The 72,089-nt window shown below is 36.8% G+C and overlaps 2 protein-coding genes across 2 annotated transcripts; both read left to right on the top strand.

Annotated features, from left to right (window-relative positions):
- The first annotated feature begins 25,830 nt into the window (after positions 1-25,830).
- On the top strand, positions 25,831-26,766 carry LOC142235477 (uncharacterized). Its single transcript, XM_075306729.1, has one exon. It carries the CDS (start codon positions 25,831-25,833, stop codon positions 26,764-26,766), a length of 936 nt encoding a protein of 311 aa, XP_075162844.1.
- Positions 26,767-34,989: 8,223 nt separating this feature from the next.
- On the top strand, positions 34,990-36,349 carry LOC142235476 (uncharacterized). Its single transcript, XM_075306728.1, has 2 exons — positions 34,990-35,358; positions 35,525-36,349. Exons 1-2 carry the CDS (start codon positions 34,990-34,992, stop codon positions 36,347-36,349), a joined length of 1,194 nt encoding a protein of 397 aa, XP_075162843.1.
- The last annotated feature ends 35,740 nt before the right edge of the window (positions 36,350-72,089 follow it).

Here is a 72,089-nt window from a genome sequence, read left to right as displayed (position 1 = left end):
TTGATCTTTCAGAAGATAAATATAATATAAAAAGAAATATAACACTATTATTAAATACTTAGGCAGAAGATACCATTTGTAAATATTACTCCATAGATGAATAATAATAAAAAATAAGATTGGAAACACTAAATAGTTTATTAATTGAAGCAGAAAACATAATCGATTCCCGATCTCTTACAGATATTCCGAGAATAAAGAACCGCTTACACCCAATCATTTTTTGTTGGGGTGTTTAAACTCGAGCCAAAATCCACACCCAGAAAACAAATTCGTTGCCTTAACCGAATTATTTGCCAACCGAAAGCGGGTGGTTCCATCAACTATCAATGATATTTGTCAGTACAACTAACATTTGTCAATTGTAATTGCATGGTAGTATGATGGATTAACTTTGCATTGGTTGTCGCAATCTCATATTAATGGCCTGTTCCTGTATATCGAACGAAAGCTTTCTTTCGTATTCCAAACGAAAGAAAATTGATTTTTGTTCTTTTATTTCGAAAGGCAAGTCACTTCATACTTTGTTGTCGAGTAATAAACGAACATATACAATAAGTGTCAAGAAAAAAGTAAAAGCATTGTTAACATTTCAATGAATTTTCAGGCCAAAAATTTAAAAATACTCATTTTTAATAATCAATGTATTCTCATACAAACGAATCGAATTTTCAAAAATATAAAAACCCAAATTCATTCGAATTCGAGTGACTGCCTTTCTTTTGAACTGGGTTTCGTTCGATATACAGGAACAGGGCATAAATGTTTGGTTTGTTGGTGCAACCGCGCTCGATGTTCTTTATTATTACCCTAACCAAATACCAATTTAAATGAAAGGACAGATTATATTGAGATTTTATTAATTCATTACAAGATTTACAACCATAATAAACTACGAAAATAAATACAAAAGGTGCTAACATAAAAGGCTTTTTGATCTGTAGGTCGCACTATGCTGGTGGTTAGATCCTCAATTTTATGAAACATAAAACTAAATTGATCGGCATTGGTTATTGTAACCAATTGAATGGTTATGCGAATTCCTATTTGATTTTGTGAACTTTTTTACAGTCGTGTTGGATATATAATGGTGGAAATAAACAAAACATTGTTCTTGTAACAAAAAATAAGTTAATGTCATTATCTCCTTATTGTAATGATCGAACACAACCATTTCTCTGGGTGCAACAAATTCTGAATATAATCTATGTCTTCGCAAGCAGCGGAGAATAACCCAAAATTTAAAGGATCGTTTTTGGAAACAATGGGTGCCCGATTGAATTTTATGGAAAATTATTTTTAAAATGTATGGGCCTTTGTCAAGTAATTGAAATACTTGAGATCTGGTAATGTTAGCATTTGACAGTAACGTAAGGCATGCCAACGAACAAAAGAAGTTAGAGAAACCCAAATCTAGACGAAAGTGAGTTACTACCGTTCGTTCGCAATTGCTTTCGTTTGGATATCAGAAATGGTTCGCAATCAATGCATTGGATCTTTTCCATCCATTCATTGGAAAGACTTGATAAAAATATAATCGTCTTCATATATATTTTTGGACTTTTAATTTAGTGTTTTGGTGAAAAACCCAAACATAATTCTCACCTTAAACTCGAACTTAATACTCAACACACAACATTTCAAATATGTTAGTACTTGTTGGAGTAATAAGGTCCTTAATTTTTATGTAGAACATCCACGGACGTTGCAGAATTTCTTACTTAAATCTTCTCAACACTTGGCGTATTTATTAATCGATTTTCATTCCATTTTGCAAACCTTCTACAACATCGCCCATCGACTGCCGCAAATCTCTCAACGAGATGGATGAGCAGTACAATATTCACCAAATATGGGTGCCTGGCCATAAGAACTGCGAAGCGAATATACAAAGGAAGATAGGAAATTGGCTACTGAGGAGATCAAACCATTTACGGTATTAGTTTCATACTTTTCGTTTATCGAACCAAACGCGTATATGACAAGTATTTACATAAAGGGTGATACGGTCAAAATTTGGTCAATATAAACTTGACGTATTTCTTTCAATTTTGCATTTAAAAAACCTGAACACCCCTCATTTTGAAGGTGTGTGTGTAGAATGTTGCTCTTATTTTGATTTTGGAATTCACTCTTCAGTTGTCAAAATGCCGTCCAAGCAAGAAGAGCAGCGTATCAAAATTTTGCTCGCGCATCGCGAAAATCCGAGCTACTCGCACGCAAAGCTGGCAAAATCGCTAAAAGTTGCCAAATCAACCGTTACAAATGTAATTAAAGTGTTTGGGGAACGTTTGTCGACAGCCAGGAAGTCTGGATCGGGGGAAATCGAAAACCGGAAGCCGTTGAGACGACAAAGAGAGTTGCAAGTTTCAAGCGAAACCCTAATCTCTCTCTCCGAGATGCCGCAAATAAGCTGGGTGTGTCGTCTACAACCGTGCATCGAGCCAAAAAACGAGCCGGACTATCGACTTACAAGAAGGTAGTGACTCCAAATCGCTATGATAAACAAAATACGACGGCCAAAGCGCGATCCCGGAGGCTGTACACGACGATGCTGACGAAGTTTGACTGCGTGGTAATGGACGACGAAACCTACGGCAAAGCCGCTTCCGGGACAGGAGTTTTTTACGGCAAAAGGAAGGGGAAAGGTAGCAGATATTTTCAAGCACATAAAACTGTCAAAGTTCGCAAAGAAATATCTGGTTTGGCAAGTCATCTGTACCTGTGGCTTGAAAAGCAGCATTTTCATAGCTTCCGGGACTATCAACCAAGAAATTTACGTGAAAGAGTGTTTGAATAAACGTCTGCTGCCTTTCCTGAAGAAACACGGTTGTTCCGTACTGTTTTGGCCGGATTTCGCATCTTGCCATTACGGTAAAAAGGCCATGGAGTGGTACGCCGCCAACAACGTGCAGGTGGTTCCCAAGGACAAGAATCCTCCCAACACGCCAGAGCTCCGCCCAATTGAGAAATACTGGGCTATTGTCAAGCGGAACCTAAAGAAGACCAAAAAAACTGCTAAGGACGAGCAGCAGTTCAAGGCAAACTGGCTTTCTGCGGCGAAGAAGGTGGACAAGGTGGCTGTACAAAATCTGATGGCAGGTGTCAAGCGTGAGGCCCGGCAATTGGAAAAGAGGATTTGGAAAAGCGAAAGCCTAACTGAATATTTTTCCTGAATTTTATACTAATTGAACTTGAAAAATAAATTTAATTTGATTTTTTAAATAAATGATTTCACCGATTTACACGCGTTTTCCCTTGAGCAAATTTTGACCGTATCACCCTTTAGCAATAAAATGCAAATAAAAAGAAATTAAGTGCACGAAATAAATTTCCATAAAGGGGAAAATGTAATGTTTTTTTTTTGAATTTAACATTGTTTCTTTAAGAAAATTAAGTTTTTCATTTAAAAAATAAAAACGAAAAACAAATAAAAAAATTACAAACATGTATGGAACTAACATGGTAAATGCAACATTTGGTATGACGCAAGCCAATTTCCTGTCTTCCTAAAGTTTATTGTCTTTGTGTTATGCAATGTGTGTTAGATTTTCATTATGTTGAAATTAATTTCTTCATGAAAAATCAAATAGTAAAATGCAAAAAAGGACCAAAAAATACTTCTGTTAGCTAAATCTATGAATTATATGTTCGAAAACATTCATTTGACAAGTTTTTTTCTTTTTGGCAAATTATTAAAGATCTTTAATCAATAAAATTACTGTTTTTTTATAATAATTTGACTTTAAAATATTTAAACAAGAATTTCAAGGAACATCTGAATTGCTACCTACATGAAATTTCGACTGGAGATGAATACTAGGCCTAACGTAAAATACTCCAGGAAACTTTCACTTTTTCACTAGATTTTCGCGTGAAGTTATTTTTTAACATTTATAAAAATTATAAGAATTCACTTTTTATTATAAATAATTTTTTTGTTTTTAAATAAAAAAATAATTTGATTTTTAAAAATCGAATCGTACGTCACCGAATCAAAACCATGCGAAATGCTGTAGATAACAAAAGGGGATACGATCGTTTTGCAACATGTTTGACCCTAATCTGTGGCATTTATACGATATTTCAAAAATGAGAGGTTTCGACCCTCTTTACTTCTTTATACTCTTTGGTTGTAACGACACCAAGCTAATATGGCCCATCTAAACTTAAACCGCACACTAGATATGTTAGTGTTAGACGTCAGATAGGCGATTTTGCAAAAACTATTGCCGCGAAGTATAATGGCTACTGTATGAGCTGTCATGATGCGGAGGGAATTTTAGGGGCATATAGTTTTAGATTACTGGCGGACCTAGAAAACGTTAACATAAGAAGTTTACTAATGTTTTTGAAACATCCTGGTTGGTTCAACAGAATAAAATAATCGAGAAGGTTCAGCGGTTAAAACTAGAAGTGCCCATATGTATTAGGTACTTTTAGATAATATCACAATGGACTGAATAGTCTAAGTGAGCCTGAAATTAAATCGGGCTCCACTTTAACCTAACCTAACCAAACCTACTACAACTTCAAAAAGTTAACAAAATGTTTCCAGATTTAGATCTCATATATTAGTATCAGGCCATATTCCCATTTATTATTACATTTTGATGAACGAAGGCTTTCAATCCTTTCAACCTAATAGGTTCATAATTAAAAAAATAATAATCTCGCGGAGCATAGTTTGCGTTTGGGATGGCTCAACTAATACATGGCATGACATCCTTTAATCCTAAGGCAAAATTGAGCACAACAATTTTAAAAATACGTCCTTTTTAGTGATAATTTCGCTAATAAAAAACATTTTAAATTAATCATTATTTTTTGGCAATTGAATATTGATTTTAGCATTATTTCAATGCTCATTTAGCAGCGACATTTTTTGAAATCTGGTCATAATGGTTCCATTTCATCCAGAGAGAATGCAAATACGAGAGAATGAGAAGCGAAACTGCGTCAGTAGGTGGCAGTCAAGAGGAAAATTTCTATAATATCATGCAGTTTTTGTCGGCTATTCTCTCAAATATCAAACGTAAGGAAAATAGGATATAGAACCTACTTTGTACCCTGCCAACATTTTTTGAATTTGACAACGCTTCTCAGAATCCCCACCACGGCGAAAACAATCGTATACGACATCCAAAACTCGTCGGGAAAGCGCCGTCACTATTGAGAAATTGTACCACGCCAAGTTACTACAAAAAACTATCGCATGAGTGCAATTATTAGGTGCCCCTTCAAACAATCAGAAAAAGTGCATTTTAAGATAGTTGTAAAAGAATCATTGTGGTCAAGTAAAACACGATTGTTTAGATGTTTATTAATTTGAGTAAATATTTATAAATTCTTATAAATATATCATTTGTACCACTATCACAACACATTTAACATAATTTTTTCATTAATAATAGAATGATGTTGATTTACAAGTGGCAAGTTACATGTTGCAGCGTCAATGTTTTTATTCTCGATGGAGGCAGCGTGTCTGTAAAATATCTGAAAAACAATCACTTTATTCCATTTGGAAAGTCAAAAATTGTTCACCAATATACCTTTTACAATTTTAAGCGAAATAAGCATCGATAATGAATTGCTGAATTTCTGAATTGCAATTTCGATTTTATCGATTTTATTTAAATAAATTATAAGAAGCTTGTTGCGCTTGGTGTTTCACAAAATATAATATGGCTCTTGTAACAATAGTGATGGCAAAATACCTTTTCATACGCTTCCCCCATGACAGCTGGCGATAGTTGCAGTGTCACTTTCGAGTCTGTGGTAGCGATGAGGATGAAATGGAACTTTGAAATGCTGACAGGGTAGTAACAAATGTTCTTTTTACAAATATTTTCATTTCATTAAATTTTTTGGCAGACAATTTGAAATTATAACTGCCGATATTTTATAAAGAATTTATCAAAACAGTTGACATTTGTTTTCTTCTTCCATTCTCTCTGTTTCATCTTCATCACTAAGATGAATTGTAAATGGCACTATAACAATCGCCAACTATGAAGGGGGAAGTGTACGAAATGTACATGCAAGTATTTTGCTATCACTATTGTTACATGAGCTATTTTATACACACAAAAACGAAATACCTAAAACACATTGAACATAATGCCTTAAAATGGAAATTATGTTTATTTATAAGTTGCAATTCTACTGATGCTCCAACGTATACCAGTCTTTATTCTTGATGGAGGCAGCGTGTCTGGAAAATATCTGAAAAACTATCAATTTATTCTATTTGGAAAGTCGAAAATTTTTCATCAATTGACATTTGTTTTCTTCGCAGAAGAAAACTTTTCGTCCTCTTGTATTTTCATTCTCTCTGTTTCATCTTCATCACTAAGATGACTTGTAAATGACACTATAACAATCGCCAACAATGAAGGGGGAAGAGTACGAAATGTACATGCAAGTATTTTGCTATCACTATTGTTACAAGAGCTATTTTATACACACAAAAACGAAATACCTAAAACACATTGAACATAATGCCTTAAAATGGAAATTATGTTTATTTATAAGTTGCAATTCTACTTTATTTATAAGTTGCGTCTACCAGTCTTTGTTCTTGATGGAGGCAGGTGTCTGGAAAATATCTGAAAAACTATCAATTTATTCCATTTGGAAAGTCGAAAATTTTTCATCGAGATACCTTTCGCAATTTTAAGCGTAATAACTATGTTCTCAGCACTTCTTTTTCGGTTTTATTTAAATAAATTATAATAAGCTAGTTGGGCTTGGCTTTTCACAAAATATAAAATGGTTCTTGTAACAATAGTGATGTCAAAATACTTTCATGTATATTTTGTACTTTTTGACCTGTTTCCTTATCACAGTTGGCGATTGTTGTAGTGTCACTTACGAGTCTGTTGTAGCGATTAGGATGAAATGCTGGCAGGGAATATCCGCTTAGTTAGCATTAAATATTAACACTCTCATTCATAAAAAGTTAATCGACGTTTATAAACGTTTGATAGACTATTTTATGAAAAATAACTTTCATAAACGATTAATAGCTTACCAAACCATTAGTAAATCTGGTAAGATGCTTTGATAAAAATCTTTCATAAACTTGTAAAATGCTTGTTTTGGAAAATACCTATTAATTTTTCATTGTTTTATGCTATTTCGTTTATTATTATGTTGAAATATTCGAAGTACTTTGCATAGAATATACTTTAAGACATTTTTTATAACTTAATCTTAGTAGGCTATGAAACTGATGAAAAAACATTTATGTTGTCAAATATATTTTTTCACATTCATTGTGCTTTTCGATTTCTAAAATAAACGTTTTGCTAAATAAACAATATGAGCCTAGAATAACAGTGTTGGGCAAATTGTGTATGAATAAAGATAAAAAAGTGAAATCGTGGGCTGCACAAAAAGGAAGAAAATAGTCATGTCTGAAAATATTGTTCGCATAGAGCCGTTAAATGCGGAAAATTATGATACTTGGAAGTAGAGGTGTGCACGTGACACGAAATTGTCGTGACTCACGAAAATTTTCGTGATTCCTGCGTGAGTCGTGAGTCACGCTCATAACAACAACGTGAGTGTGCGTGAGCGAGATTAACAAACCAAAATGTCGTGCGTGAGCGTGAGTCACGAAAATAATATCTTCGTGAGTGTGCGTGAGTAACGAATTACACTCACGAAAATATTCCTGATCACCAACAAAAAACGCTTAAGAGTTAAATTCAATTACAATTTTAGTGACACCTGAAATGTTACGAGTTTAATAACACTCTCGATTTTAATAATGCTCATGTTTTCAGACACTTCGGTAAGTTAACTTAATTATTCGTGAGTCACGATATTTTTCGTGAGTCACGATATTTTTCGTGAGTCACGACGTTTTCGTACGTGAGTGTGCGTGAGTACAAATTTTCTTTTCGTGAGTGTGCGTGAGTGTGAGTTCTACCACAAAATATCGTGCCTGAGTATGATTTTTCAGTCGTAAGTGTGCGTGAGCGTGAGTAAACTATTACTCACGTGCACACCTCTACTTGGAAGCTACAAATGAGGGCTACATTGTTTAAAACCGATTTATGGTCATATGTGGATGGCACAACAATATGTCCAAATGGTGATGCCGCAGCGAAATGAATAACGATGGACCAGAAACCTTGTGTAGATTTATTGTTATCAATTGCGCCTTCAAAATTGGGTTTAATTTCCGAATATTCAACATCGCGAGACAGTTGGCTAAAGTTGGAAGCAATCTAAGGGCCTTGCAAGGAAACCAACGTTGTTGAAAAGAGTTGCGTTGGCTCGAATGAAAGAGAATGCAGGTGCTCGTGACCATATCAATGATTTCTTTGACGCAGTAAGTAAACTGAAGGAAATAAATGTGACTATCGGGGACGACCTGCTGCAATTTTTCTGTTATACACCTAGGGATGCCAGAGTTTGAAGAGACAAAAAGAGCACATTCAGTTAATAAAAAGAGCACATACGAAAAAAAGAGCAAAAAAAAAAGCAAAAAAGAGCAAACATTTAATTCCATAATAATTCATTTAAACATAGAAAAGGTTCATAGCATATACATAAAATAAACCACTTCCAACTCAAGCTAGTTTTCTTACAATACTTTGTAAGTCATTCTTTGTTGTTTTTGTTAAAAAATGTTATTGAAAGAATTTTGTTTACATTTAGAACAGTGTACAAAGTGAAGAAGCAACATCGGCGTGCTCTTCTTCGACTCTGATATAAACAGGACATTTTGCGACAAAATTGTCGATCGAAAGAAAATGCTAATATGGCTGATGAAGATGAAAAGCGATTTGAAAATTCGTTGTTTAACACCACTGAAGTATATTTAAGTTGTTTGGACAGATTCAACGATTGGTATATAATAAAGAAGGATTTCTTCAAATGAGGGCTATCTATAAAAATGTATGTCTTGCGAATGGAGATTTGAGTATAATTACAGGTATGGGTGACGTGAGAATTAAAGTGATCGACAATGGGCGAGAGCAATGCTTTGTGGTAAGAGATGCTATGTATGTCAAGGGCTTGAAGACAAATTTGTTGTTCATATCCAAGCTAACTGATAAAGTATACAAAGTCAAATTTAATAAAAATGAAGCTCACATCATGAATGGAAATAACGTTTTATGTAAAGCAGTTCGTAAAGGTAACTTGTATTTATTACAACAAAATCAAGATGTTTAAATATAGCAACGGAGAATTATAATGACGTGGACATATGGCATCAGCGTTTAGGCCACTTGAATGAGCGTGATATTCAAATTCTTGCTGAAGGTATATATGCCTTCAGCAAGCCTTTTTATAAAAAGGCTCACGGAATAACAATAAAATCTGGTCAACGGTAATTTGATTGTGATGTATATATGACTGAAAAGCAGACACGAAATCGAAATCGAGAAAGGAATTTTATATTATTATAAAGATTATTAATTATATGCAAAAGCATTTTGAGTCAGCTCCCATTCAAATTATACTTCGTCACTTTTGTCGACGACTACTCAAGGTATTGCGATGTATATTTCTTAAAAAGCAAATCTGAGGTATTGAACGCCTTCAAGATATACAAAAATTCGGCGTAACTATTCACAGGAAAGAATTATGCAATCGGACAAGTGTACTGATTACCTTAACGTAGAAGTTAATGACTACTTGGAAGAATTTGATATAAAAAGAAGATTGTCAGCTTCATACACACCACTACAGAAGGGATTTTCGGGAGGAAAAATAGAACTCTCCAAGAAATGGCAAGGTGTGTGATGAAACAAGCATGAGTTTCTCAAACTTTTTGGGCCGAAGCTATAAATGCGGCAAATTACGCCAGCAAAAAAATTTGGAAGTTCTTCCAAAGACACAACTTTAAAAGCACTTCCAAAAGATATGCTCCCAATGATGTTCTTTATTTTAACTACCAAGGAAGTTCTTTTAATTAAATTTTTTATAACTTGGGTTTTTCATACTTTTAATGGATAATTTCAACTTTTTTTGTTTTAAATAGGTTAAAAAAAGAGTAAGTTCAAAATATATTTTGAACAATAAATTAACTTAGTACCCATCTAAATTACGTTTTCTCCATTTTATATCCATAGGAAACATATACTTCGGTTCACAATTTCACATACGCTCCGTAAAATCAAACATCTTGCTTTAGCTCAAACCACACTACAGGATTTTTCAGGAGAATTTGAATTCATGGCGATTCAATTTACTTGTTTAGAGGCTGTATGTATATTTCGTGTGTAATAAATATATATCAAGAGTGATAATAAATTTTGACTTTTTTTGGGGTAACCAGTAGAGGGATAGGGACCAATTATAAGATATTTTTATTGTCATGAAACTTTCCCAATGTTGTACTGTTGATCTGGGAATAGTCCTTGGCTATACTTGGTTATTATTGGGCGTGGCACCTCCCTGTATTAAATATTTATAACAAATCAAAAACAGCAAGTAGAAAAATAATTTTTGGCTATTCCAACATTTTTATTTTAATTTGTGTCAAAAAGTGCTTTCACAAATAATGTTGGTATGAAAAAACTGGTTATTGTAATGCTACTTTATCACTGAGTGGCATAGGCTGCACGTCTTTTGGAAAAATGACTTTTATTTGGAGTAACTGGTATTAAATATTTATAACAAATCAAAAATAGCAAGTAGAAAAAGTAATTTTTGGCTATTCTAACATTTTTATTTTAATTTCTGTCAAAAAGTGCTTTCTCAAATAATGTTGGTATGAAAAAACTGGCTGATCACTATTACAATGCTACTTTATCACTGAGTGACATAGGCTACACATCTTTTGGAAAAGTGGGCGGTGCCACTCCCACTAAAAATAAAAAAATAAAAATAGCTCTTGCGGACATAGTAATGCACCGATTGTCAACAAAACTTTCCCAATGTTGTACTGTTGATCTGGTAATAGTCCTTGGCCCATTTAGGCTTGGAACGGATAAATCTCATGAATATGAGATTTGGTATATATATTGATCGTACAGTGAAATAGGGCGGCGCCACGACCCCTTTTTAAAAAATGTCCTGGCTCAGTCGGATTTTTTTTTTTGGAAAAAATTAATACAATTTTCACAATCAATCAATTTATTTTTATTATAATAACCCCATCCAAAAAATTTGGAAGTTCTTCCAAAAGCACAACTTTAAAAGCACTACCAAAAATGTTCTCTCTTTTAATTCAAATTTTTATAACTCGCTTTTTCATATTTTTAATGAGTAATTTTAACTTTTTTGCTCAAATATGTTAAAAACAGATTACGAATTAATAAAATGGTACAAATTATTAACATTTTGTCGAAACAAATGTTAAATCTAGTCTAGAAAATTTGTGAATTTTTGAAAATATTTGAGATCAAACGTTTCAGACAAGGATTAGAAAGCCTTAAAAATCATAAAAAATTATTTATTTGGCAAAGTATTACAAAATTTTTTAATTCACATCCAAAAAAACTGAATTCGAATCACACCTTAAAAAGTGATGTAAATTCAGTGCAACGGCTATTAAAATAGTGGACATCCGTCATATGACAAGCCCATCACTTCTGCGCCAATTTTGCACCACTTCCGGATCCAAAAAGAACATTTTCACTACATTTGTGGCTACGCTTTGGATTTGAAGTAAGTACGAACCTACTTAATATGTCTCGATTGCAATCCTCTCGACTACATTTGCGAGAAAAATGTTCTCTGTAGTTTTTAAAACGTTGTTTCGGGCTTCCTCAGACAGTTCGCCGATCGGTAATAGCGAATGCGAAATGATTTCTGTGCCATGTATTAAAAACTTATGCAAGGTTTGTGGCATGTTAAACCACTAATACTTCTTAACAAAAAGTCAAGCACAATAACAAATACTCTTATCATTGTAACACACAGTTGCTAACGATATACAAAAACAACAATTATAATAAAGAAAACGAAGAAAAAGCTAACAAAAGACAAGAACTGGTGGTTTTTGCTTGTGTGACCATTTTCACCGTTAATTTAATAAAAAATTTTCGCGCAAACCCGGGCAACATTTTATTACTTAATATGAAAGCCTAGGAATTGTAGTTTATTAAAACATTAATATTCTAACGCCAACCGACACTATTCATATTTAAATATCCACGAATATTTTGAAAATAGCCAAAATTTCGACACATTTTAAGATAATTTTTCAAAATATTTATACACATTTTTTAGAACAACGCTTAAATAACTGAGGTTGAAGATTCCATAGTGAAACTATTACTTTTGACTCGCGAAAAACTATATATTAAGCTCCGAAATATGCAGAATTTCAAAAAAACACTACTTTGCGCGAATAGCTCAAAAATTACTTAACTTTAACACAATGCAGCTTGAGAAGTAAACAACATATGACATTGAAATTTTCAGTAGAATTTTCAGAATTTTATATACTTTAATCGGATAATAAGTATTTTCAAGAAAAATTAATATCCATTTTTAATTGCAAAATAATTTTTTTTTAATAATTTTATGTTAAGTCAAAAGAAATCAATAGCTCAACGGTTAATTTTATGTTAAAATCAAAATATATTCAACGTGATCTGAAAAGTGTCCCAATGTTTACTTTTTCTGCTTGTAAACTACAAACAGCTGTTAAATCCTCAAATCAACGAAATCTCGTTATTTTGCCAGTCCGAACGCTTTGGATTTTGGTTCTAAATAGCGAGATTTCGTGCCTAGTGCGAACGTAGTATTACATCAACTTTTTCATCGACCGACAATATTGAAGAGTATGTAAGCAAGATTGTGTCCACTGCTAATAAGTTGAAAGAAGTTGTTATGCTAGTAAGCGATGAATGGATCGGCACATTACTTTTGGCAGGCTTACCAGAAGAATACGCGCCAATGATAAATTACGTAAAGGTGAGTATTAAGTTCGAGTTTAGCCGCTAAAATCGCCATTTTTCACGATTACTTTTCTTTAATAATACTTTTTAAGGAATACAAACTTTGTGAAAACTTGCTTTGGGCTATTCCCCATCAAGTTATAATAAAATCTGCAACAAATATGTATAATTTTATTCCTTTTTTTACTGATTTAGTTTTCACTTTAGTGACAAAACTCGAACTTAATACCCACTTTAAGATGTAAAAAAACCCGAGAGGCAGCAACAGTGCAGCTTTTTTTACCGACTGTCAGTAAAAGGTGTGAGTGACATAAAAATACAGCTCAAAATTGATGATGAATTGTTGAATGTAACAATTCTTAATTTTTAAATTTTTGCTTTATGTTCCTGAATTGACTGCAAATCTCCTATATGTCAGTCGAATTGTAGAAAGAGGCTACATCGTCGAATTTCTGCACAAAAAGTGTGCGATATCAAAAAATAGCAAAAATGTGGCAACAGCTAGTCAGAAGGACTGTACCTAATAAACACAGGATGAGCGTTTTTCAACTTTTCAGTTTGAGGGTAAATGTAATTTTCAATATAAATTCAACTTTACTTGAAACAGCTCATCTTCCATACATCTTCAAATTGGTTGCGAATTACATTCAATTTGCCAAAATTTTGACGAAATCATTGAAAAGGTGTTGAAGATAATATGAGAAAACTTTGACAAAACACTACCCTAAATATGCAACGCAAAAACGATGTGGTTTTTAATACTTCTTTGTGCAACGAAGTTCGTGGTCAAATGGAAGAAATAAAAAATGGAAAAGTTTAGACAAATAACTGAATTTGCTCCAAATAGTTTATAATAATAGGTAAGTGAAAATAAAAAATGAAATAAAATTTTAAGGAAGTCAGTAAATGTATATCTCTTTGCCGAAAACTAAAATTATGGATTCTACGTTCTTGAAAACATTAAAAAATGTTGGACAATTAACTGGAACTGTTTCAAATAGTTTATAATAATTGGAAAGTCAATATGAAAAATTAAATCAACATTTTAGAGAAGTCAATAAATTTAAATAAACTAAATTTAAGAAAACTAAAATCTTTGGATGCTACATTCTTGCAAACATTATGAAGCTGGCCGATGAAAAATGAATGGCTTATCAGAAAAAGTTTTGCAGAAAGATTTCAAAGTGCAACCAATTAAAATTGTTAAAAACTTGATATTATTCCATATCATTAACTTCTGGATGAAAATGTGCATCACATCGTCAGTTTAATTTACATCCTATTATCAGCTTAAAATGGATATTTGTGAATTCCTTCTGCTGGAAATCTATGCTAACACGCGGTCCATCACGTTCCTAATTTCAAATTGCCCGCACATTAATTAGTTTCAATGCAGTTTTATGACACAAACAGGAAGGAAATCGAATTATCTATGCAAAAGTGTTTACAAATAATGTGTAAGATATTTAAAGTTTTGTTTTTGTGTTCTTATTTGTTGAAATTTTTATTAAGATATTTATTTTTCAATTATTATTGTAGTGTATTATTATATATTTTATTTTGATGAAAATGAATAAATTATACAAAATTCATAGAATTTTGGCTTTGACTTTCAATTAGAAGTGGCGATATCATTTATACAAATTTTGGTTGAAAAGTATTTGCAACAATGTTAATTTTTAATTTGACTCGCATCGAAAATTGTTTGAGAAATTGTTGAGTAGCGATGCATTTCAATTTGAGGATAACACTTGAGAACTTATTGCTATTGTATCGAATTTTACTGTTGAGGGTAATGTCTGTTTTTTGTTGAGAGCGCGATTTTCTCAACAATTTCTCAACTTGAAAATTACCCTAATCCTTTCAAAAAATTTTTGAAAAATTGTTGAAATTTAGCATTTTTCAAACGTTTGTGTTTAATGGGTATATACAAGTTGGATGGTCATACAAATCATATGTGCATGATAGCAAAAAGTGGCATGCACGAATGGGACATCAAGGTATGTTGAAGACACAAAAGCGTGTAAATGGAATAAAATTTGCCTTAAAGGCAAAATGTCAAGAAAACCGTTCAAACAGTCTAAATCTAGTACAAAAGATCTACTTGAACTTGTGCATTCAGACCTTAGTGGCTCGATGGAGGAGACATCTATTGGAGGAGCTAAGTATTTTATGATTTTCATTAATGATTTTTCGCGTAAAATCTTCGTATATTTTTTGCAGACAAAAACGGAAGAACCAGCATTGTTTTTCCATTTTAAATCCCGTGCCGAGAATGAGACCGGCAAAAAGATCAAATGCTTGCGTACGGACAATGGTACGGAGTATTGCAATCAACAGCTTTCATCAATACTCATCAACAGTGGATTCAAACGTCGAACTGAACGGACGTATATTTTTAATAGCGGATTATTTATTCGTAATAAGTACTTGTTACGAATTGCACGTGGTGGAAAATAAAGCCACCATGCAGCGAAATTAAAAGTCATCCACTGGGTGGCTAACTTCAGGGCCCAGTGGACGGGTATCGACTGAAGTTATACATTTGGGGATCGACCAAGAGTAAGGCCCGATTAGTCGGCCTGTAGACGGGTCGACAGGTGGCGACACGACATCAAAAGGAGGTAATCCCTCACGATAGAGATGAGATTCAAGGAACGCAGAAATGCTTTGTTTATCCTAAAGAAATTAGGATCAGTCGACCCAAGCACGTTGTCGGCTAAGCAAAGCGATTCCTTAAAATGGGTTCAAGGAATTCTTGAAGTTGGAAAAAGGGAACGATCATCGAACGAGCTGCCTAAACGGGATCAAAGATCGTTTGCCTCAGTTGCAAAAGACAGCTTTGTGATGGCTATCATTAATAAAGGAGCATTGGACGGTATGGTTTCAAAGCAAAAATAGGGGAATTCAAGAACGCGACGTCTGGTGTCAACTCAGAGGTGCGAAAAAAGTTTCCCGGGCCAAGTCCTCGACGGCAAGATGCTGGATGGTATCAAGGACGATATAAGTTAATAGTATTTGCGGACCAAAGGTCTATAGATTGCTTTAAAGCTGCTATGATACAAAAGCAATCAGCCAAAGGATTCCGAAACGTACAAGCCTCCGGTATATCAGAAGTGAAAAAATCTCCTTGCGAAGCCGAATGAGACATAAAAACTAGGAACATTGACGAACATCGTATGCGGGAAGTTTCTACAGGTGTTTAAGTTAGAATAAAGATTAATTGGGGTTAATAGTGTTCGTTAGAACTTGTATATTACTTTTTGGTACATCCCTGCCAGATTAGATATGTCTTAATTCGAATATTAATTTATCTTGTCAAAAGCCCCCGCCTTCCGCCATCTTGGTTGAGAGCATCTCTCTTGTCACTGATTACTCGTTATCGATAAGCCAATTGGTGCGGTTGCAAATTTATCCATATCGTTGGAAATTATAGGTAATATTATTTACCATTATTTTTACTAAAAAACCCTTCAATAAAGCCTCCTGCTTTTGTTATATATTGAAAAAAAAACTAAACTATCTTGTTTTTATTTTTCTTTATATTTTCCATATTTTTCGCAATCGGCGAACATTTTGGTCCTTCGAACCGGATCATTGGACTTCGGAGTGGAAGAATTGGTTTTAACCGGTGTTTTCTTGTTTTTTTTTTGTCTAGTTCCAGTCCACCTGACCTGGTCATCCCCTTCACCTAAACTCAAACCAATCATTTCATCATCCTCAACATCTATTTCATCGTATTATAAGATAAGTGCAGTGCATTTTCCCTTATAAAGTGAGTTCGCGGTCGGTGCAACAACAAATATATTGGTCGTCCGTCCATCTTTGAAAAAAGGTTGTTTTACAACGCTACGCGATCGATCGTGCATATTTTATTGTAAATATTCCTAAAAGTGGTATACAAGTTCAGTGATATCAGTGAATATTAGTGCTTTTTGATTTAAAGTGGTTTATTTGCTTCTATTTGCGTGAAAATATCGTTTTTCAGTATTTTTAAGTAAATTTTCATTTGCCGACGCATTAAAGTTTGTTGTTTTTGTTATTCCTTTTTGCCGTCTTTCCAAATAATTTTGGAGAGAAATAACTTAAAGTATTTATTTTCACCACTTTCGAACACTAATATTCACTCCACCTATTTATCACTCTCTTCGTTTCGTATATTCACCACTTTTTCGCGTTTTTCTTTGCTGAAATTTCATTAATTTATTTTTATTTCGTTCATTTGCATATTTGAGAACATACAAAAGCTTTTATTTTGTTTTGTTCTCATCAGTGTTGCGCATTTGGTCGATTGCTTGGTGTAGTGACTAATCGGGAACTTCTCGTACTATCGTGTTATCGATCGTCATTTGAATTCTTAAGGGAGCTATACACTACGTGTACTACCTACATTATAATTCAAGTTGAATTCAAAGGTTTGAATGTTTCCCGGTTTGAGTCGGGGCTTGAATTAATGCTCGGTACACTTTGAAATTTTTATGCTCTCACACTGAGAGAAATTATTCGATCGTTGAAATATATGGTGAATTTTGAATATATATTTGACAGGTATTTATTATTATTATTGATTTATTTAAACTTTTGTTTATTATTATTATACATTTTATTGTGTCAAGCGTTCGGGGGTAATATTTTGTGCACCCTACATTCACTATTTTCGGTTTCTGGAAACGTTCGATCTTTTTGTCGGATTTTCGCGAGTTTGTGGCCTCGAATTATTTTTTATAACTCGAGATAAAGTGCATTTTGATATTTTGGCTACGGATTGATTTATTGATAGCGAGAATTGTGGTTTTTATTTCTGTCGGAATTTGATTTACTTTTGGGGATTTTGCTATTTTTATTGAACGGAACCTTGTAGTAGTAGTAGTAGTAGTAAGTAGTAATATTCTCCTTTATTATTAGAATCAAATTTAACATTTTCAGAAATACAATAATTCATTTACAAATTTTACATGTTCAAAATATTTAATATTAAATTTGCAATATTTAATAGAAGAAAATATTTGTCTGGCTTTTGACAATGGCGCGAGGCCGTCTGTCATGTTTGTGCTTTACTGTATTGTTTAATTTTTCTGTGTATTTTTAAATTTTTTTGTCTTAAATACAGTGTGTACTTGTTAGTTATTCATGCAAATTCTCTAATTAGGAATGTCCTATATCTTAGTGCCTCTTGAACGTATGAACTTATATTATTCCAACTAGCAAATACTTCTCCATTCAAAATATCAATTAATTCCGTTTGACTTAAAATTGGTTTTCCTAAATGTCTGAACTCTCGGAGTATTGGACATATAGCCATGAAATGCATAAGATTTTCTTCCTGGTGTGTATTACAAATAGAGCAGTTTTTATTCTCCATTGAACTAAACTTATTCGAGTTTAGTCCCAGTAAGTCGCACCTTGTTTTCATAATTGTGGTTATTGCTGTCAGATGATTTTCATCATTCATATACATCTCTCCGATGTTAAAGTTCAGAAACTTATAGAATCGACTGCGACTTGCTTTCGCCAATATTCTCATCTCATCCACCCGTTTCTCTTTTAACATTCTTAGCACATACATTCCATTATAAATCCAATCCATCTCTGGTGTATCGATTTCAAATTTGCAATTGAATTCATTTGCTATATCATTTATGCTCTTTGCCCAGAATATATTTCTTGACAGTATTTGCAATGACAACATATGAGGAAGTCTGCTTCGATGCATTCTGAATATTGTCTTATATATATATATTTCATATGGAGCTCTAAGCAAACGAAATGACCATCATCAGTGTTTGTTTCCAAACTGATTGCATAATTAGACATGAAATCTGGAAGTTTTAGTATGCGCTTTATAAAATACCTTTGTAGTTTATCCACTTCATCAAAGTTGCTATAATCCCAAATTTGGGCTGCATAAGTTTGTATTGATCTACAAATTGCTTGATACAGCTTCCATTTGGAGCCAAGCCTCACATTATTCTTATTTAGATATTCATTCCAGGTTGAGTTGATACTATATTTCGCTGTGTTGTTTCGTTTAACAATATGTTTGTGGAAAGACATTTTGGGGGTCAATGTAACTCCCACATATGTATATTCATTTACAATTATGACTTCTTGTTGCCAGTATGTCCAATGCTCTCTTTTAGACAGTTTTCCACCTTTTCTAAATACAACCATTTGGGACTTTGTCATGTTCACTTCCATACCCCATTGTCCGCAATATCGGTCCAAGTTATTTATCATTCTTTGCATTGTATCCACATTATCGGCTAGAATGACCAGGTCGTCGGCATACATCAATAGCCTTACATTTATTTCCCCGATATATACACCTCCCTCTAAGCAATCATGAAGATCGTTTAGGTATAAAATAAAAAGCAAAGGTGACAATAGACACCCTTGTTTCCTGTCTCCAATTAACTTCCTGTCCAGACTTCAGCAACTGTTTTGCTATATATATTATCGATGAGTTTTGTCATCTTGCTTGATATTCCCATTCTGCTTAACTTATAAAGCAAACTACGTCTGGGAACCTTATCAAATGCTGCTTTGAAGTCAACGAAGAATGCATAGACTTTTTTATTGGCAAGAAAATTCAGATGAACTATTGCTGCTAGATTGTATATATTATCAATTGTAGAATACGCTCTTCTGAATCCAGCTTGATATTCGTTGATGACATTATATTTCTCCAGCCAATTTACCAGTCTCTCATTTATGATTCCCATAAATATCTTAGTGATACAATTTGTAAAAGATATTCCTCTGTAGTTCTTGGGATCATTAACATCACCTTTTTTGTGAATCAGAAACACAATGCTCTGGCCAAATTGCTCATCTATATTTCCCGATTCGAATATTAAATTGAACGTTTTGGTAAGTTCTTCTATGAAATTTGAGGACGCATTAGTAAAAAATTCATAGGGAACGCGGTCCTTTCCAGGCGCTTTGTTAGGCTTCAGTGTTTTCAAAATGTTTATCACTTCTGTGACACATATATGTCGATCCAAATGTTCATCTGTAATAAAAGCGGGTGCATATTGTATGTCTGGCGCTACGTTAGAAGGATTTAGCAGTTCTTGAAAATAGTTTTTAAATATTTCAGCCGTTATGCCTGTCCCACGCATGTAGCTTTGACCTTTAATTTGTCTAACCAGTTGCCACTATTGTTTTGCATTCTTTACCTAATTTATTTTCATTTCAAGTTCATTATAAAACTCAATTTTTCTGTGTTTACAAATGCTTTCATTGGTTTTCCTTGCTTGTATATAGTTCTCCTTATCTGCTCTGTTATTAGTTTTTCTGTATATATTTAGCATTTTAAATGAAAGTTCTCTTGCTTTGTAGCATTTATAGTTGAACCATGGTGTTTTATATTCTCCATGACTATTGTTGTGGTGTGTTATTGCAGATTCTTTGATAATATCAACCAAATATTCAGTATTCAGAATGCTATTTGTGTATTTCGCTAAGTTTCTATCTAAGTTCTCCGCATATCTCTGTTTTGATTGCAACTGCCATTGAAGCTTTGGAAGCAAATTTATTTTCTCGAGACTACAACCAACTGCGTTGAAATTCAGGCACAACTTTATGGGCATGTGATCTGACCATATTTTTGACTCCGCTTCAAAACTGTCTACGTGACTCAAAAAGGATTGGGATATAGCGCATATATCGTTTACTGAATTTCCCATAGAATTAATAAATGTAAATTTGCCATTCTCGTCTCCTAGCGTCCTTCCATTTAACATAACTAGCCCATAATCGTTAAAAAAAAACTCAATAAGCCGTGTTTCTTTTGAATTAAGTACATTATCTTGTGATTTCCTAGTTGACAGTCCAGCACCAAATTTACATTCTCTATTTCATATAACTCTTGGCAAACAATTCCAACTCTTAAATTTGTGTCTCCGATGAACATAGTATTCGCCTCGTTTGCGCTGAGGAAGCTGTCTTTAACTCGATGGAATTCTTTCTCCCAATTTGCCCCACGAATGTATACTGGTACTATACCAAAGCTTATATCTCCTACTTTCAATTTCATAACATCACAATCTTCTAAAGATACAAAAATGTGATCTATACCAGCTTGTTTCAGATCTTTTCTTATTCTATAAAGATAACCTCCACTTGCTCTGCCGTACGTACTCAAACGTTTTGGCTTCTTCTACATTATGTGTCTCAATTAGAATAAAAATTTCATGGCTTTTTATGTACTCGAAAAATTCAGGAAACAGACACTTATTTTTCAGACCGTTTATGTTGTAACTAATTGTATTTAAAATATTTTTTTTTTCTGTTTACTTAAAATAGATTCTGTATTTTTAATTAGTTTCTTGAAAATATATTTGATAAAATTTGGTTGTAATCAAGATTTTAATCTGCTGCTGCTTCCCCGAAAATATCTTTCAAAACCTCCATTCCTCTTCTCGAACCACACATAAGATTTCTTTGATAGTTCCAGTAAAAAATCGTTCCTTCTACATTGAGTATATCGCCTCGAACTCTAACCTTTTTATCTTTATTTATCTGCTTGATATCTTTTTTCAATTGTATCATGACTTTTTCATTCTGCCTTCGATCGGTGGTTAAGTCCTTTTCTACATATATGTCCTTCCCCGCGAGATAGTTTGCATGCTTTAAGACTTCGGTGACATTGGACATGGTTTTGAATTCAACCAGTAAATTAACTTTGTCATTCCTTTCAGAAAGTTTTTTGACTTGTTCAATATTAATCGAATTTTCCATCTTCATATCTTCCGTTATAACTTGATTCAGTGCTTCCATAGGTGAATTATTACTTCTCAGGCCGTAGAATATCAACCTCTTACGCACCATGTGTTCTTCCAGCTGTCTCATTCTCCTTTGATCTTCATCTCTTGATTCTTTAATCGACTTAATTTCCATTGGCAATTTTTTATTTTAAGCCTATTTACCTCAGACACTACTCCCTCAGCTCGATTCTTAATTTCATCTATATCTTCTTTTGTTGGAAGTTTACTCATCTTTTCATCTAACAGAGAAGACATTGAGTTTTGCATGAGAGTCATCAGATCAGTGATAGCCATTTTTCCAACTTCATTTCGGTCTTCTGGGGTTAATTCATTATGTCTGCGTTTTGTGCATTGGCTTTCTGTACCCACTGTGCTATACCTATCTGGAGTTGAATATTTGTCCTGTTCATGCATACTTTTAGGCATGATACAATGATTGTAAGGTAGCCTCTGTAGAAAAAAAATAACAACAAAAACATAAAAGCAGCTCATCATAACGTCAAACTAAATGTCGGTAAAAAGTAAATAAACAAATACTAAAATGTTTGTTTTGATTTTCTGTTGCTCATGAGAAATGTTTTTTTGTTCGGTATTGAAAAAACACATTGTGAGTGAAAAGATTCAAACTCGTGCAATATTTTTGGAATTCCTGTATCCAGTTATGCCCACTGTTTGAGGCATGTACTCGCCCAGTAACGCTGTTGTTGAACTAACTCCTTCCAATTTTGATCGGCTTATGGATCAAGATGATGTCATTTGGATTGTTGAATTCTATGCAAACTGGCGTGGCCATTGTCAGAGTCTAGCAAAAAATTGGCCAAAGCTTTCAAGGGTATCATCAAAGTAGGAACTGTGAATGCTGATGAGCACAAACATTTGGGCGTTGTTTCCCTACAATTAAGATATTAGGTGCTAATAAACGCTCGAAGTTAAGAAAAAAAGACTATTGGTTGGTTACATTTTCCGCCCCTTGGTGCGGTTATTGCAAAAATTTGGGTGAGAAGCAGTTATGGATTGTAATAGCTTGATGTTAACACATTTGGACAAATTCAGTCGCTTACTGCAGATCCTGAGGCCTATTGTTTTGCGACAACTTTTGAATAAGTAAATGGGACCGTAAATAATAATTATATTGGTTTATTATTAGCATTATAAATGTACATTATAAATTAATTTTGAGTAATTTTTTATTTTTTAATAATCTTTGTTTCGCTTTTTGAATTTTTAATCTTTGATTGAGACATCTTAGTCGAAAGTGCATGCGACATTTAAAGAAAAACTACTTCACTTTCTCGGGTAGATCAATTCCATTACATCCTTCGTAAAGACGCTTTTGTATGTTTTTATCGTGATTTATAAGCCTGCCATTCATGTTTTGAAAAATTACATCCAATTTCTTAATCGCCTGGAGGAATGTTTGGGAAGGCTTCTTCAGGCCCCCTTTAGATATTTGATCCACCCAAGTATATGATTTCTCTTCACTTTCATATTCTTTTAAGCCAAGTTTTTTAATCATATACCCCGCAATATATTCCAAACCATCTTCCACTAGCTCACCACAGTCTTCACTCATATATGAAGGGTCAAATTCCTTCGCGTTTGAGTCCTGCTCGTCAAATGAATGTTCGTTCTCAATTGCATCCTCTGGTCGATCCCGCGAGAAAACATAATCTGTAGAGAGAATCTCTAAATTTTTAAGGAAATCTTGTGGGATTTCCTCCTCCTTACATTCTGCCTCTACATTTTTAGTTAAATCCTTTGAATTATCTTTATTTTTCTCTGTGATTGAACTTAGCCATGGAATGTCATCTTCATCTTCGCATACATTCCCGTATGCTGAAAGGTGTTCAGTATTTCTAGCTGAAATTGAAAAAAAAAACATTTTTTTAATGTTCAATACCCAATCTTTAATGCATACCCAGGACATATTTTCTAAACCTATATTTAAATTGCTTTGGTGTTGGATGGTCATTGAAACCTCCTATGCTTCGCATTGCACTAAAAAAATGTTCAAGGCAATCTTGGTTCAAACGCCTTGTGCAAACAAAACCCATTCCGAATTTTTGTTGTGCATATTCGTGTAGCAAAATTAATGCGTTATTTGTTAGTACGATTCCCTTTTGAAATGGTTCAAGTGATTTCTTTGTTCTTTGCTTTTCTTTCATTTTAATAGTCCCCTTTTTAAAAGCAACATTGGGAATTATTTGCATCGACATAATCTCATTCATTTTCATTAGAACTTGTTTCTGATTTTCATAATCGATCCCAAATGGTTCCTTTTAGAATAAACGTTTTGAATCAATACCCAGTATTAACAAACAAGTACAAACATTAATATACCTTCCCAGGCTTATTGAAAGTTTTGAGGCTGGAGTTGAATACATCAAACCAATCGTTTACCAACTGTATGAAATCTGCTGCATCCAAGGCCTCATATACTTCGTAACCAAGGCTATAACAGCGTCTGATTGCATTGGCTGTTGTATTTGAAAAAAGTTGAGAGGCTAATTTAACCTTTTGTCTCCCTATGGATTAAAAGAAACGATATTTTTTTGGGATTAGTAATATTTTAAAGTTATACCGGGACCAGTGATCGTAATATGATCATTGTTTACTTTAAATGATATTGAAACATCATTGTTGGATGTTAATCGCAATACATCACTTATTGTTCGTGTTGTGATTAGCTTATTGTTATAAATTATTCCTGAATCCAAAAAATGGTTCCTTATAAGTTTTAATAAATGAGGTGCATCCGCAAACACAAAAACTTTTGCATTTTCGTCTACAGGATTTGGAAACCATGGTTTATCTATTGCAAAATTTATTAGGTTTACATAAATATTTATTTAAGTATACTATTATACCTCTTGTTACGCCTAAACTTGAACGTAATTTTTGATTTTTTGGGCCAAGGTCGGTTACCATACCCACTACAGTGTATCCACCGCAGGATAACATAGTAATTATTGCTATTAAAACACTTGCATCAATATTGGTATCAAAGTCGAAGAAAATTGGCTGCTTCCAGGACTTGTATATTCCACGCACCATAACAACATGTGCATAGTTTGCCGGTTTTCGTACCAAATCTTCCGATGCATCATGTTCAAATGTCTCAGCTACCTTCATTTCATCCATTAATAAAACACAGACTTTTTCGTTGAGTTCCGTGTTATGATTCATAAAGTCAATGACCGGTTTTATTATGCCTTCTTTAATATCAATTTTATTACTCCATCGTTGTAGTGATTTAATCGAGGGAAATGGGAAACCTTTTTTCAATAAATGATTGTAACATCGAGGGCCTGCCGCATGCACACAAATGGCATTAGATATATCGCTCCAATTCCACTTTATGTTCCCCGGCGACATCATTTTGCGGATTTTCCCTTCGGTAAAAAATGATTTTAATGTATCAACAACCCTATTGGCTCGAGACATTTTGGTCTGGAGCTCCTTAATTTTCTTTCGCAATTGAGAATTTTGGTGATGATTACATTTCGATTCCATCTCTCTAAATGAGGAAAATAAAATCATTGTAAAACATGTAAGGAACTTCTAAAGTCAAAAGAAAATTGGAAGTGATGTCTAAAAAGTAACCGATTTAGATGAAACTTTTAAAGACTCATTGAGAATGCCATAAAAATCGGATCAAGTCTATCTCCATATCAGAGAAAACCGTATATGGGAACTTTTTCCGAATATAACCGATTTTTGGTTTTGATGTATTTTGAAAAAAAAAAAGTAGTACGTAGTCATAGTCTTACTCTTCTTGCACTTGTTCAAGGATCTCTTCGAATTCTCTAAAAAATATGTGGTCAATATCGCTAAAATATACAATGATAATGTAATGTTTGCATACCCCATCGCTGTATCTGTGTCTTCCAAATAAGCTCCAGAAACATATTTGGAATCATCAACCATCGGTAGATGAATTTCCCTAAACACAAATATTATTATGGTTTTCGTTGATGTAACTCCAAATTACTTACTCTTTCATTAAAATACTTTCCACCATAAATGGCTCTGCAGTTGGAAGAAGCATAAAATTATTGGCGCGTTTTATAATGTATTCAGGCAAAAAGTGGTCCCCACAGATAAAATCATTTTTTTTAAAAACCTTTTGACAAATTCCCATCCATTTGCACTTTCTTTTTTTAGGCGCTATTTCGGCCAAATCGAGTAATATGTGTAATTTAAGAATCGGATCTCCACTCAACGCATCGGTTTTGTTGGAGACGACGGCTATAGTGCTCCAATCTATATCCGGGAATTTACCTTCTTTTACGGTTTCGCAGGAAGTGTTATCTCAAATTCCAGATATTCGCTTAGCTGATCCGAATCTTTTTGTGTCGAGACCGGTCGATAGTATACTAGGCGCGGATTTGTATCCGAGAATACTCTTGGAAGGTTGCGTGCAGATTGTGGCTCAATCATTGATAGCACAAAACAGTGTCTTCGGCTGGTTAGTAACAGGTCCGATTTCTACATCACAAATTCAGACGTTTACGACGACCATCGCAGTTAATGAAGAGGAACGTTTAAATAGAATGCTTTTACGGTTTTGGGAGTTGGAGGAAACTCCACGTAGAGGAATTTTGTCACCCTCCGATAAGTTTTGTGAAGAGAATTACGTTCGGACAACGCGCAGGGATTCGGAAGGTAGATATATAGTTACACTGCCACTCAAGGAGGAGCTCGGTCCTCGTGGATGTTTGGGTAAATCCCGTACGACGGGTTTGAAGCAATTTTATCGTAACGAAGCGTCTTTATTGAGAAGACTGGACGTGAAATCAGTGTATGCCAGCGTTGTTAAAGAGTATTTGTATTTGGATCACATGAGGCCAGTATCCGCCATTTCTTCAAGTGATACACTCTTGTGTTATCTTCCGCATCATCCAGCCATTAATCTCGAGAAAAAGACTTCGAAACTTCGCGTCGTGTTTAATGCGTCCAACAAAACGTCCAACGGGAATAGTCTTAACGATATTCTTCACGTAGGTCCCACTTTGCAACAGGACTTAGTCTTTCTTATTGTGCGATGGCGAATTTTTAGATACGTGTTCAACTGCGATATTACGCAAATGTATAGGCAAATTCGAGTTGCAGAGAATTGTTTTTAGGGATTCTCCGACAAGGACAGTCCAGGTCTATGAGCTACAAACGGTGACCTTCGGTGTAAATTGTGCACCATATCTCGCGATACGGACACTGTTACAGTTAGCTGAAGATACTGAGAAGGACTTTCCGCTCGCTGCCCATATTTTACGTAAATGTATGTACGTTGAAGACGTTTTGACCGGAACTCATGACCTTGAAATCGCGATAATGGCACGGGATCAATTAATAGCGGCGCTTGCGACGGCTAAATTTGAACTGCGGAAATGGACATCGAATTATAGAGAAATTTTAGATTCGCTGCCGGCGGAATATTTGGTTTATGCTCAATTGCTGGCATTTGTCGTGGCTAGGGGGTCGGGGAGGTTCATCCAAACTGATAATGGCTTGGATGAGAATAATAACGACATGTCAGAGACAAAGACAGTAGTCCCAATAGATATAAAAGCATCGAAAGGAAGAACGGTTCAAAGCTGCCTTGTTCAGAAAAATTTCATTTCAATTTTTCAGAAAAACCAAAGTGAGAGACCGTGAGGGACCTCACAAAATACACCACACGTTTCCAAAAAAAAAAAAAGAAAACACAAATTTCTTACGTCCAGATATCCTTTGCGTGGTAAACTCCTTTGCTCGAACTATCTCTATCCTGTAGCTCATAGTAAACTTGACCAATTTTTCGCAAAACAACCGCTTTCTTCCCAACGAGTGCTAGTTTTGCATTGAACCCCTCAGCTTTGTTGCTCTGAGCAAAGTTCCGCCGTATTACTTCCTGACCAATCTCAAAACTTTTTACTCTGGACCTCAAGTTATAAATTCGTTTGTTCTTGTCATAAGCCTTCTTCATGTAACCCTTAATTGAGTTCCGAATAAGTGATAATTTGTCCTGCATTTCTATTACTACATCTTTGTCCGCGAGTCTGTTTAATTTTCTTAAGAGTTCATAGTCCTGGCCATGTGTCACCATCGTTTGTCCAAAAACTATTTGGTAAGAAGTTCTGCCAACACTTTCATGGTAACTATTTCTTAATGAGCAATTTATGCTTCCTACATATATATCCCATTCTCGTTGGTTATCCAGTATATAGGAGCGTAGAGCTTCGTTTATAGTACGATTTACTCGCTCGTTTGCATTGGTCTGAGGACTATATACAGCGCTTAAAATGTGTCTTATGCCATTGTGCTTCAAAAACTGTTCAAAATTTCGGCTCCTAAATTGAGTCCCATTGTCGGTTACTATTTCATTGGGCACTCCAAAGCAATTAAATGTTTCTTGCAAATAGTCTATTATAGGTTTTGAGATCAAGTTTTTTAAGGCTTTAAGAAAGTGAACTTGGAAAAGTGATCTAGAAATGATCAATATGTGACCCGATTTTGTACGTGGCAACAATGGTCCTATTATATCTATATAAAATCGTTGAAAGGTCTTTGTGTTTTCACCATCTTTCCCAAGGGAGGTCTCAATAATGAGGTAGGTGTTTTCGACGTCTTACAAAGACCGCAGTCGCCTATATAATTTTTAACTTGGCTCACCATACCAGGGCAATAAAAGTAACGTCTAATCCTCTCTAGAGTTCTCCGTATTCTTCCATGTGCTGAGTTCGGCGCATCATGAGCTGCATAAATAACAGAATGTCTTAATTCTTCGGGAACTATAAGTTTTCAAGAGCCCAATTCATCGTCTTCCCCCGTGGAAAACTGGGTCCGTGTATAAATAAATTTATACACTACCTTAAAGTCCGGTAATTGAGAATCGTTATAAGCATTACGAAGGTCCTTGTAATTATCGCTATCAAACGCTTTCGAATTTAGGTCTATGACAGGCAGACTCTCTGCTGAAATAGATTCCATCGAATCCTCACCTTCGTTAGTTCTGGAAAGCGTATCTGGAACTACATTTAATTTTGCTACGTTCGATGCTGAACTGAACCCCCTGTAATTTCAAACACCACCTTGCCAATCGACCCGATAAATCTTTTTGACTCATGAGCCATTTTAAGCTGGCATGGTCTGTGACGACTTTAAATATATGTCCCTCTATGTAAGGCCTATATTTCTTTATAGCCGACACGACAGCCATACACTCTAGTTCCGTGATAGAATAATTTCTTTGATTTTTATTTAATTTATGGGACATGAAAGCTATTGGCCTTTCATATCCATCTTTATCCTCTTGCACTAATATGGCGCCAACACCATAGGTGCTTGCATCACATTACAAAATAATAATCAGGATTGACTAATACGGGTGCGGTCGTCTGTCGTTCTTTTAGCAGTTCGAAAGCCTCCTGGGCCTTTTCGTTCCATTCAAACTTTTTCTTCTTTGATAACAATTCAGTTAATGGAAAAGAGATTCCCGAATATCCTTCAATAAACCGACGACACCAGCCTGTCATGCCCGAAAATCTTCTAACTTGTTTTATAGATTTCGGGACTGGTATCTCCCTTATTGCCTTCACCTTATCTTCGTCTATCTGAAGTGTTCCGTTTCCGACTACATATCCCAAATATTTTGCCTTATTTAAAGCGAAATTGCTTTTTCGAACATTTATGGTTAAGCCGGCTTTTCGCAATTGTAATGCTACTTCTAATAGGTGGATCAAAGGATCTTCAAAGGTTTCCGAAACAACCAACAGATCGTCTAAATATACAAAGACGTTAGCCTTCAGATTGTAGGGAATTACCATATCCATTAATTTACAGAGGGACTGTGGGGCATTACATAACCCAAATTGCATCCTTGTAAATTGATAAAGGGGCCTATTAGGCACCGTAAAGGCTGTTTTATGTTTCGAACCTTCACTTAACCTAATTTGCCTAAAGGCATCTTTAAGGACATCTTTTGATATGCAATGAACTGCTGGAAGCCTTGCCAGGATACCATCAATGTTAGGGATGGGATAAGCATCCTTCCAGGTTACTGAGTTCAGCTTTCGACTGTCCAGACACATACGGACCTTATCTGGTTTAATTAAAGGGTGATACGGTCAAAATTTGGTCAAGGGAAAACGCGCGTAAATCGGTGAAATCGTTTATTTAAAAAATCAAATTAAATTTCTTTTTCAAGTTCAATTACTATAAAATTCAGGAAAAATATTCAGTTAGGCTTTCGCTTTTCCAATTGCCGGGCCTCACGCTTGACACCTGCCATCAGATTTTGTACAGCCACCTTGTCCATCTTCTTCGCCGCAGAAAGCCAGTTTGCCTTGAACTGCTGCTCGTCCTTAGCAGTTTTTTGGTCTTCTTTAGGTTCCGCTTGACAATAGCCCAGTATTTCTCAATTGGGCAGAGCTCTGGCGTGTTGGGAGGGTTCTTGTCCTTGGGAACCACCTGCACGTTGTTGGCGGCGTACCACTCCATGGCCTTTTTACCGTAATGGCAAGATGCCAAATCCGGCCAAAACAGTACGGAACAACCGTGTTTCTTCATGAAAGGCAGCAGACGTTTATTCAAACACTCTTTCACGTAAATTTCTTGGTTGACAGTCCCGGAAGCTATGAAAATGTTGCTTTTCAAGCCACAGGTACAGATGGCTTGCCAAACCAGATATTTCTTTGCGAACTTTGACAGTTTTATGTGCTTGAAAATATCTGCTACCTTTCCCCTTCCTTTTGCCGTATAAAACTCCTGTCCCTGAAGCTGCTTTTAGTCGGCTTTGACATAGGTTTCGTCGTCCATTACCACGCAGTCAAACTTCGTCAGCATCGTCGTGTACAGCCTCCGGGATCGCGCTTTGGCCGTCGTATTTTGTTTATCATCGCGATTTGGAGTCACTACCTTCTTGTAAGTCGATAGGCCGGCTCGTTTTTTGGCTCGATGCACGGTTGTAGACGATACACCCAGCTTATTTGCGGCATCTCGGAGAGAGAGGTTAGGGTTTCACTTGAAACTACCGGCAACTCTCTTTGTTGTCTCAGCGGCTTCCGGTTTTCGATTTCCCCCCGATCCAGACTTCCTGGCTGTCGACAAACGTTCCCCAAACACTTTAATTACATTTGTAACGGTTGATTTGGCAACTTTTAGCGATTTTGCCAGCCTTGCGTGCGAGTAGCTCGGATTTTCGCAATGCGCGAGCAAAATTTTGATACGCTGCTCTCCTTGCTTGGGCGGCATTTTGACAACTGAAGAGTGAATTCCAAAATCAAAATAGGAGCAACATTCTACACACACACCTTCAAAATGAGGGGCGTTCAGGTTTTTTAAATGCAAAATTGAAAGAAATACGTCAAGTTAATATTGACCAAATTTTGACCGTATCACCACTACGACCGGAGAAGACCAAGCTGATTGAGGAGCTTCCTCTATTACACCTAATTCCAGCATTCTGTCTAGTTCACTTGTGAGTTGTTTTTCAACTGCTGGTGAAATCGGGTAGTACCGTTGTATTATCGGTTTAGCGTTACCTGTGTCAATTTGGCGTTCAAGCAAGTTGGTGCAACCTAAGCCCTCTACCTCTGAATTTGGAAATGCTGCAATTACCGATTTCAATCTTGTGTGTTCATCTTCAGTCAGATTTATTCGGTCCGTTTCCATTTCCTCCGGACTCACTTCCTCTATACTAGGCATGGAAATCTTTAGTCCAAAGTTCTTCCAAAAGTCATACCCACATATGACATCTTGGCGGATTGAAGGTACCACTAAAAATTCGAGGGATCTCTTAAGATTCTCGAATGCGATATCGATATTTACCATCCCTAATACCTTTTGGCTATGTCCATCCGCAGTTTTTACGCTGCCGATACGTTTTCGAAATCCATTCATCTCTGTTAGAGAGTTTGCCAAATTCCGCCTAGAACACTTTTACTAGCGCCGCTGTCTAAAAGTCCAAAATAGTGATTATTGCCTATTTTAATTTTGACATACGGTCTATTATCAAGTGATTTATCTATCAGTGGTGATATTATGAATTTCCGATATTGTCTCAATATCCTGTTAAATTCTTTTATACTTCTGAGTGACCTTTGCCTCTTCGAAGAGAGTTTGTTCTTTCTATTCCTAATATTTTCATTTTGTTCTACTAATCGTTTATGAAAAGGTCTATTTAGTTGATGTCTTTCAATATCGATGATTTCGTTAGTATCGTGGTTTAGTTCGGATGTCTGCTCTACTTCCTGCCGACATCCGCCTTGTCGTTTTTTGTACATTTCGGCCAAGAAGGTTTATATGTGTTCGGTAAGCCACATCCGTAGCAAAATATTCTTCCTGTGCCAGGCAATCCAAGTACCAGTGACCTTCCATGTTACAATTCCAACATTTTAAATTTCTTATACCGCATATCTCTTCTAATTCAGGAAGGCATGTATCCTGGTCTATCTTAATTTCGCCGGATATTTCGGCAACTTTTAATCTATTAATCCTTGAATCCGTCACGACTATATCACTCATAAATCTTTCATGTTTACGAACTTCCTTTCGTAGCTGTGAAATATTAACAATGTTCAAATGCAACAACGCTAGCCTTATTTCTGGTCTCAAATTCCTAATAGTAGTCTCGCATAGATCTGATTCAGATAGATTATGAGAACGTCGAAATCGCTGTAGTCGCTTTTATATTGATTTTTCAGAGCCATTAAATCGCCAATACAACTCGAGTGCTTTGCCCTCGAATAAGCTATGGGCGTGTCTACATAGTAGATTATAATCCCCTTGCAAATTATTAGACGTGAGAATCTCTTCTATATACAAATTCCTCCACGAGCATGTCGTTAATGTTCGCCAATTACGAATAATGTTCAAGACCTTGTCAGTACGTTTCCGTCACAAAATTGTTTGTCGATCCCGCGTTTCCTTCAGTTGCCTGTACTATTCTTTCTTGTGAAGAAAAATTCCCGTTTGGAACTACGCTGCTATTTAAATGTATGTGATTTTGTTGCTCCGGTACTTACAAAGTTTGAACAAAATTGCGCATTTCTCCCGCAACAATTCTCGTCAATTCCTCTCTAAGATCATGTATGGATTCGTTTATAATGGATCGTACTCTAGTTTCGTCTATTCCGGATTGCCTAGGCTGTTGTGCTCCCTCTGTATTATTTGCCCTATTCACGCGAGATGAGGTACCGGTATCACGTGAGACATTTTGGCTATGAGCCTGTGATCTCGTAGTTCTACGATCGTCTGGCTGATTCATATTGCTAGAATCGTTCATGTCCACCGTGAAGCTACAATTACTTGGGGCATCTATGTCCGATAAGTTGTCCCTACTTCTAGTCAATGTCATGTTTAATGAATTTGTCCTATTGTAATCTAAATTCTAATCTTATTTTTTTTTTTATTTATTTAATATTTTTTTTTATTATTTCAAAGTAACGAAAAGAGCTCGAGTTTTTCTTACCACTACTCTTGAAGACGGTCGCGTATAAAATGTATAAATATACTTATCAACCTCCAATATTTCTATAAAACAAATTTTGCACAACTCAAAAATTAAGGTAAATCTGATTTATCTACTGGTAACAGCAAATTTATTTTAATTTCACTATAAATCCACGAGCGCTTGTTGATGAGGATACTGAAGACTATTGTTGATTTAAATAATAAAAGTTAATGATGGAGGACCAAATCGCAACATATTTAGATGCATACAACTAGTAAACAATTATAATCAGGGCTCATCTTATAAATACTTAAACTTCATATATTTATCTTGTCTACATCGATGCTTCTAGGCGTTCCATATAGGATTGCATGACCAATGGTATTTAAATAAATAATTTTTCTCTTTCTTCTTTTCAAAGCGCCGGTTTTCTTTAAATGTCTTTTACATGGTTGTCATGACAAATTTCCGACCAAACAAATGGAATTCGTGTTAATGCTCTTTATGCACTTACAATTCATATATTCTCGTTATTCTCGTACCTTCCAGTGGTTTTATAATTTTGTAATTTATTTCGGATGTTTTTAAGATTAATTTCTCACCAAATCGATACAGCACAACACGTCCCACGTCTGCAGATGATTTGCTGTTCAATTATTTATGTGCGTGTCATTAATTTGGGGCACTACGGTTCGTTTTGCACCTTTTTTTCAAGTTTATTTGGAGCGTAAGTAAAGCTCGTCTGTCGCACACTGTTTCCAGAAAAAAAAACCTTGTTTTGAGTTTGGTAATTTTATTGGCCGTTGCTTCTTGGCTATATTGTAATTTCGTATTTGGTTACATTCTTCAATTTGGTAGTTGAACTTAAAGTTAGGATGTCTGTCTCTCCCTTTGATCGCTTTATTCGCGTTTCGGACGCTCTTATTAACCCTGGACAGTCATCCTTCGTCAAAATGACGACGCGTAATTTCATTTTCGATTTAAAATGCATTTTAGTCGATTCGGAAATGATAAATTTAAGTTATACCAATACAACCATTTTATGAATTTTTGTCTTATACTAATTAAAAACTAATCGAATAAGGAAATAAACTCAATTTTGATACTCATTTTTGCTCACGATGCAAATTATAGCATCTTGAAATAAGCCGTAGTCAAAATGACGAAGGATGACGTTAGTGTACAAAAAATAAGGATGACTTTCCAGGGTTAAATTCCTCGCCAATTTTAATGCCATGAGGATTTAGATGTCTATAGCCTCGAGATTCGAAGTGAGGAATTGGGGAAGTTGTGGACCAAGGTTCAGGATTCCTTTGAGGAATGCTTGGCTAGTTTACAGGGTTCCGAATCAACGAAAACGAATATTGAATCGGTGGACGGGAAGTATGACGCGTCCCATCAGGCATATATGAATTGTTTGTCCGCAATAAATCGGAAGTTGAGCCAATTTCGTCGTTCGCGTAGGTCATCCATCACTTCGTCTGCGTCTTCGGTCGATGCAGCATCGAGACGGAGTATCGGGTCTCATAAATCGAATAAAGGATCTGAAGCGATTTTGACTAATAACGCGACTTCTTCGATACCGGCTGATCGGGATGAGCAGTCGCTGCCTAACGGCAACACCGGTTTTAGGGGGTGAAGAGGCCGCGAGCATTGAATACGTACGAGGTTTCGACTGATAATTGGGACCAGATACTCGTTTTTATTTGCCTTCAACGTTTGCCGCGGCTCACACAGACTCGTGGGCGGATTTAGACGCTTTTTTGTCCGAAAGAGTTCGTACGTTGATGTGTTTGCATGATTTGCGGGAGGATACGTTTGCGAAGCGTTCTCAAGAGAAGAAGATCAAGGCGCGGAACGTTACACAGTGGTGAAACGTAATCGGCTGCGCTTCAATTGCTTAACGAAAGGTCATGAGATGAAGGATTGTCCAAGTAAATGTTCGTGTTCGAAATGTAATTCGAGACATCATTCGCTATTGCATCGTGATTCTACGCCGTCTAATAGCGCGACTTCGGCGAAAAGTTCGACCGACCCATTGTCGAGTTCAGCGGCTAGTTTTCAACCGAGAGCTACGCCACAACCTTCCCCCTCGTCGGCATGCCTACATCGCCAGACATTTCATACGACGCAAAATAGGGCCGTGCTGTTGGGAACTGCGATGATTAATATCATGCACGATGGGGTTTCATATCCGGCACGCGCTTTGATCGACCCCGCTTCAGAATCTTCGTTTCTGACGGAACGCATTCGAAATCGGGTGAAACTGCCGGTTCATGCGGGTAATGTTACAATTTCGGGGGGGGGGGGGGGGGGGCGCTATTTCGGCCAAATCGAGTAAAATGTGTAATTTAAGAATCGGATCTCCACTCAACGCATCGGTTTTGTTGGAGACGACGGCTATAGTGCTCCAATCTATATCCGGGAATTTACCTTCTTTTACGGTTTCGCAGGAAGTGTTATCTCAAATTCCAGATATTCGCTTAGCTGATCCGAATCTTTTTGTGTCGAGACCGGTCGATATTATACTAGGCGCGGATTTGTATCCGAGAATACTCTTGGAAGGTTGCGTGCAGATTGTGGCTCAATCATTGATAGCACAAAACAGTGTCTTCGGCTGGTTAGTAACAGGTCCGATTTCTACATCACAAATTCAGACGTTTACGACGACCATCGCAGTTAATGAAGAGGAACGTTTAAATAGAATGCTTTTACGGTTTTGGGAGTTGGAGGAAACTCCACGTAGAGGAATTTTGTCACCCTCCGATAAGTTTTGTGAAGAGAATTACGTTCGGACAACGCGCAGGGATTCGGAAGGTAGATATATAGTTACACTGCCACTCAAGGAGGAGCTCGGTCCTCGTGGATGTTTGGGTGAATCCCGTACGACGGGTTTGAAGCAATTTTATCGTAACGAAGCGTCTTTATTGAGAAGACTGGACGTGAAATCAGTGTATGCCAGCGTTGTTAAAGAGTATTTGTATTTGGATCACATGAGGCCAGTATCCGCCATTTCTTCAAGTGATACACTCTTGTGTTATCTTCCGCATCATCCAGCCATTAATCTCGAGAAAAAGACTTCGAAACTTCGCGTCGTGTTTAATGCGTCCAACAAAACGTCCAACGGGAATAGTCTTAACGATATTCTTCACGTAGGTCCCACTTTGCAACAGGACTTAGTCTTTCTTATTGTGCGATGGCGAATTTTTAGATTCGTGTTCAACTGCGATATTACGCAAATGTATAGGCAAATTCGAGTTGCAGAGAATTGTTTTTAGGGATTCTCCGACAAGGACAGTCCAGGTCTATGAGCTACAAACGGTGACCTTCGGTGTAAATTGTGCACCATATCTCGCGATACGGACACTGTTACAGTTAGCTGAAGATACTGAGAAGGACTTTCCGCTCGCTGCACATATTTTACGTAAATGTATGTACGTTGAAGACGTTTTGACCGGAACTCATGACCTTGAAATCGCGATAATGGCACGGGATCAATTAATAGCGGCGCTTGCGACGGCTAAATTTGAACTGCGGAAATGGACATCGAATTATAGAGAAATTTTAGATTCGCTGCCGGCGGAATATTTGGTTTATGCTCAATTGCTGGCATTTGTCGTGGCTAGGGGGTCGGGGAGGTTCATCCAAACTGATAATGGCTTGGATGAGAATAATAACGACATGTCAGAGACAAAGACAGTAGTCCCAATAGATATAAAAGCATCGAAAGGAAGAACGGTTCAAAGCTGCCTTGTTCAGAAAAATTTCATTTCAATTTTTCAGAAAAACCAAAGTGAGAGACCGTGAGGGACCTCGCAAAATACACCACACGTTTCCAAAAAAAAAAAAAAGAAAACACAAATTTCTTACGTCCAGATATCCTTTGCGTGGTAAACTCCTTTGCTCGAACTATTTCTATCCTGTAGCTCATAGGTAACTTGACCAATTTTTCGCAAAACAACCGCTTTCTTCCCAACGGGTGCTAGTTTTGCATTGAACCCCTCAGCTTTGTTGCTCTGAGCAAAGTTCCGCCGTATTACTTCCTGACCAATCTCAAAACTTTTTACTCTGGACCTCAAGTTATAAATTCGTTTGTTCTTGTCATAAGCCTTCTTCATGTAACCCTTAATTGAGTTCCGAATAAGTGATAATTTGTCCTGCATTTCTATTACTACATCTTTGTCCGCGAGTCTGTTTAATTTTCTTAAGAGTTCATAGTCCTGGCCATGTGTCACCATCGTTTGTCCAAAAACTATTTGGTAAGAAGTTCTGCCAACACTTTCATGGTAACTATTTCTTAATGAGCAATTTATGCTTCCTACATATATATCCCATTCTCGTTGGTTATCCAGTATATAGGAGCGTAGAGCTTCGTTTATAGTACGATTTACTCGCTCGTTTGCATTGGTCTGAGGACTATATACAGCGCTTAAAATGTGTCTTATGCCATTGTGCTTCAAAAACTGTTCAAAATTTCGGCTCCTAAATTGAGTCCCATTGTCGGTTACTATTTCATTGGGCACTCCAAAGCAATTAAATGTTTCTTGCAAATAGTCTATTATAGGTTTTGAGATCAAGTTTTTTAAAGGCTTTAAGAAAGTGAACTTGGAAAAGTGATCTAGAATGATCAATATACCTATGTGACCCGATTTTGTACGTGGCAACAATGGTCCTATTATATCTATATAAAATCGTTGAAAGGTCTTTGTGTTTTCACCATCTTTCCCAAGGGAGGTCTCAATAATGAGGTAGGTGTTTTCGACGTCTTACAAAGACCGCAGTCGCCTATATAATTTTTAACTTGGCTCACCATACCAGGGCAATAAAAGTAACGTCTAATCCTCTCTAGAGTTCTCCGTATTCTTCCATGTGCTGAGTTCGGCGCATCATGAGCTGCATAAATAACAGAATGTCTTAATTCTTCGGGAACTATAAGTTTTCAAGAGCCCAATTCATCGCCTTCCCCGTGGAAAACTGGGTCCGTGTATAAATAAATTTATACACTACCTTAAAGTCCGGTAATTGAGAATCGTTATAAGCATTACGAAGGTCCTTGTAATTACCGCTATCAAACGCTTTCGAATTTAGGTCTATGACAGGCAGACTCTCTGCTGAAATAGATTCCATCGAATCCTCACCTTCGTTAGTTCTGGAAAGCGTATCTGGAACTACATTTAATTTTCCTACGTTTGATGCTGAACTGAACCCCCTGTAATTTCAAACACCACCTTGCCAATCGACCCGATAAATCTTTTTGACTCATGAGCCATTTTAAGCTGGCATGGTCTGTGACGACTTTAAATATATGTCCCTCTATGTAAGGCCTATATTTCTTTATAGCCGACACGACAGCCATACACTCTAGTTCCGTGATAGAATAATTTCTTTGATTTTTATTTAATTTATGGGACATGAAAGCTATTGGCCTTTCATATCCATCTTTATCCTCTTGCACTAATATGGCGCCAACACCATAGGTGCTTGCATCACATTGCAAAATAATAATCAGGATTGACTAATACGGGTGCGGTCGTCTGTCGTTCTTTTAGCAGTTCGAAAGCCTCCTGGGCCTTTTCGTTCCATTCAAACTTTTTCTTCTTTGATAACAATTCAGTTAATGGAAAAGAGATTCCCGAATATCCTTCAATAAACCGACGACACCAGCCTGTCATGCCCGAAAATCTTCTAACTTGTTTTATAGATTTCGGGACTGGTATCTCCCTTATTGCCTTCACCTTATCTTCGTCTATCTGAAGTGTTCCGTTTCCGACTACATATCCCAAATATTTTGCCTTATTTAAAGCGAAATTGCTTTTTCGAACATTTATGGTTAAGCCGGCTTTTCGCAATTGTAATGCTACTTCTAATAGGTGGATCAAAGGATCTTCAAAGGTTTCCGAAACAACCAACAGATCGTCTAAATATACAAAGACGTTAGCCTTCAGATTGTAGGGAATTACCATATACATTAATTTACAGAGGGACTGTGGGGCATTACATAACCCAAATTGCATCCTTGTAAATTGATAAAGGGGCCTATTAGGCACCGTAAAGGCTGTTTTATGTTTCGAACCTTCACTTAACCTAATTTGCCTAAAGGCATCTTTAAGGACATCTGTTGATATGCAATGAACTGCTGGAAGCCTTGCCAGGATACCATCAATGTTAGGGATGGGATAAGCATCCTTCCAGGTTACTGAGTTCAGCTTTCGACTGTCCAGACACATACGGACCTTGTCTGGTTTAATTAAAGGGTGTTACGGTCAAAATTTGGTCAAGGGAAAACGCGCGTAAATCGGTGAAATCGTTTATTTAAAAAATCAAATTAAATTTCTTTTTCAAGTTCAATTAGTATAAAATTCAGGAAAAATATTCAGTTAGGCTTTCGCTTTTCCAATTGCCGGGCCTCACGCTTGACACCTGCCATCAGATTTTGTACAGCCACCTTGTCCATCTTCTTCGCCGCAGAAAGCCAGTTTGCCTTGAACTGCTGCTCGTCCTTAGCAGTTTTTTGGTCTTCTTTAGGTTCCGCTTGACAATAGCCCAGTATTTCTCAATTGGGCAGAGCTCTGGCGTGTTGGGAGGGTTCTTGTCCTTGGGAACCACCTGCACGTTGTTGGCGGCGTACCACTCCATGGCCTTTTTACCGTAATGGCAAGATGCCAAATCCGGCCAAAACAGTACGGAACAACCGTGTTTCTTCATGAAAGGCAGCAGACGTTTATTCAAACACTCTTTCACGTAAATTTCTTGGTTGACAGTCCCGGAAGCTATGAAAATGTTGCTTTTCAAGCCACAGGTACAGATGGCTTGCCAAACCAGATATTTCTTTGCGAACTTTGACAGTTTTATGTGCTTGAAAATATCTCGATAGTCCGGCTCGTTTTTTGGCTCGATGCACGGTTGTAGACGATACACCCAGCTTATTTGCGGCATCTCGGAGAGAGAGGTTAGGGTTTCGCTTGAAACTACCGGCAACTCTCTTTGTCGTCTCAGCGGCTTCCGGTTTTCGATTTCCCCCCGATCCAGACTTCCTGGCTGTCGACAAACGTTCCCCAAACACTTTAATTACATTTGTAACGGTTGATTTGGCAACTTTTAGCGATTTTGCCAGCCTTGCGTGCGAGTAGCTCGGATTTTCGCAATGCGCGAGCAAAATTTTGATACGCTGCTCTCCTTGCTTGGACGGCATTTTGACAACTGAAGAGTGAATTCCAAAATCAAAATAGGAGCAACATTCTACACACACACCTTCAAAATGAGGGGCGTTCAGGTTTTTTAAATGCAAAATTGAAAGAAATACGTCAAGTTAATATTGACCAAATTTTGACCGTATCACGACTACGACCGGAGAAGACCAAGCTGATTGAGGAGCTTCCTCTCTTACACCTAATTCCAGCATTCTGTCTAGTTCACTTGTGAGTTGTTTTTCAACTGCTGGTGAAATCGGGTAGTACCGTTGTATTATCGGTTTAGCGTTACCTGTGTCAATTTGGCGTTCAAGCAAGTTGGTGCAACCTAAGCCCTCTACCTCTGAATTTGGAAATGCTGCAATTACCGATTTCAATCTTGTTTGTTCATCTTCAGTCAGATTTATTCGGTCCGTTTCCATTTCCTCCGGACTCACTTCCTCTATACTAGGCAAGGAAATCTTTAGTCCAAAGTTCTTCCAAAAGTCATACCCACATATGACATCTTGGCGGATTGAAGGTACCACTAAAAATTCGAGGGATCTCTTAAGATTCTCGAATGCGATATCGATATTTACCATCCCTAATACCTTTTGGCTATGTCCATCCGCAGTTTTTACGCTGCCGATACGTTTTCGAAATCCATTCATCTCTGTTAGAGAGTTTGCCAAATTCCGCCTAGAACACTTTTACTAGCGCCGCTGTCTAAAAGTCCAAAATAGTGATTATTGCCTATTTTAATTTTGACATACGGTCTATTATCAAGTGATTTATCTATCAGTGGTGATATTATGAATTTCCGATATTGTCTCAATATCCTGTTAAATTCTTTTATTCTTCTGAGTGACCTTTGCCTCTTCGAAGAGAGTTTGTTCTTTCTATTCCTAATATTTTCATTTTGTTCTACTAATCGTTTATGAAAAGGTCTATTTAGTTGATGTCTTTCAATATCGATGATTTCGTTAGTATCGTGGTTTAGTTCGGATGTCTGCTCTACTTCCTGCCGACATCCGCCTTGTCGTTTTTTGTACATTTCGGCCAAGAAGGTTTATATGTGTTCGGTAAGCCACATCCGTAGCAAAATATTCTTCCTGTGCCAGGCAATCCAAGTACCAGTGACCTTCCATGTTACAATTCCAACATTTTAAATTTCTTATACCGCATATCTCTTCTAATTCAGGAAGGCATGTATCCTGGTCTATCTTAATTTCGCCGAATATTTCGGCAACTTTTAATCTATTAATCCTTGAATCCTTCACGACTATATCACTCATAAATCTTTCATGTTTACGAACTTCCTTTCGTAGCTGTGAAATATTAACTATGTTCAAATGCAACAACGCTAGCCTTATTTCTGGTCTCAAATTCCTAATAATAGTCTCGCATAGATCTGATTCAGATAGATTATGTTGAAGCCTATCCGTCAACCCAGAAATAACTTCTAAATAGTCGTCTATATTTTCATTACTTCTTTGTCTGCGTCTACGAATGTCGTCTAGAACGTCGAAATCGCTGTAGTCGCTTTTATATTGATTTTTCAGAGCCTTTAAATCGCCAATACAACTCGAGTGTTTTGCCCTCGAATAAGCTATGGGCGTGTCTATATAGTAGATTATAATCCCCTTGCAAATTATTAGACGTGAGAATCTCTTCTATATACAAATTCCTCCACGAGCATGTCGTTAATGTTCGCCAATTACGAATAATGTTCAAGACCTTGTCAGTACGTTTCCGTCACAAAATTGTTTGTCGATCCCGCGTTTCCTTCAGTTGCCTGTACTATTCTTTCTTGTGAAGAAAAATTCCCGTTTGGAACTACGCTGCTATTTAAATGTATGTGATTTTGTTGCTCCGGTACTTACAAAGTTTGAACAAAATTGCGCATTTCTCCCGCAACAATTCTCGTCAATTCCTCTCTAAGATCATGTATGGATTCGTTTATAATGGATCGTACTCTAGTTTCGTCTATTCCGGATTGCCTAGGCTGTTGTGCTCCCTCTGTATTATTTGCCCTATTCACGCGAGATGAGGTACCGGTATCACGTGAGACATTTTGGCTATGAGCCTGTGATCTCGTAGTTCTACGATCGTCTGGCTGATTCATATTGCTAGAATCGTTCATGTCCACCGTGAAGCTACAATTACTTGGGGCATCTATGTCCGATAAGTTTTCCCTACTTCTAGTCAATGGCATGTTTAATGAATTTGTCATATTGTAATCTAAATTCCAATCTTTTTTTTTTTTATTTATTTAATATTTTTTTTATTATTTCAAAGTAACGAAAAGAGCTCGAGTTTTTCTTACCACTACTCTTGAAGACGGTCGCGTATAAAATGTATAAATATACTTATCAACCTCCAATATTTCTATAAAACAAATTTTGCACAACTCAAAAATTAAGGTAAATCTGATTTATCTACTGGTAACAGCAAATTTATTTTAATTTCACTATAAATCCACGAGCGCTTGTTGATGAGGATACTGAAGACTATTGTTGATTTAAATAATAAAAGTTAATGATGGAGGACCAAATCGCAACATATTTAGATGCATACAACTAGTAAACAATTATAATCAGGGCTCATCTTATAAATACTTAAACTTCATATATTTATCTTGTCTACATCGATGCTTCTAGGCGTTCCATATAGGATTGCATGACCAATGGTATTTAAATAAATAATTTTTCTCTTTCTTCTTTTCAAAGCGCCGGTTTTCTTTAAATGTCTTTTACATGGTTGTCATGACAAATTTCCGACCAAACAAATAGAATTCGTGTTAATGCTCTTTATGCACTTACAATTCATATATTCTCGTTATTCTCGTACCTTCCAGTGGTTTTATAATTTTGTAATTTATTTCGGATGTTTTTAAGATTAATTTCTCACCAAATCGATACAGCACAACATGTCCCACGTCTGCAGATGATTTGCTGTTCAATTATTTATGTGCGTGTCATTAATTTGGGGCACTACGGTTCGTTTTGCACCTTTTTTTCAAGTTTATTTGGAGCGTAAGTAAAGCTCGTCTGTCGCACACTGTTTCCAGAAAAAAAAACCTTGTTTTGAGTTTGGTAATTTTATTGGCCGTTGCTTCTTGGCTATATTGTAATTTCGTATTTGGTTACATTCTTCAATTTGGTAGTTGAACTTAAAGTTAGGATGTCTGTCTCTCCCTTTGATCGCTTTATTCGCGTTTCGGACGCTCTTATTAACCCTGGACAGCCATCCTTCGTCAAAATAACGACGCGTAAATTCATTTTCGATTTAAAATGCATTTTAGTCGATTCGGAAATGATAAATTTAAGTTATACCAATACAACCATTTTATGAATTTTTGTCTTATACTAATTAAAAACTAATCGAATAAGGAAATAAACTCAATTTTGATACTCATTTTTGCTCACGATGCAAATTATAGCATCTTGAAATAAGCCGTAGTCAAAATGACGAAGGATGACGTTAGTGTACAAAAAATAAGGATGACTTTCCAGGGTTAAATTCCTCGCCCATTTTAATGCCATGAGGATTTAGATGTCTATAGCCTCGAGATTCGAAGTGAGGAATTGGGGAAGTTGTGGACCAAGGTTCAGGATTCCTTTGAGGGATGCTTGGCTAGTTTACAGGGTTCCGGATCAACGAAAACGAATATTGAATCGGTGGACGGGAAGTATGACGCGTCCCATCAGGCATATATGAATTGTTTGTCCGCAATAAATCGGAAGTTGGGCCAGTTTCGTCGTTCGCGTAGGTCATCCATCACTTCGTCTGCGTCTTCGGTCGATGCAGCATCGAGACGGAGTATCGGGTCTCATAAATCGAATAAAGGATCGGATCGGATAAAGGATAATCGAATAAAGGAAATCGCTTCAGGATTTTGACTAATAACGCGACTTCTTCGATACCGGCTGATCGGGATGAGCAGTCGCTGCCTAACGGCAACACCGGTTTTAGGGGGTGAAGAGGCCGCGAGCATTGAATACGTACGAGGTTTCGACTGATAATTGGGACCAGATACTCGTTTTTATTTGCCTTCAACGTTTGCCGCGGCTCACACAGACTCGTGGGCGGATTTAGACGCTTTTTTGTCCGAAAGAGTTCGTACGTTGATGTGTTTGCATGATTTGCGGGAGGACACGTTTGCGAAGCGTTCTCAAGAGAAGAAGATCAAGGCGCGGAACGTTACACAGTGGTGAAACGTAATCGGCTGCGCTTCAATTGCTTAACGAAAGGTCATGAGATGAAGGATTGTCCAAGTAAATGTTCGTGTTCGAAATGTAATTCGAGACATCATTCGCTATTGCATGGTGATTCTACGCCGTCTAATAGCGCGACTTCGGCGACAAGTTCGACCGACCCATTGTCGAGTTCAGCGGCTAGTTTTCAACCGAGAGCTGCGCCACAACCTTCCCCCTCGTCGGCATGCCTACATCGCCAGACATTTCATACGACGCAAAATAGGGCCGTGCTGTTGGGAACTGCGATGATTAACGATGCTATTTCGGCCAACTCGAGTAAAATGTGTAATTTAAGAATCGGATCTCCACTCAACGCATCGGTTTTGTTGGAGACGACGGCTATAGTGCTCCAATCTATATCCGGGAATTTACCTTTACCATCAGCTAAGCGAATATCTTACAATTCCAGATATTCGCTTAGCTGATCCGAATCTTTTCGTGTCGAGACCGGTCGATATTATACTAGGCGCGGATTTGTATCCGAGAATACTCTTGGAAGGTTGCGTGCAGATTGTGGCTCAATCATTGATAGCACAAAACAGTGTCTTCGGCTGGTTAGTAACAGGTCCGATTTCTACATCACAAATTCAGACGTTTACGACGACTATCGCAGTTAATGAAGAGGAACGTTTAAATAGAATGCTTTTACGGTTTTGGGAGTTGGAGGAAACTCCACGTAGAGGAATTTTGTCACCCTCCGATAAGTTTTGTGAAGAGAATTACGTTCGGACAACGCGCAGGGATTCGGAAGGTAGATATATAGTTACACTGCCACTCAAGGAGGAGCTCGGTCCTCGTGGATGTTTGGGTAAATCCCGTACGACGGGTTTGAAGCAATTTTATCGTAACGAAGCGTCTTTATTGAGAAGACTGGACGTGAAATCAGTGTATGCCAGCGTTGTTAAAGAGTATTTGTATTTGGATCACATGAGGCCAGTATCCGCCATTTCTTCAAGTGATACACTCTTGTGTTATCTTCCGCATCATCCAGCCATTAATCTCGAGAAAAAGACTTCGAAACTTCGCGTCGTGTTTAATGCGTCCAACAAAACGTCCAACGGGAATAGTCTTAACGATATTCTTCACGTAGGTCCCACTTTGCAACAGGACTTAGTCTTACTTATTGTGCGATGGCGAATTTTTAGATACGTGTTCAACTGCGATATTACGCAAATGTATAGGCAAATTCGAGTTGCAGAGAATTGTTTTTAGGGATTCTCCGACAAGGACAGTCCAGGTCTATGAGCTACAAACGGTGACCTTCGGTGTAAATTGTGCACCATATCTCGCGATACGGACACTGTTACAGTTAGCTGAAGATACTGAGAAGGACTTTCCGCTCGCTGCCCGTAAATGTATGACCAATTGACCAATTTTTCGCAAAACAACCGCTTTCTTCCCAACGGGTGCTAGTTTTGCATTGAACCCCTCAGCTTTGTTGCTCTGAGCAAAGTTCCGCCGTATTACTTCCTAACCAATCTCAAAACTTTTTACTCTGGACCTCAAGTTATAAATTCGTTTGTTCTTGTCATAAGCCTTCTTCATGTAACCCTTAATTGAGTTCCGAATAAGTGATAATTTGTCCTGCATTTCTATTACTACATCTTTGTCCGCGAGTCTGTTTAATTTTCTTAAGAGTTCATAGTCCTGGCCATGTGTCACCATCGTTTGTCCAAAAACTATTTGGTAAGAAGTTCTGCCAACACTTTCATGGTAACTATTTCTTAATGAGCAATTTATGCTTCCTACATATATATCCCATTCTCGTTGGTTATCCAGTATATAGGAGCGTAGAGCTTCGTTTATAGTACGATTTACTCGCTCGTTTGCATTGGTCTGAGGACTATATACAGCGCTTAAAATGTGTCTTATGCCATTGTGCTTCAAAAACTGTTCAAAATTTCGGCTCCTAAATTGAGTCCCATTGTCGGTTACTATTTCATTGGGCACTCCAAAGCAATTAAATGTTTCTTGCAAATAGTCTATTATAGGTTTTGAGATCAAGTTTTTTAAAGGCTTTAAGAAAGTGAACTTGGAAAAGTGATCTAGAATGATCAATATACCTATGTGACCCGATTTTGTACGTGGCAACAATGGTCCTATTATATCTATATAAAATCGTTGAAAGGTCTTTGTGTTTTCACCATCTTTCCCAAGGGAGGTCTCAATAATGAGGTAGGTGTTTTCGACGTCTTACAAAGACCGCAGTCGCCTATATAATTTTTAACTTGGCTCACCATACCAGGGCAATAAAAGTAACGTCTAATCCTCTCTAGAGTTCTCCGTATTCTTCCATGTGCTGAGTTCGGCGCATCATGAGCTGCATAAATAACAGAATGTCTTAATTCTTCGGGAACTATAAGTTTTCAAGAGCCCAATTCATCGTCTTCCCCCGTGGAAAACTGGGTCCGTGTACAAATAAATTTATACACTACCTTAAAGTCCGGTAATTGAGAATCGTTATAAGCATTACGAAGGTCCTTGTAATTATCGCTATCAAACGCTTTCGAATTTAGGTCTATGACAGGCAGACTCTCTGCTGAAATAGATTCCATCGAATCCTCACCTTCGTGAGTTCTGGAAAGCGTATCTGGAACTACATTTAATTTTCCTACGTTCAATGCTGAACTGAACCCCCTGTAATTTCAAACACCACCTTGCCAATCGACCCGATAAATCTTTTTGACTCATGAGCCATTTTAAGCTGACATGGTCTGTGACGACTTTAAATATATGTCCCTCTATGTAAGGCCTATATTTCTTTATAGCCGACACGACAGCCATACAACCGAAACAACCAACAGATCGTCTAAATATACAAAGACGTTAGCCTTCAGATTGTAGGGAATTACCATATCCATTAATTTACAGAGGGACTGTGGGGCATTACATAACCCAAATTGCATCCTTGTAAATTGATAAAGGGGCCTATTAGGCACCGTAAAGGCTGTTTTATGTTTCGAACCTTCACTTAACCTAATTTGCCAAAAGGCATCTTTAAGGACATCTTTTGATATGCAATGAACTGCTGGAAGCCTTGCCAGGATACCATCAATGTTAGGGATGGGATAAGCATCCTTCCAGGTTACTGAGTTCAGCTTTCGACTGTCCAGACACATACGGACCTTATCTGGTTTAATTAAAGGGTGATACGGTCAAAATTTGGTCAAGGGAAAACGCGCGTAAATCGGTGAAATCGTTTATTCAAAAAATCAAATTAAATTTCTTTTTCAAGTTCAATTACTATAAAATTCAGGAAAAATATTCAGTTAGGCTTTCGCTTTTCCAATTGCCGGGCCTCACGCTTGACACCTGCCATCAGATTTTGTACAGCCACCTTGTCCATCTTCTTCGCCGCAGAAAGCCAGTTTGCCTTGAACTGCTGCTCGTCCGTAGCAGTTTTTTGGTCTTCTTTAGGTTCCGCTTGACAATAGCCCAGTATTTCTCAATTGGGCGGAGCTCTGGCGTGTTGGGAGGGTTCTTGTCCTTGGGAACCACCTGCACGTTGTTGGCGGCGTACCACTCCATGGCCTTTTTACCGTAATGGCAAGATGCCAAATCCGGCCAAAACAGTACGGAACAACCGTGTTTCTTCATGAAAGGCAGCAGACGTTTATTCAAACACTCTTTCACGTAAATTTCTTGGTTGACAGTCCGGAAGCTATGAAAATGTTGCTTTTCAAGCCACAGGTACAGATGGCTTGCCAAACCAGATATTTCTTTGCGAACTTTGACAGTTTTATGTGCTTGAAAATATCTGCTACCTTTCTCCTTCCTTTTGCCGTATAAAACTCCTGTCACTGAAGCTGCTTTTAGTCGGCTTTGACGTAGGTTTCGTCGTCCATTACCACGCAGTCAAACTTCGTCAGCATCGTCGTTTACAGCCTCCGGGATCGCGCTTTGGCCGTCGTATTTTGTTTATCATCGCGATTTGGAGTCACTACCTTCTTGTAAAACGATAGTCCGGATCGTTTTTTGGCTCGATGCACGGTTGTAGACGATACGCCCAGCTTATTTGCGGCATCTCGGAGAGAGAGGTTAGGGTTTCGCTTGAAACTACCGGCAACTCTCTTTGTCGTCTCAGCGGCTTCCGGTTTTCGATTTCCCCCCGATCCAGACTTCCTGGCTGTCGACAAACGTTCCTCAAACACTTTAATTACATTTGTAACGGTTGATTTGGCAACTTTTAGTGATTTTGCCAGCCTTGCGTGCGAGTAGCTCGGATTTTCGCGATGCGCGAGCAAATATTTGATACGCTGCTCTCCTTGCTTGGACGGCATTTTGACAACTGAAGAGTGAATTCCAAAATCAAAATAGGAGCAACATTCTACACACACACCTTCAAAATGAGGGGCGTTCAGGTTTTTTAAATGCAAAATTGAAAGAAATACGTCAAGTTAATATTGACCAAATTTTGACCGTATCACGACTACGACCGGAGAAGACCAAGCTGATTGAGGAGCTTCCTCTATTACACCTAATTCCAGCATTCTGTCTAGTTCACTTGTGAGTTGTTTTTCAACTGCTGGTGAAATCGGGTAGTACCGTTGTATTATCGGTTTAGCGTTACCTGTGTCAATTTGGCGTTCAAGCAAGTTGGTGCAACCTAAGCCCTCTACCTCTGAATTTGGAAATGCTGCAATTACCGATTTCAATCTTGTTTGTTCATCTTCAGTCAGATTTATTCGGTCCGTTTCCATTTCCTCCGGACTCACTTCCTCTATACTAGGCATGGAAATCTTTAGTCCAAAGTTCTTCCAAAAGTCATACCCACATATGACATCTTGGCGGATTGAAGGTACCACTAAAAATTCGAGGGATCTCTTAAGATTCTCGAATGCGATATCGATATTTACCATCCCTAATACCTTTTGGCTATGTCCATCCGCAGTTTTTACGCTGCCGATACGTTTTCGAAATCCATTCATCTCTGTTAGAGAGTTTGCCAAATTCCGCCTAGAACACTTTTACTAGCGCCGCTGTCTAAAAGTCCAAAATAGTGATTATTGCCTATTTTAATTTTGACATACGGTCTATTATCAAGTGATTTATCTATCAGTGGTGATATTATGAATTTCCGATATTGTCTCAATATCCTGTTAAATTCTTTTATTCTTCTGAGTGACCTTTGCCTCTTCGAAGAGAGTTTGTTCTTTCTATTCCTAATATTTTCATTTTGTTCTACTAATCGTTTATGAAAAGGTCTATTTAGTTGATGTCTTTCAATATCGATGATTTCGTTAGTATCGTGGTTTAGTTCGGATGTCTGCTCTACTTCCTGCCGACATCCGCCTTGTCGTTTTTTGTACATTTCGGCCAAGAAGGTTTATATGTGTTCGGTAAGCCACATCCGTAGCAAAATATTCTTCCTGTGCCAGGCAATCCAAGTACCAGTGACCTTCCATGTTACAATTCCAACATTTTAGATTTCTTATACCGCATATCTCTTCCAATTCAGGAAGGCATGTATCCTGGTCTATCTTAATTTCGCCGGATATTTCTGCAACTTTTAATCTATTAATCCTTGAATCCTTCACTACTATATCACTCATAAATCTTTCATGTTTACGAACTTCCTTTCGTAGCTGTGAAATATTAACAATGTTCAAATGCAACAACGCTAGCCTTATTTCTGGTCTCAAATTCCTAATAATAGTCTGCGTCTACGAATGTCATCTAGAACGTCGAAATCGCTGTAGTCGCTTTTATATTGATTTTTCAGAGCCATTAAATCGCCAATACAACTCGAGTGCTTTGCCCTCGAATAAGCTATGGGCGTGTCTACATAGTAGATTATAATCCCCTTGCGAATTATTAGACGTGAGAATCTCTTCTATATACAAATTCCTCCACGAGCATGTCGTTAATGTTCGCCAATTACGAATAATGTTCAAGACCTTGTCAGTACGTTTCCGTCACAAAATTGTTTGTCGATCCCGCGTTTCCTTCAGTTGCCTGTACTATTCTTTCTTGTGAAGAAAAATTCCCGTTTGGAACTACGCTGCTATTTAAATGTATGTGATTTTGTTGCTCCGGTACTTACAAAGTTTGAACAAAATTATTTTAATTTCACTATAAATCCACGAGCGCTTGTTGATGAGGATACTGAAGACTATTGTTGATTTAAATAATAAAAGTTAATGATGGAGGACCAAATCGCAACATATTTAGATGCATACAACTAGTAAACAATTATAATCAGGGCTCATCTTATAAATACTTAAACTTCATATATTTATCTTGTCTACATCGATGCTTCTAGGCGTTCCATATAGGATTGCATGACCAATGGTATTTAAATAAATAATTTTTCTCTTTCTTCTTTTCAAAGCGCCGGCTTTCTTTAAATGTCTTTTACATTGTTGTCATGACAAATTTCCGACCAAACAAATGGAATTCGTGTTAATGCTCTTTATGCACTTACAATTCATATATTCTCGTTAGGGGCGGAGGCTGCGAGTTTGAACCCACAGCCTCTGTCTTGAAGAACTTCGTCTTTTCCTAGTATTAGACCACTCATTAATTCACACCATTTCTTTTTTTCTCTAATTTACCTAATATGTCTATGATTAAATTCTCTACCAATTGCCCTTCCGCATATTAATTGTTTTTGGCCCACCTTGTTCCTTTTCTCCTTTTTGTCTTAATGTTTTTTTTTCTCTAAAGTTCCTTCCAAATTTGTCCAATGCTTTTCACAAAATTTCATGGATTGAAATTAATATACACATTTTTTCTATTGAAATTTCTTTTTGTCAAATAAATATTGTTCCGAAAAATTTCAAACATATATAGGTTTTTTTCAGAAAAACCAAAGTGAGAGACCGTGAGGGACCTCACAGGACCTGATGGAATTACTCCGGCGGAGTAACAAACAGTGACTGAAAGAATTATCCCTTGGCTGACGGTGATATATAAAGGATGTATAAACTTAACATATTTTCCAGAAAAGTGGAGGGAAACAAAAGTCTTTTTCATGCCTAAAGCGGGAAAAGCCTCTCACTCCAGTGCGAAGGATTTCCGACCAATCAGCTTATCCTCTTTCCTACTTAAGACTCTGGAGAGGATGATAGATATTTACCTTAGAAGTAGCTTCGATTCAGGTTTGCTCTCGAAACGACAGCATGCATACTCGAAAGGAAGGTCCACTGGGACCGCATTGCATGGACTAGTCAGCTTTATTGAAAGCTCACTTTCTGTCAAAGAATACACAATCGTTGCGTTTCTAGACATCGAAGGGGCCTTCAATAACGTCCATCCGAGCTCGATATTAAATGGACTGACAACTCTGAATGTTGATCCAGGTATACTGTTAGACGAACTTCTAATAAAGAGACGTATTTCAGCCACACTAGGGCAAGCAAACATACAAAGGTATGTGAACAGAGGCACTCCCCAAGGAGGAGTTCTATCACCTCTTCTTTGGAATGTTTCTATAAACAACCTTCCCTAGAAAAAGAAAGGATAAAAGTGGTGGCATACGCGGATGATGTGGCTCTAGCAGTCAGGAGAAAGTTCCCATCCACAATCAGAGATCTTATACAGAGAGTCCTTCGGATGACTGAGAAATGGGCGAAAGAGAATGGTCTTGGGGTAAATCCTATAAAGACAGAATTAGTCATGTACTGCAAAGATCGAAAATTCCCACGGTTAAGCCCATATCCTTAGGGGTATTGAAATTCCCTTTGGTGAGCGTGCAAAATACCATGGCGTTATTTTGGGCAGGAAGCTGAACTTTAAGCTTAATATTGAAGAAAGGGCGAGAAAAGCCACGGTAGCTTTGTACTCGTGCAAAAAGCAATAGGAAAAAAGTGGGGACTAAAACCTAAAATGGTGCATTGGCTATACACGGCAGTGGTTAGACCTGTAATGCTATATGGTATTGTAGTCTGGTGGCCGGCACTTCAGCAACCGACTTGTTTAGATAAAGTTCAGCGTATGGCGTGCTTGTGTATCTCAGGCGCATTCAGTAAGACAGGAACAGATTCCCTTTATGTCATGCTGCATCTATCGCCTTTAGACATTTTTGCCAAACAGTCAGCCCCAGAACTTATAGTAACCACAAATATGAAGAAAAAATAAGAGGTCAGGCTCGATAATTGTAGGGGATCCCTCTGATGTTATTTGGGGATCATGTCTCTGTATCCTCCCTTCCTAATGTTCTACGACTGGTAATTTTTATGTAAAACCCTGAAAAAAATGTAAATTCACTGACTTACTTACATGATGTGGAATTCATGTTATAGGAAAACCCCTTTGTTTTAAGTTAGCAATCCATTACAATATATTTTAAAATTTTATTCAAAGAATTTAGAAAGAATTTACTTATAACTAAAAAAATATAGCAACAAGAAATATTATAACAATGAATTTCTGTTTTGTAGGGGAAGTGCAATATTTACATATTTTTTTTTACCAATTTTTAATTATTTATTTTAACAATCTATTAAATTTAACACATCTAATGGCCAGTTTCTCATCCTCCGATTAATTTTAACCGGAGGATAGACCTCCGGTTAGTAAAATTTTTGTATGGGATCAGCTGTCTTATCGACACGATAAATAATAACAAGACATTGAGAAAGTGGCCCTAACTATTGTTATATTTTCAAGGAGAGGTTTTTTTTCAAATAAATTTTTACTATTTAATGAATCAAATATATTTTCCTTTTGAGTGTAGGGTGTAAATTTCTGAACGAAATTTACAAAGAACACAAAAAAAAATAAATGAATGCATTAGAAACAAAAAGAAAGCACAGTGAACTTTCACTGATCGTGAATTATGTATGTAATGATGTTCGAAATTTTGAATAACGGAATTAAAGACTATTATGCATTGATAATAGTTAGACTAGTTAGACTAAATGCATTGATAATAGTTAAAAATCACAGAATATATGCACATAAATAGAAATAAAAGCAACAAAAGAGACTTACCAACATCGGCGAAGCTTGAAGAGACCTATAGTGTGAACGGTATTATAAAAATGAATCAGCTGTTAAGTAGTTTGAGAATAATTGTATTTTTTATCAGCTGTTTAGTTATAAGTTTAGATCATATGTTATGTTTAAGGATTGTTGTTTATTTTTAAGGATAATGTTGAAAAAAAGAATTAAAAATTATAAATACCGTTATTTAAGTATAAAAGATGGACAATTTTCAATATAGATAATCATTCAGTTTTGAAAGCCTAACCCGGCATTTTCTATTTAAATAATTATTTTTGCTGTGGCACCTGGTTGTGCCTGCAAAGGAAAACAAAAACCCTTTTTCTGCCCGTGGCGTTATTAAGCGCCGGCAAACTATTAGGCAGGCATACTAAATTTAAAAACATCAAACTATCATCTTCGTCAATTCCACAACACACACTAAATTAAAAAAGACAAACATTACATGGCGATCCTGCCCGCATCGGACCAAAAGCTGCTGCCAAAAGAGGAAGCTACTCCAGCTGCGTTGAACGTAGGCCCAAAGAAGCTATCCATCGAAAATTATTTGAAAAGACAGCAGCGAGCGGTAGAAGAAAAATTGACTCGGATACCACCGACACAAAAACCCAAACACAGAAGAGGTGGAAGAATTGTGCGATTGCGTCGGGAGCTGGCTGCATTGAGAGAACTGGTGAATGCAGATCCACCACCACCTTGGAATCGTGCATGCGAAATTTGGCAAAGAATTGATGAGCTTGAGACACAGATGCCAAAGAAAAAACCAACAATGAAACAATAAACACCATAAAACACAACACTGATGCACATTTTGTACATATATCATATTCATTTATTTATTGAAAAAATATATATAAATCACAATGAATTGAATTCATTATTGTTATTCTTAAAACTATGATATTGATTATAAAACTAGAAGAAATATTTGCTAAAGCACACGCGAATGTAAAAATGATCGTCATCAAAACACGAAAGTAAAAGTAAAACGTCAAATATGATGAATGGTAATCGGTTATCGAATACTAAATAATCGATTATAACATAAAAGAGGGTTTACACTGAATAGGGTTGTAAAATACTTGCTGTTCACACTTAAAGTTTGTCGTTCACAATGTAAAATTTTGCGTTCTCACTTGAGTTTTGCATTCACACATGAATATAAATTTGCGTTCACACATAAAATCTTGCATTCACATTTTAATGTTCACACTGGAATTATATATATTTGAATTTCTAAGATTTTAAAGGAAGTCAAATAGTAGAAAAAGAAAAGTGTACAATATAATAGAAATAGTATAATAAGAACATTTGCATAGTAACAAAAAAAAAAGAGTATTGCAGAAAAAAAACGAATTAATGGAAAAGTTAAAAGAATATATAAAAGAATTAGAATCATTGAAGTCGAATTTAAAGAAAAGTAAAAATACAGTATTTTCTATAGATTATAAAGAATCTAAATTAAAAAGGATAAAGGTTTTACAATATACGGTGGATGATACTGATTTCGATTGCAAGGAATTATCCGAGTTAAAAGTAGAATTATATGAATTGAAAGAGGAAGTTTGGCTACTACTTGAACAAGTGAAAACAAAAGATATAAAGGAAATAAGAAATTTACCAACTATGGCTCAATTCGATATTTCTATGATGGGTAAAAACCTACAAATATTCAAGGGCTCATTCAACAACTTGGATTTTATAGCGCAGTCAGAATTACTGCATGACCTGTTAAGAAATGAGGATAAGGAGATATTCGTCAAGTATGTCTACAATTTCAAACTTACGGCTCAGGTAAGGAGCACTTTAGGCCGATCTAATAGACCGACAACCTTCGCGGCTTTGAAAAAAGCATTAGAAGACGCTTACCTTAATCCTAGGTCAATACAACAAATTTTAACAGAGTTAGGAAATACGAAACAGGGCAATTCTAGCATGACATCATTTAGGGAGAAAATTTCGGAACTTAGTGATGAGCTCAGCAGGTTTGAAATAGGAAATTTAACAAATCCGACTCAGGACACTAAGGATGCCATTTACAAGGCAAATGAAAATATGGCGTTAAATGTTTTTATTTAGGGTGTAAATTCGGAATTTAAACCGATATTATTAGCTAACATGCCGTCTTCACTGGCTGAGACCACTCAAAGGTGTTTGACAGCTGAGAAAAGCTTAGGTATGGAGACGAGACAAGTTTTTCCGGTTCGTAGGGCTAGTGGAGGTAATACGTATCACAGGAATAGATATGAAGGAAATAACAGGAGCAATACGAGGTACGGTAACCCAAACAACAGATACGATAAAACACATAATACTTGCAATTATATACACAATGACACTAACGATTACCGCGGTGGTAACAGATATAATATGGGCATGCAAGAAAAGCAAAGAGGAAACTCTCGCCACGTTAATCGAGATAATCCGCAAAATCATAGTAATTACACAACATATTCTAATGGAAATGGCAATAACAACAATAGTGTTGGAAGTCGCAATTTTGGTGGCAGAGGCCGTACATATACAAACAGTAGTGGAAGAAACTTTCGAGCTTTTCCTTGTACGTGTGAACAGGAAAACTCCAATGGCCGGATGACGCAGGATGTCATCCAAGAGGCCCAAAATTAAAAATATTTAACATCGAATTGAATACAAATGCTTATGTAACACTGAAATGCTCAAGTAAGGTGTTAACATTTATGATAGATACTGGCGCAGATATTTCTGTATGTAAAGTTCAAAACTTTATGAGGATAAATACACGAGACACAGCAAGGTTAACTGGGATCACCAGAGAGGCAATTCAATGTATTGGTACATCAAGTCTACGTTTGGAAATGGAGGATGATGCCATTGTGCACAATTTCTATGTTGTTCAAGGCGATTTTCCTATACCAACTGATGGAATAATAGGAAGAGATATTCTATCTGAATATTTATGCAGAATTGATTTTGAGACATACACAATTGCGTTTAACGTGAATAATAAAGATGTGATATTACCCATGAGTAATAGACCGGTGACTCACCGCTGTATAACCATACCATCAAGATCAGAAATCATTTTGCCACTAAACATTAAAGTTGAAGAAGAAAGTATTGTACTCAACAAAGAATTAGCAGAAGGAGTTTATCTAGCTAATTGCATTATACCAGCACACGTGGTTGTTCATGTTAAACTACTGAACTCCACTGACAAAGATGTAACTATTGATAATATTGATTGTGAAGTGAATCCTTTAAGTGATTATCACGTCTGCCACACAACCACTAATCAATACGAGAAAAACACCACTAGGTTGAACACTTTATTGGAATCATTGGATATTGGTACAAGTGATCCTGAGGCTAAAGAGTCGATTATAGATATCTTTGCAGAATTTCAAGATATTTTCCATTTACCTGGAGAGAGGCTTACCATAAACATTTTTTATACTCAACGCATTGAAACTTCTGATTCTACTCCAGTTTACATAAAGAACTACAGACTCCCACAGACCTAAATGGAAGAGATTAACAAGCAAGTGGCACAACTTTTGGAAGACGACATAATTGAAGATTCAGTAAGCCCTTACAATTCACCATTGTTGGCTGCACCAAAGAAATCTATAGATGGGCAAAATAAATGGCGTTTGGTTGTTGATTTTAGGAAACTCAACGACAGAATAGTAAATGATAAGTTTCCATTAACCCGGATTGAAGACGTTTTAGACAGACTTGGAAGAGCTAAGTATTTCTCAACACTTGAAATGACAAGCTCGTTCCACCAAATAAATCTTCACAGCGAATCACGTCCACTCACAACTTTCTCAACCAGAAATGGCCATTAACAATTCAAACGTTTACCGTTTGGTTTAAAAATTTCATAGAATAGTTTTCAAAGAATGCTAACAGTTGCATTAAGTGGTTTGGATGCATCCGCTTTTCTTTATGTGGATGACATCATCGTTTTTGGATGTAGTCTCAAACATCACAACGAAAATTTGCGAGATATATTTCGAAGATTGAGAAAATTCAACCTTAAATTAAATGCAAACAAATGCAGTTTTTTGAAGTTGGAGGTAGTCTATTTGGGACATCTCATAACGGATAAAGGAGTGAAGACTGATCCAGCCAAAGATGAAGTAATAAGACGATATCCAGTACCAAATAACGCCGATGAAGTCAGACGATTTGTAGCCTTTTGTAATTATTATAGGCGCTTTATACCGAACTTTGCCGATAACGCAAAATGCTTGAATATGCTTCTGAAAAAGAATCAGAAATTCGAATGGACTTTACAGTGCCGAAATGCATTTGAAACTTTAAAAAATAGTTTACTTAAACCTCCAGTACTGCAATACCCGGATTTTTCACAAACTTTTATATTGACGAATCTAATTATGCTTTAGAAGCAGTTCTGTCTCAAGGAGTAATTGGCAGCGATTTACCAATTTCGTACGCCAGCGCTACTCTATCAAAACATGATTTAAATAAACCAGTATTAGAAAAGGAACTCCTTGCCATTCATTGGGGAATCAACTTTTTTAGACCCTACCTTTATGGCAGAAAATTCATAGTTGTAACTGACCACAGACCACTTGTTTCATTGTTCTCACATAAAAATCCTTCTTCTAAGATGACACGTATTCGAATGGATTTATGTGACTATGATTTTGAAATAGTGTACAAAAAAGGGAAGACGAATACAAATGCTGACGCTTTGTCAAGAATAAACATAAATAGCGAAACTTTGAAAGCGATGATTCCCACTTCAATCGAGCGAGACGCTCAAGTCCTAGCCATTACTAGAAGCATGCAGAAAGAGTTGCGTGCACAAAAACATAACGATGACATCCATAGTGATGAAGTACCAATTTCGCAGCCTGATCAACTTTTAATTTGGGAATGCACATCACCCACTGACATACGAAATATGAGAAAACTCGAGTTTATACCGGATATGCAGAGAAAGAAAACAGTATTTGAGATAAATAATAGCAGTGTATCTGTCATATACAGCGATAATCTATCGAACACTAAGGTGACTTTGGAGAAACTTATATTGAAGATGCAACAGCAACGAATAAAAGAATTAGCAATGAGCAAAAATGATGAATTGTTCAAATCCATGGCCATGGAAAAATTCAAAACAATTATGAATAAATTAATACAAAATTATAAATACTAAAAACATATTATAAATACTAAAAACATATTACTTTTCAAAAATTATTTATTATATAAATTATTAATATTTAAAAGAAATGTTTTTCCTCAATTTTTTTTTTTTATAAAATTTCCCATAATATGAATTATTGTAACCCTAATTAAGATGGATATTATTTCAACTATTGAAATCTGCACTATAATTATAAGTCATTGTCTTGCTGTGTAGAAATATACAAATAAATAAATAAATAGAAAAATAAATAAAATAAAAGAATAAAGTGAATTTGAAAATTATATTATATGAAGAACCAAGAAGAATAAAAAAAATAATAGCGGAATACCACGATTCACCACACGGAGGACATTTAGGAGTCCGCAAAACATTACTGAAATTAAAGCAACGATACATGTGGAAGAATATGTCGAAAATGGTCAAAAGATATGTTTTAAGTTGCCCATAATGTAAATTGAACAAACAGACTAGACACACACAAGAAACAATTACGATGACAGATACACCAGGAACAAGTTTTGAAACTATATCAGTTTTACGAATCAGCTAATGGCGGAGGTATGTCGTTTATTGGATATAAGGCAAATATTTAGTGCTCCATACCACCATGAAACATTAGGTTCAATAGAGCGAAATCATAGAGTTCTTAACGAATTTTTATTAAATTTCACCAAAGATGATGAATGGGACTCTTGGATACCATATTATACGTTTGCCTATAATACAACACCTCATGTTGATACTAATTATTCACCATATGAGCTAGTTTTTGGTAGGTTACCTTATTTACCGAACGATGAAATAAGAAAGGCTAATAAATGTTATAATATGGATGATTACGCCAATGAATTGAAACAAAGACTTAAATATTCTCTTGCTAAGTCAAAAGAGTATTTAGAGAAATCAAAAATAAAGAGAGTTCATAGTAACCAAACTTCTAATCCACTTATTTTGAAAGATTTTGTACTTTTACGCCAGATGAATAGAAAAAAGAATCAATCACCGTATCTAGGCCCATATGAAATTGTAAATAGAGAGGGCGTAAATAGTTTTATAAATGTCGATGGAAAAATAAAGAAATTCCATAATAATATGTTAAAACCATGGAATTATTTAACAATGAATTCAACCTAATTATATATTATGTATTCTTTAAAGAAATTTTCCATTATGATGATAAAACAAATGAATTTTTTTTTATAACAAAGAATTAAAATGTAACTGAATTTAATAATTTAATATTTGTAAAAATAATGTTTTCATATGAATAGGGGTGAGGGTGTAGTGTAAACGGTATTATAAAAATGAATCAGCTGTTAAGTAGTTTGAGAATAATTGTATTTTTATCAGCTGTTTAGTTATAAGTTTAGATCATATGTTATGTTTAAGGATTGTTGTTTATTTTTAAGGATAATGTTGAAAAAAGAATTAGAAATTATAAATACCGTTATTTAAATATAAAAGATGGACAATTTTCAATAAAGATAATCATTCAGTTTTGAAAGCCTAAACCGGCATTTTCTATTTAAATAATTATTTTTGCTGTGGCACCTGGTTGTGCCTGCAAAGGAAAACAAAAACCCTTTTTCTGCCCGTGGCGTTATTAAGCGCCGGCAAACTATTAGGCAGGCATACTAAATTTAAAAACATCAAACTATCATTTTCGTCAATTCCACAACACACACTAAATTAAAAAAGACAAAAATTTCAGACCTTTTCAGCTGCAATGATGTCTGGTTTGTTGCTATCCAAAAATTCGATGAGCTGGTGAACATTAAATGCACCTCTGTGTTGTTGTTTTAATTTCTTTTCTTGTTTATCTTAATTTTTCTTATTGTTACTTTCAATCAAATATTATTTTTTTGTTCATTATTCATTTAACTTGTTGAAAATATTACATACTTTTCTTTTTAATTCCTTAGTTTTACAATTTTTAGGACACAACGCGAATTTTAATTTACCTCATTCATAACACTAAATTAATTTAAAAACATTCATTATTTAACTTCCATATACATACTAGTTTTAAATATACTTTTCTCACGCTCTGAAAGTCAGTCACAATTCACAAAATTTATTTCCACTTTTTGCCAATTTTCTTCACCTTTACACATTTTCTTTGATTTTTTTAAGTTCTATTGTCATTCACAAAATTAATGAAGAAGACTGAAACAAAACTGTGACTTGTGATTTCTTTCATTCAATATGGTACTCTCCAGAATTTTTACATTGTCTCTCGCCGTTAAATTAACAGAGATTGAACATTACAGAAGAGAAATATTCTCATATTTTGATTAACAGAGAGTTTTTAAATTACAGTTTTTTTTTGTGATCTGGATAGAAAAAATTTTAATTAATTAAGTTTAAAATAAACTTAATTAAGATTAATTTACACATTGAAAATGAAAGCAAATTAGTAGGAAAATTATTTTTTTGTAAAAACAAAAGGGTTCATTTAAATAGAGATTTCTAAAATTATCTTTTAACATTTAACAGCATTTGACTGGAAATTCTGGACGAAAGATTAGAGTGGTAAAACCTTTTAATAAATTACCCAATAAAGGTGAGTATTAAATTCTAGTTTAGCCGCTAAAATCGCTAAAGTAAAAACTAAATCAGTAAGAAAAATGCATGAAATTATACATATTTGTTGCAAATTTTAATATAACTTGATGGGGAAAAGCCCAAAGCAAATTTTCACAAAGTTTGTATTACTTAAAATGGATTATTAAAGGAAAGTAATCGTGAAAAAATGACGTTTTTAGCGGCTAAACTCGAACTTAATACCCACCTTAAAGGTTTGTGGAGACCACGTTGTCATCATCATATGCCTCGCCTTTTACATGACAATGATCATAATCGTCTTCATTTTTATCATAGCTTCATAACTTGGGAAAATTTGGTTTCAGGATTTAGAACTGGCCCTAATTATATCCACAGGATCCTTTAATTTTCTTGAACTCCTATGACTCCCTAGGCGGTTGATAATCCTAAAAGGTTGTCGGATAAATCACGACCAGGGCAAGTGGAATTTGGGATCTCTTTATAAGTCGTAAGTGGTCGATTTTTATATGGTCTAAAGAAAAACTCATTATATCTCGTATTACCTGGTGTATTAGACAAAAATATTTTAGAAACGGAATCGGAGAACTTGATGCATAATTCGTCCAAATAAAATATGCGCCAGAAAATTTAGCAGCAATTTTAGAAATCTGCTTTCAAAATTTTTATTTTAAATTCATAAAAAATTAATACTTTAATTAATTCTTAACAACCAGAAAAAGAACTGAAGCACATTTTTCTATCACGTGGAATTCAGTTATTAAAGTTTTCCTTGGATTTCTCACGGTCGATGTGAACTGCGTGGCTTATGAAACAGCAAAGAACGAATATGAATGAGAAGGCTTTAACTCTATATCAAGATGAATTAGCCGAATCTTTCCAGCCCTTATCATATGATATATAAATATATATATATATATATATATATATATATATATATATATATATATATATATATATATATATATATATATATATATATATATATATATATATATATATATATATATATATATATATATATATATATATATATATATATATATATATATATATATATATTTCTCCATAAGGAGTTAGCATAAAGGGCCCAAAATTGAGTTATCTCTCCCAGCCAGATCTATACTAAAGGCTGTGGAAAGGTTCATTCGCCCGAACCGAAACATGTACAGTCCAGGCGTGTATAGATTTGTATCTGGCGTTTTATTTTCAATGGCTCTAATAACCATGTTCCTTAATCTATATCTGTCGAAAAAGCTCGAAAAATAATTGTATAATTAGATATAATGCATTTGGACGTCAATTGCCTGTTTCGTTATCAGGCTAACATGAAATATAATAAGCAACGATGAGCCCGTCGTAAAACTAGGAAAAACACGACAAATGTACGCGTTAGAATTGTTGTTGTATCCTGGAAACCAGATTCTGTAGTTGTCACATGTTGTTGTAGTTGACTGTAGAAACAATAAGCATTGTTCGACTGTTCACCACTTAGGTGAATTCTAACAAATTAGCTTTCTAAAAATAAATTTCGTGTTGTTGCATTACTATGTAACAAAACGAAATAAAAATAAGATTAAGGGACTTGTAAGTTATATGAAAAGATGATGTACAGTGGGAGAAAAGATGATTCAATTTGTAAGAGGAAATTTCCCAAATGTTTTCTCCATTAGGAGTTAGCATAAAGGGCCCAAAATTGAGTTACCTCTCCCAGCCAGATCTATACTAAAGGCTGTGGAAAGGTTCATTTGCCAGAACCGAAACATGTACAGTCCAGGCGTGTATAGATTTGTATATGGCGTTTTCTTTTCAATGGCTCTAATAACCATGTTCCTTAATCTATATCTGTCCATAAAGCTCGAAAAATAATTGTATAATTAGATATAATGCATTTGGACGTCAATTGCCTGTTTCGTTATCAGGCTAACATGAAATATAATTATATATACTCATTATTTTTCCCAGAAATTTAAAAAAATTCCCCGGGTTTACAAAAACATCAGTTTAGAAACAAAAAATTGTTTGTATAGCAATTGGGTGGATAATAATGAAAAGTCCACTACAAAACCAAATAATTCTAACATTTTTAATGCCTAGAATTAGTTGGAAGCAAGGACTTTCATGGTCTGATGTCCCTTGCGTGAAAGGTGCCAATGAGTTTGCCGGATATGTCTTCCAAAATATAGAAATGGTCTCCGAGCTTTTCTCTTACTCTGGCCTTTAAAAATACCGGTGCCATTTTCGCGTTGAACCCTTTCTCTGCACTGCTTTGAGAAAAATTTTTACGGAATACCTCTTGGCCTATTTGAAAAGTATGAATTCTAGTACGAAGATTATATTGCTGTTTGCTCTTCTCGTAGGCGTCTTCTTCAGTTCTTGACGTAAGACCTGTATATGATCCTCATGGCTTAATCTCGCACATGGCTCATCAAGGAGCTCGATATTTCTCAGAAGCGCATACGAAGAACCATGAGTAATCATGTTGAACCCAAAGGTTGCCTTATATGGGGGCATCTGTATACTTTGGTGGTAAGAATTTCTTAGGGCACAACTGATCTCGCTCAGGTGTTGGTCCCACATATTATGATTTCCTTTAAGAAATTAGAATTGTTGTTGTATCCTGGAAACCAGTTTCTGTAGTTGTCACATGTTGTTGTAGTTGACCGTAGAAACAATAAGCATTGTTCGACTGTTCACCACTTAGGTGAATTCTAACAAATTAGCTTTCTAAAAATAAATTTCGTGTTGTTGCATTACTATGTAACAAAACGAAATAAAAATAAGATTAAGGGACTTGTAAGTTATATGAAAAGATGATGTACAGTGGGAGAAAAGATGATTCAATTTGTAAGAGGAAATTTCCCAAATGTTTTCTCCATTAGGAGTTAGCATAAAGGGCCCAAAATTGAGTTACCTCTCCCAGCCAGATCTATACTAAAGGCTGTGGAAAGGTTCATTTGCCCGAACCGAAACATGTACAGTCCAGGCGTGTATAGATTTGTATCTGGCGTTTTCTTTTCAATGGCTCTAATAACCATGTTCCTTAATCTATATCTGTCCATAAAGCTCGAAAAATAATTGTATAATTAGATATAATGCATTTGGACGTCAATTGCCTGTTTCGTTATCAGGCTAACATGAAATATAATTATATATACTCATTATTTTTCCCAGAAATTTAAAAAAAAATCCCTGGGTTTACAAAAACATCAGTTTAGAAACAAAAAATTGTTTGTATATCAATTGGGTGGATAATAATGAAAAGTCCACTACAAAACCAAATAATTCTAACATTTTTAATGCCTAGAATTAGTTGGAAGCAAGGACTTTCATGGTCTGATGTCCCTTGCGTGAAAGGTGCCAATGAGTTTGCCGGATATGTTTTCCAAAATATAGAAATGGTCCCCGATCTTTTCTCTTACTCTGGCCTTTAAAAATACCGGTGCCAGTTTCGCGTTGAACCCTTTCTCTGCACTGCTTTGAGAAAAATTTTTACGGAATATCTCTTGGCCTATTTGAAAAGTATGAATTCTAGTACGAAGATTATATTGCTGTTTGCTCTTCTCGTAGGCGTCTTCTTCAGTTCTTGACGTAAGACCTGTATATGATCCTCATGGTCGCACATGGCTCATCAAGGAGCTCGATATTTCTCAGAAGCGCATACGAAGAACCATGAGTAATCATGTTGAACCCAAAGGTTGCCTTATATGGGGGCATCTGTATACTTTGGTGGTAAGAATTTCTTAGGGCACAACTGATCTCGCTCAGGTGTTGGTCCCACATATTATGATTTCCTTTAAGAAATTAGAGAACGGTTCAGACCGTTCTCTAATTTCTTAATTAGAGAACGGTTCACACGCTCCGAAGCGTTTGACTGCGGGGAATAAAACGCCGTATAAGTATGTTGTATGCCGTATCTTGTCAAGAAAGCATTAAAGTCGTGCGCTTTGAACTGGCTTCCATTGTCACTTACAAGATTTTCTGGCACGCCAAACATATGAAATATATTTTGTTCGAGAAAGTTCTGTAGCAATCCCGAGGTAAATTTTCTCATTGGGCATAACCAGTGACACTTCGTGAAGTGGTTCAAAACAATCAATAAACCAATATTGCCGGATTTGCTGCGTGGGTATGGGCCAAGTATGTCAATATACAATCTTTGGAACGGACGGACGGAAGTTAATTGAGAACCCATGGGGGATTTCATAATGAAATTTGGTGATTTTGTACATTTGCATATCTCGCAAGACTGAATATAGAATCGGACGTCACGCACTAGTCCTGGCCAAAAAAATGACCTTCGAATTATGTCCAAAGTTTTCAAAATTCCGCCGTGAGCCGAAATTGGGGAATCATAGCCCTTGAAATTACAGTCTTCCGAAGGTTTTTCGGAATCCATAATTTGCAAGAAGTGACCTCTTGATCTGGGTTTCCAGAGTAATGTTCATTGCGGATATATACGAATACATCCACAATTTTCATATCGGGATACTTTTCGGTATTGTCGATAATTTTATTCCTTAAATTTTCGTAATCAGGGTCATTGAAATGGGGAGAACTCAGGTCTACTTCTGGTTCAATAGATGCAATATCACCCACTTCGATTTCGGGTATTCTCGATAAAGCGTCGTGTACTACATTTTCATTACCCTTTCGGTGGCTTACCGTAAATCTGTATGCCTGTAATTTTAAGACCCATCTGGCCAATCTGCCTGTCAGATTTGGTTGCCTCATCAACCATACTAAACTGGCATGATCAGTGACAACCTCGAACTCCTGCATCTCAATGTAGCATCGAAAGCGTTTTATTGCCTTCAGAGCAGCGATACATTCGCGCTCAGTTACACTGTAATTCCGCTGAGCGGAATTCAGTTTTCTAATCATGAAGGCAACTGGGCGTTCGAGATTGTCACTGTCCACCTGTATCAGTACCGCGCCAATACCAAAATCACTGGCGTCGCAATGGATGAAGAATTTCTTACTAAAATCTGGGTTCACAAGTACAGGGGCAGTGGTCAAGAGTCTCTTTATCCTATCAAACGAGGTTTGTGCCTCATTGGTCCACACGAATTTGATCTTCGATGATACAACCTCCGTAATCGGGAAAACTTCAGTGGAAAAATTGACAATAAAGCGCCGATACCAACCAGCAAGTCCTAGGAAACCTCTAACCTGTTTGAGGTTCTTAGGAATTGGCCAGTTGATAATGGAACCAATCTTCGAAGGATCCGTTGATATACCTCCATTCCCAATAACATACCCAAGGTAGTTAACTCTCGTCACACAGAATCTACTTTTGCCTATATTTAGCGTCAAACATGCCCTACGAAACTCCGAGGTAATCTGAATCAAAACACCCAAATGGCTTTCAATATCCTCCGACACAATTACCAGGTCGTCCAAATAACCGAACACACAATGGCGATGATCATGTGGTATTATCTCATCTACCAGCCGGCACATTGTTTGTGGGGCGTTGCAAAGCCCAAAAGGCATTACAACAAACTGGTAGAGAGGACGACCTGGAATTGTGAACGCTGTCAATGGTTTCGAAGCAATTATTATTCAACCGTCGAACTGAACGGACGTGTTTTCTAATAGCGGAGTATTTCATCGTAATAAGTACTTATTACGAATTTCACGTGTGGTGGAAATAATAAACCACCATGCAGCGAAATTCAAAGTCATCCACTGGATTGCTAACTTCAGGGCCCAATGGACGGGTAACGACTGAAGTTATAAATTTGGGCAGCGACCAAGAGTCAGGCCCAATTAGACGACCTGTAGACGGCTGTCGACTAGCGGTGACACTTTGGCAAGTCGAACCTTTTCTAAGGGGACGACATCAAAAGGAGGCAATCCCTCTCGAATGAGATTCAAGGAACGAAGAAATGCTTTGTTTATCTTAAAGAAATTAGGATCAGTCGACCCAAGCACGTTGTCGGCTAAGCAAAGCGATTCCTTAAAATGGGCTCAAGGAATTCTTGAAGCTGGAAAAAGGGAACGATCACTGGATGAGCTGCCATCCTCTAAACGGGATCAAAGATCGTTTGTCTCAGTTGCAAAAGAGAGCCTTGTGATGGCTATTATTAATAAAGGAGCATTGGACGGTATGATTCCAAGGCAAAAATAGGGGAAATTGAGAACGCAATGTCTGGTGTCTACACAGAGGTGCGAAAAAAGTTTCCCGGACCAAGTCCTCCACTTCAAGATGCTGGATGGTATCAAGGACGATATAAGTTAATAGCTTTTGCGGACCAGAGGTCTATGGATTGCTTTAAAGCTGCATTGATGCTAATTGGTGAAGTTTGGGAAGGAGCCGCTTTGGAGTTAGTCGATAAAAAAGACATACCGGCTAAACTTAGAGCACATTCATGGATACCGGCAAACCCTCCTGATCCTGAGTCAATACTAGAGAGACTAAAAGAATGTAACCCAGATCTTCCAACCGCCGATTGGAAGGTTGGTCGTTTGGATGAGGTGGATGGACCAAGACGACATGCGGTGTTTATATTAAACATAGAGTCGCTGCCACATCTAGCCCAGACCCAAGGACGTGTAAGTTATGGCTTTCATGATATCCATATGAAGGTATATAAAAGCGATCAGCCAAAGGATTCCGAAACAGACAAGCCTCCGGTAGAGTCAGCAGTGAAAAAATCTCCTAGCGAAGCCGAAGGAGACATAAAACCTGCAGACTATGGCGAAAATCATATGCGGGAAGTTTCTACAGGCTCACACCTCACCAAAGCTGAACCGCGGATTGTTGCGAGAGTCACCGAGATCTGTGAAGAGGAAGCCCTTGATGACTCAATTGAAGCGGCTGATGTGACGGTGGTTGAAAATTTAGATGGTTATACGGTTCCTCCATATAAATCTACACCAATGTAAGGCCGCTTGTGCTGCCTTAAAAGTTCTCCTGATGAAAGGAGACCTAGATATAGTTCTTATTCAAGAACCATACATATATAAGAACAAGATCTGTGAATTAAGCACTCCGGTTTTCAAACTTTAGCATAATACCGGTAACGATATAAGTCGAGCATGTATAATTCCTAAAAACGAACTAAACTTGTTTCTGCTTCCTTCATTGAGCAATGCAGACGCTGTCGTAGCCAGTCTAGAGATATCCAAATGCAAATAATGGGTATCTTCGGTCTACATGGGACATGATAGGGAGATGCCACCCTGTGCCGTTAAGACCTTTGTTGAGGAGTCACTAAAAATAAAGACAAACTCATTATATTTGGGGAAGTAGTGATACTAATGCAAGGAGAGAGTCGCTAATATAGTTTATTTTGCGTACTAACCTGGTAGTGTGCAATAAGGGAGATGCACCAACCTTCGTCACCAGGAACAGACAAGAGGTTTTGGACGTAACGTTGACCTCTCCGGAACTGAATGATAAGATATCTGAGTGGCAAGTTTTGAGGGAACATAGCTTCTCAGATAATCGCTACATCAGTTTCAGATTGGCTGTTCGTACTTCAAAGACCATATTTCCGCCAAATGTTAGGAAAGCTGATTGGAATAGGTATAGGGAATCGTTCAATTTGATAATACCGGAAATGCCGGAGACAAATATGAGCACTGTGCAAGATATCGAACACGCAGTGGAGCGGATTACTAAGGCCTTTAACATTTCACTGAAAGCTGCTTGCCCTAGAGGAAAGCCAAGGGGAAAAAATCGGCCGCCATGGTGGACTACGGAGTTAAGTAATATGAGGAAATCCTGCAGGAAGCTCTTTAACAAAGCAAAGTCCACAAGAGTTCCGGAGGATTGGGACACTTACAAGATGAATCTGAGAGCATATAAACGAGAACTGAGAAGGTCTCAACAAAACTCTTGGGATGATTACTGTAGCAGTATTGAGAATACGTCAGAGGCTTCCAGACTACGGAAGGTACTAGCATCCACTAATACCGCTCCAGGTTTCATTAAAACATCGGAGAGAAATTGGACAACGTCCAGTGAGGAGACGTTGGAGGTACTTTTGGACACAAACTTCCCTGGAAATCAGACGGTTGAACCATGCTCTGGCGGTGTAACAGAGGCTCAGCGGTCATTTCCTATTGAGGAAATTGTGTCGAAATCTAGAATAAAATGGGCTTTAAATAGCTTTGGACCATTCAAATCCCCCGGACCTGATGGAATTACTCCGGCGGAATTACAAGCAGCGGCTGAAAGAATTATCCCCTGGTTGACGGTGATATATAAACGATGTGTAAACTTAGCATATATTCCAGAAAAGTGGAGGGAAACAAAAGTCATCTTCATACCTAAAGCAGGAAAAGAATATCACTCGAGTGCGAAGGATTTCCGACCAATCAGCTTATCCTCTTTCCTACTTAAGACCCTGGAGAGGATGATAGACATGTATCTTAGAACTAGCGTGGATTCAAGTTTGCTCTCGAAACGACAGCATGCATACTCGAAGGGCAGGTCTATTGAGACCGTATTGCATGAACTAGACAGCTTTATTGAAAGCTCACTATCTGTCAAAGAATACACAATCGTGACGTTTCTAGACATCGAAGGGGCGTTCAATAATGTCCATGCGAGCTCGATATTAAATGGACTGACAACTCTGAATGTTGATCCAGGTATACTGTTAGACGAACTTCTAATAAAGAGACGTATTTCAGCCACACTAGGGCAAGCAAACATACAAAGATATGTGAACAGAGGCACTCCCCAAGGAGGAATTCTATCACCTCTTCTTTGGAATGTTTCTATAAACAACCTTCCCTAGAAAAAGAAAGGATAAAAGTGGTGGCATACGCAGATGATGTGGCTCTAGCAGTCAGGAGAAAGTTCCCATCCACAATCAGAGATATTATACAGAGAGTCCTCCGGATGACTGAGAAATGGGCGAAAGAGAATGGTCTTGGGGTAAATCCTGTAAAGACAGAATTAGTCATGTACTGCAAAGATCGAAAACTCCCACGGTTAGGCCCATTTCTTTAGGGGGTACTGAAATTCCCTTTGGTGAGTGTGCAAAATACCTTGGCGTTATTTTGGACAGGAAGCTGAATTTTAGGCTTAATATTGAAGAGAGGGCGAGAAAAGCCACGGTAGCTTTGTACTCGTGCAAAAAGGCAATAGGGAAAAAGTGGGGACTAAGACCAAAAATTGTGCATTGGCTATACACGGCAGTAGTTAGACCTATAATGCTATATGGTGTTGTAGTCTGGTGGCCGGCACTTCGGAAACCGACTTGTTTAGATAAAGTTCAGCGTATGGCGAGCTTATGTATCTCAGGCGCATTTAGTAAGACAGGAACAGACTCCCTTAATGTCATGCTACACCTATTGCCTTTAGACATTTTGGCCAAACAGTCAGCTGCAACAATGGCTGTGCGGTTGCGCGAGCTATCGCTGTGGTCGGAAAAAATGTACGGTCATAGTGCGGTCCTCAAAGTAATGCCAGATGTCCTAACGTAGTGGATTACACCCTGGCAAAACCACTTTTCGACAAAAAGTTTGAAACTCTAATTCCCAACAGTGAGGCGTGGTGTACACAGACCCCGGGGAATAAAAGATATATATAGATTTCTACACTGATGGCTCCAAATTGAATGGACAAGTGGGGTTCGGAGTATATTCTAAAGATCTGGAAATTCGAATAGCGAAAAGATTACCTAATCACTGTAGTGTTTTGCAGGCTGAAATATTGGCAATAAGAGAGTTGGTGAATTGGCTGAGAAGTAATGTTCCAACAAATATTGGCATTAATATATACTCAGACAGTCAACCTGCAATAAAATCCTTGGACTCTGTGTTCCTTAACTCGAAAACGGCCATAGACTCCCGCAAATCTCTCAACGAGATGGCTGAGCAGTACAATATTCACCTAATATGGGTGCCTGGCCATAGGAACATACCGGGGAACTGCGAAGCAGATGTGTTAGCAAGGCTAGGAACTACCTTACATATTCCAGGCGAACTAGAATATGTTGGTATGCCTCTGGCCACCTGCAAGCTCTTACTGCGTGAGAAGGCTGTTATGATGGCCAATATTCGATGGGAGAATTGCAAGGGTTGTAACGACACCAAGCAAATATGGCCCATTTAAACTTAAACCGCACACTAGATATGCTAGTGTTCTCAAGGCGTCAGATAGCACTCCTGATATCTGCTATAACGGGTCGCTGTCTGATAGGCGAATTTGCAAAAAGTATAGAATTTGCAAAAACATGATGTGGAGGTAAAGGAATCAATTAAACACCTCTTGTGTGAGTGTCCTGCTTTTTGTGTAAGGCGTAAGCGAATTTTAGGAGCATATAGCTTTAGATTACTGGCTGACCTGGAAAACGTTAACTTAAGCAGTTTGTTAATGTTTTTGGAGCAATCTGGTTGGTTCCACAAAAGTAAATAAAATAGAAGGTTCAGTGGTTAAGACTAGAAGTGCCCATATGTAATAGGTACTTTTAGTTAAATGTGGTATCACAATGGACTGAATAGACTAAGTGAGCCTGAAATTTATTCGGGCTGCCACTTTAATCTAACCTAACCTATTGTCTAAAGGCACTTGCCAATAAGCATCCTTTAGATCAAGATTAGAAATAATATTCGCTTTCGGCAGCCTGGCAAATATCCCCTCAATTGACGGTATGGGATAGGCGTCTTTCCATATTACCTGGTTTAATTTTCTTGCATCCAGGCATAGACGCACTTTCCCAGGTTTCAAGACGAGCCTCATAGGAGAATTCCACGAAGATGTTGAGGGTTCAATGACTCCCAAAGAGAGCATTCTGTCCACCTCTTTAAACATAACTTGCTCTACTGCTGGTGATACGGGGTAGTATCACTGCTTGATTGGAGCAGCCTCACCAACATCGATAGAATGCCTAATCAAGGAAGTACGCCCCAAACCCTGTGTCTCAAAACTGGGAAATAATTTCACAACAGCCTCTAG

The sequence above is a fragment of the Haematobia irritans genome, chromosome 4 (genome assembly GCF_050003625.1).
Source record: "Haematobia irritans isolate KBUSLIRL chromosome 4, ASM5000362v1, whole genome shotgun sequence".
NCBI classification, from domain to species: Eukaryota; Metazoa; Arthropoda; class Insecta; order Diptera; family Muscidae; genus Haematobia; species Haematobia irritans.
Note: the sequence above shows the minus strand (reverse complement) of the source record. Positions and strands in the feature narration are given on the sequence as shown.

Coding starts and splice junctions, on each gene's coding strand:
- LOC142235477 (XM_075306729.1), top strand. CDS start 25,831: ATGTGTAATTTAAGAATCGGATCTCCACTCAACGCATCGGTTTTGTTG.
- LOC142235476 (XM_075306728.1), top strand. CDS start 34,990: ATGAAGGATTGTCCAAGTAAATGTTCGTGTTCGAAATGTAATTCGAGA. Junction 35,359..35,524: donor TGCCGGTTCATGCGGGTAAT/GTTACAATTTCG, acceptor ACGGTTTCGCAG/GAAGTGTTATCTCAAATTCC.